Source organism: Gastrolobium bilobum, unplaced genomic scaffold (genome assembly GCF_033153095.1).
Source record: "Gastrolobium bilobum isolate Gb01-03AN ecotype WA unplaced genomic scaffold, APGP_CSIRO_Gbil_v1 utg6668, whole genome shotgun sequence".
In the NCBI taxonomy this organism is placed as follows: Eukaryota; Viridiplantae; Streptophyta; class Magnoliopsida; order Fabales; family Fabaceae; genus Gastrolobium; species Gastrolobium bilobum.
In genome coordinates, this window is record NW_026898778.1 from 371075 (window position 1) to 426894 (window position 55820).

At 33.4% G+C, this 55820-nt stretch overlaps 7 protein-coding genes across 8 annotated transcripts; 3 read left to right on the forward strand and 4 right to left on the reverse strand.

Moving 5' to 3' along the window:
- Positions 1-2155: 2155 nt before the first annotated feature.
- LOC133284089 (uncharacterized) lies at positions 2156-3975 on the reverse strand. The gene is made up of 5 exons (XM_061481066.1): positions 3937-3975; positions 3770-3839; positions 3146-3276; positions 2582-2702; positions 2156-2484 (listed from the first exon to the last, which is right to left on the reverse strand). The coding sequence occupies exons 1-5, from the start codon at positions 3973-3975 to the stop codon at positions 2156-2158; spliced, it is 690 nt and encodes a 229-aa protein (XP_061337050.1).
- Positions 3976-5500: 1525 nt separating this feature from the next.
- On the reverse strand, positions 5501-6094 carry LOC133284090 (snRNA-activating protein complex subunit-like). The gene is made up of 2 exons (XM_061481067.1): positions 6067-6094; positions 5501-5874 (listed from the first exon to the last, which is right to left on the reverse strand). The coding sequence occupies exons 1-2, from the start codon at positions 6092-6094 to the stop codon at positions 5501-5503; spliced, it is 402 nt and encodes a 133-aa protein (XP_061337051.1).
- Positions 6095-12594: 6500 nt separating this feature from the next.
- LOC133284074 (homeobox-leucine zipper protein HAT4-like) lies at positions 12595-14536 on the forward strand. Its single transcript, XM_061481041.1, has 4 exons — positions 12595-12990; positions 13328-13638; positions 13716-13795; positions 13898-14536. The coding sequence occupies exons 1-4, from the start codon at positions 12840-12842 to the stop codon at positions 14223-14225; spliced, it is 870 nt and encodes a 289-aa protein (XP_061337025.1). The 5' UTR covers positions 12595-12839; the 3' UTR covers positions 14226-14536.
- Positions 14537-18178: 3642 nt separating this feature from the next.
- LOC133284101 (uncharacterized) lies at positions 18179-19872 on the reverse strand. Its single transcript, XM_061481082.1, has one exon. The coding sequence runs from the start codon at positions 19659-19661 to the stop codon at positions 18288-18290; it is 1374 nt and encodes a 457-aa protein (XP_061337066.1). The 5' UTR covers positions 19662-19872; the 3' UTR covers positions 18179-18287.
- A 13829-nt stretch (positions 19873-33701) lies between these two features.
- Positions 33702-38264, forward strand: LOC133284063 (phosphatidylglycerophosphate phosphatase PTPMT1). Its single transcript, XM_061481025.1, has 6 exons — positions 33702-34447; positions 35742-35864; positions 36622-36715; positions 37116-37198; positions 37306-37395; positions 37699-38264. Exons 1-6 carry the CDS (start codon positions 34253-34255, stop codon positions 38092-38094), a joined length of 981 nt encoding a protein of 326 aa, XP_061337009.1. The 5' UTR covers positions 33702-34252; the 3' UTR covers positions 38095-38264.
- A 2145-nt stretch (positions 38265-40409) lies between these two features.
- Positions 40410-44672, reverse strand: LOC133284073 (deSI-like protein At4g17486). Of its 2 annotated transcripts, none has more exons than XM_061481040.1 (5): positions 44550-44672; positions 43940-44182; positions 41201-41488; positions 40885-40965; positions 40410-40738 (listed from the first exon to the last, which is right to left on the reverse strand). In XM_061481040.1, the coding sequence occupies exons 2-5, from the start codon at positions 44091-44093 to the stop codon at positions 40593-40595; spliced, it is 669 nt and encodes a 222-aa protein (XP_061337024.1). In that variant the 5' UTR covers positions 44094-44182; positions 44550-44672; the 3' UTR covers positions 40410-40592. The 2 variants fall into 2 exon arrangements, with proteins under 2 accessions (XP_061337024.1, XP_061337023.1); XM_061481039.1 differs by having other exon boundaries at positions 40885-40971.
- Positions 44673-50496: 5824 nt separating this feature from the next.
- LOC133284091 (uncharacterized) lies at positions 50497-51442 on the forward strand. Its single transcript, XM_061481069.1, has 2 exons — positions 50497-50844; positions 50978-51442. The coding sequence occupies exons 1-2, from the start codon at positions 50497-50499 to the stop codon at positions 51440-51442; spliced, it is 813 nt and encodes a 270-aa protein (XP_061337053.1).
- The last annotated feature ends 4378 nt before the right edge of the window (positions 51443-55820 follow it).

The window sequence follows — 55820 nt, forward strand, 5'->3', positions numbered from 1 at the left end:
GGCTTGCACGTTGGACAGCATGGAAGAAGAGACGACGTTGTTTAGGTATCTTTTAATTTTTTATATTTTTTCTTTCTTTCTTCTTCTTCTTCTTTCTTTCTTCTTAACAGACTCACTCAAACTTCAACCATTTCCTAATTTCTGATCTCACCTGAAATAGTTCAGCAATGCTCCTCTGCCTACTTCCAAGGCCACCTAATGCCGGCAAACCGATCAACCCATCATTGCCGCTCCACTCCACACTCTTCCTCTGCTTAACAACATTAACAATCTCATCATTACCATCAAACCCAGAAGGCTGCACTGAGAACATAGACATGTCTCCATCTCCACCATCATCACACCCTCTACCACTCACCTTCCTCATCCTATCACAATCCCACCAACCTTCGAACCACCTCTCAACTGTTGTTGCGTGACACACCAGTCCTCCTTAGACAACATTGGAGGAGGCAACCGCGAGTTTAGATTTACATTGGAATAATAATAATTTGCGTAAACAGGATCAGCCCGAAGCTCTTCCTCACTCCCAAAACCCCTCCCGCAACCAAAACCGGCAACCGGAGCGCCGCCATCGAACAAAGTTCCAACCGCCGCCAATGACCCTTCAACGGTGGGAGGCGCCGACCCATTTCGCAACCTCGCGAGTTCTCTCTCCCTCTCACTCGCCTCTTGCTGCCGCCTCAGAACCCCCAAATCCTCGTTGTAATCAGGCTTCTTCAACATCGATCGAATCGCCACATCTGACATCATCTTCGGGTAACTATCGCTTACCATTAGATACAGCAAAACAAAAACAAAAAACTTCACTCATCCCAGTGACCCAAAAAACAAACCACGAACAAAAAAATGATATACACGCGACACTTCAACAAAGACAGAAACTTTGAGCACAAACAGCTTTGAATCAAGAGCTACAAAAAAAGTAAAGTTCAATTTTTTATTTTTATTTTTTTGGTTATGGCTAATCAATTACACGAGCTCAGCTCAGAATCAAACGTTAAAGTTGGAAAAAGCTGTGTTTTATTGGTGGGTATGGTGATTGCTTTGATGGGTCAGAATTGAAATGAAGATCGGGGTTGGGTTCAGAGTGAAGAAGCAGAAGAAGAACGTGGAGGATCGACGATGTGTTGGTCCATATTAGGAGAGAATCAGAAACCGAAATAGATACTCTGATGGAGTAGGCAGACTGCGAGTGTGAAGATTGTGAGGAGTGATAAGTACCAACGCCCCACCCATATGGACCGTTGGATGTCACACTGACGGAAGAAGAAGAAGAAGAAGAAAGAAAGAAAGAAAAATTTAGAAGATACCTAAACGACGTCGTCTCTTCTTCCATGCTGTCTAACGTGCAAGCCCCATCATCACACTAACGTGCCACATGGGCACCGTAAGTTTGACCGTGACGGTAGAGTTTACAGAAGGACTAACGTGGCCCTTTTTTTGTAATTTCAAGGAACAATTTGGTCTTTTTTTATTGCAAGGGACTAAAAAGGACTTCGTAGATATTGTCAAGGACTAAAAAGAGTGTTTACTCTAAAATTAAAAAAAATAAAATTATATGTATGTTATGTATTATAGTAAAATAATAAATTCTATAAGTTAATGTAAAATAGTTCAACAAATAAGATAAATTAACTTATTTCAATATTTGGAAAATTTCTTTGAATATAATGTTTGGTGTAGTATTGACAACTGTGTCATGATAGTTAAGTATGAAAAGCATGAATCTCATCTTACTTTTGACCCTAGAGAAAGCAACATACAATCGGCCATGAGTAAAAATTGGTCTTGGAAGATAAATTCTTACATGAGATAAAGTCTGACCTTGACTCTTGTTTATTGTCATGGCAAAGCAAACAACCAACAGAAAGTGTAATTAGAAAGGCTTTAATTAGAAAGACTTAAATTCATCCTTGGAATTAACATCATCTCACCTATGTTATTGTCCGAAAGAATTTTTCCTTCAACAACATGTTCACCAAGTTTTGTAATAAACAATTTTATCCCATTGACAACCCTTTTGATTGATCTATATTTCTCATAAACATGATATACACTTCTTTTTTGAATGTCAATTTATGGATAGGAAGCCTAGTTCTAGAAAAAAATCTATTTCTGGAGGAAATGCTTCTTCTTTAAGATTGTTATTCCCTTATGCTTTACAGTTGTTATCTGAAATAAGATATACCTTCTCTTTACTTGGAACGATTGACATGAAGTACTCGTTTAACATGCAAACATCCGCTAATTTTGGTGCTATAACATGTTCTTGGAAGAAAGACGAATTATCCATATTTTTCAAAAGATTTGGATATGTAAATTCTACTAAATCTGAAAGCGAAACATTGGAATCCTTCATCAAGATTTCGTCTAGGATTTTTATAACAAGGAATACAACAACATTATCACCAACATTGCCGTCACCAACATCAAGAAGCCATTTAAAGAACATTTTAATCTTTATGACATCATTATTAGAACCTTGTGAATGGAGTCGTATGTTTTTGGTCAGGATCAACATTTGACTGTTATAGATTTGAAGAATTGATTGTTGCATGTTTATTTTCTTGCCTTCTACCATGAGAAATAACAGGCAAGATCTGTCTAAAATCACCTCCAAGAACAACGACCTCCCCCCCAAATGGTTGTTCAGAACTTTTTGGATTTGAAAAACAATTGATGTCTCTCAATGTTCTATCCTATGTTTCGAAGCATAATCAATGAACCATTGATGTTTCATCCCAAATGATTTATTTAGCTCTTGATAGCAACTCAGCTTGAGCCAAATTTTGCTTTATGTTGCAAGTGGAATCTTCATTTACATCAATTGGTATGCAAAACCGGGAGTGAGCAGTTCTCCCCCTGGTAACAATTTTGAAGTAATTCCACTTGAAGCAACATTAAGAACAATCTCTCTTATTGATCTGAAAGCAGCAAACAATATTTTCCATATGAAAGTCTTTCTCGTGCCTCCAAAACCATACAGAAAAAATAATCAATCTTTATTTGCATATGTTGCTTCCATGATTCTGTGGTACACATTTTGTTGTTCTTCTATTAGGTATACAAGTAAACATTTATGCTCTTTTGCCAACAAACTTCTATCATAAGACAACTCATCAAGTATCAACTTATTACTTACATCGAGAATAGATTCATCAGTAGGACAAGGCATTATGGGATAATTAGATAGACTTTTCCCATTACTCTGTAAGCAAGTTTCAATTTTAGCAAAAGCAATATTTTTAATCTCTTCATCAGCCACTACCAAATCTGCAGATAATCATGCATGAAAATATAAAAAAAATTAAAATGTAGATATGCAATTACGTATTTTTGATTTATTCAAAGAACAAAGGATCATAAATTTAGACATGTTATAGCAGTTCATCTTATTTCGTTGGCGATATAAGATATTATTAGATAGAAATTTTCAACAACTTTTCCATACAAATTCAGGTCTCCTCGTATTGTTTCAAAATAATAACAAAGCAAACATTCTTTAAGATAATATTGTGCATTTAATGTATACGTAATTATAGGAATATAATTAGTTGTAAGCATAATTAGCTAGTATGTTAATATTCTGCGTTGAATAGAATTAGTTGTAAGCATAATTAGCTATCATGATAATATTGTGCATTGAATAGAATTAGTTGTCAGCATAGTGTGATAATAGTTGTCATTTAAGATGAGCCGCCTATAGTATGTTATTCAAATTGGGCATTTTGAATCTCCATGCGCCAACACTAAAATTGCATATGACATATATTCCACCCTCTGCTAGTTGATCTCTTATTCTTAGGGAACCGTACAGTCCCCTGAATCTTACCACCCTGTTATTACAAAAAGAAGGACCCATAAGCAATGTTTAATAGTTATAGTAATTAAAAAAGACTAATTTGCACGACAGTAGTGCGTAACAAAACTCACGTGCTCATCTATTAAAATCATATCGACATTCTCTCCCATCTCGGGTCAATTGAAGTTGGGCTGTCTCCAGAGTCTGATAACCTTAACTTTGATCCTCCATTGCTCTTTAGATGGTGTCAGACCATGCATGCGATCAAATCTCATAGTCATTTCAACATATATCGAAACACAAAGTTTGGTTAGAGAACAAATGGATCTATCCTATTTAATAAATAAGAATGAGTCAGTCAAGTGTCAGAAATATCCTATTTAATAAGAATGAGTCAGCTATTAAGGTATATACTATTATTATTTTTATTAATTTATTATTATCATTATTATTAACAGGTTAAGTGTGAAAACAAAACTGATCCAAGGAATTTAAAGCAAATACGTGACATTTTTATCCTCTAATGACTTCTTCTAATAATAAAGATATAAATTGACACGAGCCTAATTTAGTTACATCTTTCATTGACAATATTATGCTGATTGTGTCAAAGTTTGGTTGAAATTCGATAACTATATGATTCAAATATATTTAAAAAAATTTGTTGATAGGTGGTCTAGTTTTAAAAATAGAAAATTTCCATTAATAAGTATTTGGTATAAGTTTTTTACTTGAAATACTCGGAAAGTGGGACGAGAATTTTTTTTCCATGTTTGATATAAGTAAAAGTGAAACTAATCACAAGATATTTTTTTTTCCATCATTTTATTTTTAACTATACATTTCCAAAAAATAATACCATCTTACCCATGATTTTTTTTTCCACCGACTGAGAAACGCGTAACACCATTTTGAGACAAAAATGCCCTGGTAAATTGAACGATTGATTACTGACAAGAGATTTAATATTCAAAATGATGGGTAATGTTGTCATTTCGATTTAAATTTTCATCAATGTTTTACAATCAACCAAATATAGTATCAGTAAAATTAACTCAATATTCTCGAAAAAAAATTAGCCTACCAAACATTTTTTTTCTAACTTAACCGAGAAAAAAATTTCCCATCATATTCTCATAAATATTTTTTTAGGTAAAAATAAATATCTCTTCTATCAGATATCTCCTAAATTTATTATACTTTTATTAAGATCGTTAGTTTATAATACTGCATGTGGAGGAAGAAGAATTTTCTCTACTTCAATTTTTTTTTTTTAATTTTAAAAAGATGATAATCAATTGCTTATATTATATCCATTTTTTTCCCTCACTTGTCATGATCCGGATTCACGAATACAAGTAGATACTTCATAAAAACATAACATACGCTAGAAGATTGCACCGTCACATGACATTTGACAGACACTATAGCCATTTACATTTTTTATTTGGATTTCTAGACGCTAGCCTTTTACTTTACTCCTAGGGAGCGTTTAGTTGAGGAGAAATTTTATGAATAATAGAGAAATGTTATGCATAGACAAATGGTTGGAGGATTATGTTAGGTAGGAAAATGTAAAAAAAATTGTTTGGTTGGAAAAAAATTTGATGGGAAAGTTAGGTAACTTTTATAAAGTCTATGTTTGGATGTAGATAAAATATAGATGGAAAAAAAGTGACAATTACAAAAATAACCCTATTCCCATTTCTTTTGTGCCTCCTCCTCCTTTGAGTTTCGAAGCCAACCCAGTATAGGACTGGTCAAATCAATAGCAGATGGATCCCTCAAATAAGTGTAGAATACATCTTCAATGAGAAAATAACCAGAAGGATTATGCTGCCCAGCTTTTTCCATCGCCTGGTCCATTGAGCAATAGATCTTGCCCCTCAAAGCAGTTAAGGTCTGCCCTCCAAGAACTAAAAACTCTTGGGTCTTAGCAGCCTTATCTTCTTCCTGATTCTGTTTGAGTCTCACAACACGCTCCACCTTTTCTATACAAAAACTTCCAAGTGCAGAATCATTTGTTCCTCTTCTCTTTCTCCTTTTTGAGTTCTTCTCGTGACACCCTCCTGCAGGAGGGTACGATCGTCATCTGAATCTTGCCCATTGTGATGATTTACATAGATAACATGCAATACCATATTGCAAATGGGAAAATTTCACCAGGTTTTTGGATTAGATACACATGCAACTTGTTAAGCTGGGGAAATGATTTGGGTAGGCATATCTTCAAAATGCTTCAACCAAACACGGGCACTGACTAATCCCACTTCTCAAATGTCTATGCATCTCGTTAGAATCTTTCAACCAAACGCCCCCTACAGTTTTTTCCAAACTTGTTTTTTAGTTCCATAATTTGTAACCCAATGTAACCACCAATGGTGGTATTAAGGACAATTATTGACCATGAGTTTGTATAACTAAATATAAAATAAGAGATTAATGTTTTTTATGATGTATAAAATAATTTTATTTTTTATACATATATAAAAGTATATGGGGTTGTATTATTTTTTATCTTTATTCTCCTTACATAGTTTCACATGAGTCCTATATACTTTAATGTGTATATAGGAGAAAAAATTATTTATTGCAAAATGAAAAATATTAATTCCATAGAATAAAGAAGTATATATTAACAACCAAATAGTGTTACTACCAATGTTACTACCAATCAATTTCACCGTTAGATCGATTATATTGATCCAACGGTTATATTTATTTTCATATTTGTATGGTTATATATGATTCTCCATATTTAATGTGAAAGGATTAAATATGAAAAATCATAATCATACAAATGTGAAAATAAATATAAAGTATTAAATATGGAGAATCATAACCATACAAAGATAGAAATAAATATAACTGTTGGATCAAAATAATCGATTTAACAGTGAAATTGATTGGTAGTAACATTAGTTGATTGTTACAATATCCTCTCCCTAGAATAAATATATAATTAACTGTCTAATTTCATAAAGAATAATAATTTTTTTATATAGTATTAGTGTCAATATTGTAGTCAATATATAATTAGTGTCAGAATCAATATTTTTTTTTAAGTATATACCCTCCTGGGTCCTCAACAAAAAGCATGGAACCCATTTTAATTTTTTAAAACAAAAATCGACTTATGATTCCTCTGAAATTTTATTTCTTTGAAATTGTGATCCCTCAAAAATTTAAAAAAACTCTCGTTAGTTTCTAAAAAAAAACTAATATAGATACTTTTTTTTCTAAACGATTAAATTAGATTTCGTATTTTTTGTTGAGTAACAAAAGGATATTTACTCTTTTTTTTTATACTCAGAATCGATATTTTAGTTATTTTAAAATAAATGATTTATAAGTGTTATAATTGGAGCAAGTATATTCTCAACGTCACTATTGTGCAAGGGTGCCACTGCCTCAGTGAAAAGATCACAGCTGTTAAAAAAAATCATTTTGAACCGTGGGATCAGTATAATTTTTTGAGTATCTTTTAATCTCAATAAATATCATTGAGCTCAATTTTAGAGAAAAAAATCGACTCGTGTTTCGTCTTAAATTTAAAATAGACTTATGTCTAATGTGAGTTTTATTTGAATTTCAAAGAAATCACGATTTTGATTAACTGTATCTATTTTGAATTTTATACAAATTACAAGGCAACTTTTTTTTATATAAGAGATTAAAATAAGCTCGGTAATCTTTTTTTGAGGACTCATAAAATACTTCACTCCAATTTTATTTTGGAAAGTATAAAAAAAACGAATGTATAAATACTTTCTTACAATTGTAAAAGGGAAAAATGTTTCTGCTTTTAAATGACACAATTTATATCCTTCACTCTCACAAAGAGGTGGAACCCACATCTTTATATTTTTTTGTCAACTCTCTCTTCTTTTATCTATCTCTTTCTCTCACCTAAAATGACATAACTTTACATCATTTAAAATAATACACACTTCTTCCATTGTAAAATTATTGCCCAGCAGTAGCACCAATCATTGAACGACCGAGGAAACCCAAAATCAGGGGCAGCGTTGTCATTCGACCTATCTTGAAATAGAAATGCCAATGAGTGAAACACTAGGGTCAGGAATTCACGTGCGAATCACATGCGGAGGAACAATGTACGGAACCAAGAAAGAAAGATCGGGCCCTTATTTGGGTTGTTGTGTAATCGATAGTTCCAATTATTGGGTGCCTCATGACAAGACTTTGTATATCAGCCAAAAGGCTTTCTTTTCTCAAAAAATAAAATGATACTATAAATAAATAGAGGGAAAATATTTATTTTTTTAAAGATAGTTATTTTAGTTAAAATTAATATTTTTTATTTAAAATTTAAATTAAAAAATGAGAAAAATATTTATTCTTTTAAATGACATAATTTTATGTCATTTTTAATAAAATAACATCGTTTTGATGCAAATTTTTTTTTTTTTTATATTTTCTCTCCTCTATAAGATTAGAAAGAGAGAGAAAGTGGAGGAAAGAAGATATAAAAAATCACTAATTCTGTGCCAATATGATATTGTTTCATCTAAAATGGCACAAAGATGTGTCATTTAAAATAACAAATATTTTTTCCTTAAAAAACCTCCCATTTTCTTCTAATGATTTTCATTATGCATATCTTTCTTTCACTTAAAAATTAAAATGATATAATTCTATATCTTTTAAAAAGATAAACACAAACCCCATAAATAGAAGTAAAATTTATCAATAAAAAGGAAGTTATAATTGAATAAACCGATCCTTTTAGATTCATTTTTATGACAAAATAAAGTGTCCTCTTTTTCTTTTCTTAATTTACTACCAAAAAAATACATGGTATTAAAAAAAATCATTTGCATATAAAGGAAAATGATTAATATTTTTCTTGCCATAGGAAATAAAATTATCTTTTATAATCTCAAAATAATGATATTTTGGAATTAAAAATTAAAAATCAAGAGTGTTTTAATAAAATTCATAATACAAGAGGAAAGTAAAATTTAAGATACCTTTTATTTTTAATATTAAATCTCAAAAAATGATTTGTAAGAGATAATTTTATTTTTTATAATAAGAGAAATATCTTTTTCAAAGAAAAAAGTCCAAACAACACCAACTTTTTTGGGTGTATTTCTTTATACTATTAAATTATTTTTCTTTTAGTAATTAAATGGTATTTATTTTACCAAGAACCCAGTTGGAACAAGGAAAATGAGAGGAAACACGAAAGTGAAATTAAAAGGGACCGAAATTCACGTGCGGTTCACATGGGGAACGAGCCTCGTACGGACAAAGAGGAGTAGCAAAGGATTTTGTGTTTATAATATACTTTATACTTGTGGGGTGGAAAAAGGTAGGATAGTGGGAAGAGGAGGTTTGATGAACGATGATGGGTGGGTTTGTCGGGTAGTGGGTGTTACATTAATGAGTGTTACGATTTATTAAGTTAGAGAAAGATCCATTATTGGGGTGTGTGGGAAGACCCAGCCCAATGCAAGGGAACACGTGGGACAGCTAGCACGCACTCGTGGGGACACTCTTAATCATAACCCGACATCTTGTCTGTCACTACCATAAACCATTCACTTAATATGGGAATCCCTTATTACTTATCAAATTGAACACCCCCACCTCCACCCTAATATAATAGTATAACTAAATATTATTAGCATAAATAATAAGGAGTTTAATGAAAACAATAATTTTGGAAGAGTCGTTGTCTTTGTAGGATCCCATAGTATTTAGATCAGATTCTGAATGATAAACGAGTTAAAGAAATTAAATATATAAATATATAAGGAAAAATATTTATCATTTAAAATGACATAAAATTATGTCATTTTAAAAGAGATACACACAAAATATTATTTTTTTATTTAACATTTAAATTAAAAAAATCACTCACTTTCTCTTCCATTATTTTCATTCTTTGTGTCTGTCTCTTTCCTAAAATAACATAACTTATATCATTTAAAATGACAAACATCAAATAATATATATGATATTATAAGGCCCTGAAAAATATCGTTCTTCCCTCCCTTTATTACATTAGGTCACAAGAGAATTTTCATTATCATTATAGTATAATATTAATTAATGACCACTCATTCGTACATTTAGACCCACTTGGTTGAAGGATTTAATAACCCTCCCGGAAATGTGTTTTTCATTTAATACACACCCTTTTCATGCACGTACTTTGTGATGGAGAAATAGGTTGTATTTAATCATTAGGCCATTGGGTGGGAAACCTTTCCGTTCCATATGGAGGAGGTTCTTGCTTGTAACTTGTAAGTTGTAAACTCCATTCTATTTGTGAACCAAACCAAATGGTCAAGTCGCAATTTGAGTAATTGTTGAAGTTAGGGATAGGGAGGGGAGGTGCTAACTATTTTAAATTGTAAAGGATTTTAGCTTCTTAAATTAGTTTTTTTTTTTAAATTTAAATTAGTTTTGTTACATGATAATATATTAAAAATAAAATTATTTTGTTTAGTTGTAGTGTTGGATGAGCGTGAGATCATGCATGCAAGATGGACTTCACTTGAGTGTGAGACGCTACTTCAAAATTCAAACCTGAAATTTCCATTTTCATCAAGAGAGAAAATATGATCTCCCACGTGCCATGGCCAGTGATATGATCTCAAGCGTCTGCACAGGTGGGTAGTGGATAGGAGTACGTGAAATACACGTGCTGTAAGAGAGGGTAGTGGTAATTATCGACGAGGCAAGGGTAGTTCAAATGATTGTGATGAGGAAAATGTCGGTGTGTGAAGCGACAGGATGACACCCACGATTTTGTTTACGATCTGTTACTTGTCCATTTCTTATTTCATTTTCTGAAATAATTAAAAATAAATAAATAGCACTAATTTATAAATAAAAACACTTAACCTAGATCCCTATAAATAATCTTATAAGCTACTTTCTTATTTTCTTAAAATAATAATTTTATTAAAAAAAACTTAAATTTTTATATTTCAATAGTTCACTCTATTACTCCACAAGAAATATTGATATTTATATTTTTGAGACATTACATGTATCTAATTTTTTTTTTACTAAGTATTAAAAAGGTTATTAAGAACGCCTTCTTTTAAGAAAGATATAATTTTACTTGTAAATTAAAAATTTAAGATCCAATAATGAATCCTTACAATAAATCATTAACATTAAATGATGGAAACTTTACATATTGAGTACACTTATTTATTTTTGTAAAATGTTAAAAAAATAAAAAATGAAGGATCCACGTGTGAAGAGATATTAGTATGTGTTGTAGCACGTGTCCTGCAGGGAGGCATGTTGGTCCATGTGAGTTGGGGGCAGGTGTTTTCTTCCACGCTTCCTTCATTTTCGCATCACGTGAACACCACTCGCACTTGTCCCCTTCTCACTCTCACCTCTCTTCAATTGCTTTGCTTTTTTAACTCCAAAAAAGGGAAAAATAATAAAAAATATTTGATTTTGCTACGCTCTTAAACGGCTGGCTACGCTCTTTTAAGTATATATCATTTGAAAAGTATAATCTTTAATATATTACAAATTTTAATTTTTTTTTTTGACAAGTAATGATATTTATTAGTAAATCACAGCCAATAATATAACCTGATCTCTTTTTGTCTTTCCCGTTCACATGCTATTGGCGGTTGAAACCCAAATCATGAGCCATCCCATGTATGGCTACCAGCTTCTTAGCCGTTTAGAATTATTTTTGGTTCATATTGCAATATGATTGCTCGGCGAGTGTTGATTTATTTAACCAAGACAACAATTATTGAAGTGCATTTGTTACCGTAACGCTCCGCACCTTGCGGCCGTGGGAACACGCGTGGTAAAGCGGAATCCTTCTTTTGTCCCACGCGCGAGTCTTTGCAGGACACGAGGAAGAAACAAACGAACTTGTTTTTTTTTTCTTTTCTTTTTTCACAGTTACAGGGCAAGATATAGGGGGAAAGAAAAGGTGGAGAAAGCGACGTTGTTGGCTGTGGGGAGGACCCTCGTGGCGATCGCATGGGTGAGGATTTGTGTGTCGCATGGGATAAGGGATAATTGGGACCCACCAAGGGACAATCCAAATGAAATGAAAAGGTTATCTGTTTGGTTCCAATCATGACCATTGGCTGTTCTGATTTTGATGGGTGTCGAGCGATGATCCTGATCATGGGTTGTTACTACGTGAAAATTGACCTCAGCCGTTGATTTAGGAAACTGATTCTCTACGATGCCAACTCTTCAGTTACGATCTGGCCCACTTGGTTAATTGCTCAAGATTTCTTGCGATTTGCCACAAGACACACTGTGCCACCTAAAGCTAGGTGCATTTATTTTAGGTTTTGTAGATACAAGAATTTAGGCATCTAAGCCAGCATCTTTTCCTTCAATTTTTTCCATCCTCCCTAGCACTAGCAGCATCTATAACCTTAAACTCGCTGTTAAATCATCATTGTCTTATGTACTCTCTCTCTTTTTCTTTTTTTTGGATAATCGTCTTGTGTACTTTCAATGAACACAGAAACAGTCAAACGAAAATCTAAAGACTCCGTATAATACTAATTAATATAAATACCAATAAGTCTCATCCTCCAAAAAATAAAATAATTTGTGACATGAACAATTATTGTGTCAAGTATATAGTAATCGTCTTTATCAAAATGCCTTATACAAGTCTTCATTTGTCCCAAAAAAATAAAAAAAAGTGCTCTCCATTTACCAAATGGTCAAAGGTAAAAGGGTGAGATATGAATGAAGAAGTAAATAAGGAGAGGACAGAGAAAGCAGGGTTGTATTATTTGGTGGGCAAATGCCATGATTGAGATAACTGGCCTTGCTGACATAAAGTCATCATTGAACTTACACACACACACCACTCCCATTCCCTTTCTCTCCTTTCTATATAATCTCCTTCCACATCCTCCTCTACACTGCAAATCAACCCTCCCCCTTCCAAATCTCTGTATCTTTCTCACCAAAACCTTCTCCAACTCAGTCTTTTAGTAAACACCAAGTACTTCAAAAACAAAAGGATCCTTTCTTACAAAGACCAGATATGATGCTTGAAAAGGAAGATTTGGGTTTGAGTCTAAGCCTCAACTTCCCTCAGAATACCCCAAATCCCGTGCATCTGAATCTCATGTCCTCTTCTCCTTCTCTTTGTAATCCTCATAAAACCTCTTGGAACGACGCTTTCACTTCCTCGGGTATGTATTGCTCGATCTTCAAGATGGTTTCTCCTCTGATTTTTATTCTGCATGGTTTTATTGATCCAGATCTGGACAAGTTTGCATCTTTATTTCCTTTTTCTCATTCACTTTTGATCTGGGTTGCTGGGTTCTTTTTTCAGGGAAAACAATTTAAAACCCTTTTCTCTTTTGTTCTTGCTTTTCACATTTTCTATATCTTTTGCACTGCCCTTTTAATATAACCGATCACTTATTTCTTAAACCCCAAAAAAATAAAAATAAAAACTAGTTATTTCATCAATTACTTGCTATGTTTTCTGAACCCTCAAAGTTAATGCTATTTTTGAACATGCAGATCGAAACTCCGAAACATGCAGAGGAGAAGCTAGATCTTTTCTCCGCGGAATCGACGTGAATAGGTTGCCATCTCCGGTTGACTGCGAAGAGGAAGCAGGCGTTTCGTCACCCAACAGCACCGTTTCGAGCGTGAGTGGAAAACGAAGCGAGAGAGAGATCAACGGCGCAGATCATGACGCGGACAGAGCCTGTTCCCAAGGTATCAGTGATGAAGAAGACGGTGAAACCTCAAGGAAAAAGCTTAGGCTTTCTAAAGATCAATCAGCTATTCTCGAAGAGAGCTTCAAAGAACACAATACCCTTAACCCCGTAAGTTTCTTAACCAGTTTTAATTAAGTCAAAGTTTAGTTTTTTTAGCTGACCAATGTGATTTAATGTTTCTGCAGAAACAAAAGTTGGCACTGGCAAAACAACTAGGCCTTCGACCAAGACAAGTAGAGGTCTGGTTCCAGAACAGAAGGGCTAGGTTAGTCACAACACAACATGTTTTATTTATTTATTTTGCAAAAATTATTTATTATTTGAAATGCATAATTATTGAAAAAGACTTAATGATTTGAAATTTCAGGACGAAGCTGAAGCAAACTGAAGTGGACTGTGAGGTGTTGAAAAGGTGCTGTGAGAATCTGACGGAGGAAAACAGGAGGTTGCAAAAGGAAGTTCAGGAGCTTAGAGCACTGAAACTTTCCCCTCAATTTTACATGCAAATGACGCCACCCACAACCCTCACTATGTGCCCATCTTGTGAGCGTGTGGCTGTTCCTTCCTCTGCTGCTGTTGATACTGCCACCCGTCATCATTCCATGGCCCAAGCCCATCCTCGGCCTATGTCCATTAGCCCATGGGCTTCTACAGCTCCCATCCCGCACCGGCCGTTTGATGCCTTCCGTCACTGATGTTGACGTTTGAGGGTGTTTTAGTACTTAGGGGTATCCCAAGAGAGAGAGAGAGAGAGAGAGAGAGAGAGAGAAAAAAACGGTTGTAAATTGTAATAGCGTGGATTGGAATTGTGTGTTCCAAAGTGCGGTTTAGGATATGGTGATCAGAAAACGTGATTTGGTGGGTCTACAAACTACAATGTTTTGTTCCAACAACATCATCTTTTGTTTTGTTCGATATGACCTATTTAATTAGGAGGGTTTTAGTTCTAGTTTCTAATACTTGACTCTTCCCCAAACAGACTTTGTGTAAAGTGCTTTGCTTCTAATTAATGGGTTTTGCATTATTATTTAGCATGATCATAATAATTTTTCTACACACACAACGTTTTGAGGGATTCGCAATTTTTGAAACCAAAAAAAAAAACTTTGGCATGCAAAAAGAATGTGTATAATATAATAGAATCATTTTTTTACAATATAACTTTTATAAAATTCATTAATCAAATGTATAAGTTTTGCCTTGTCAATTTGATTGAGATATTTATTTGCAATTTTTTTTTTTTTTTTTGATAACATATTTGCAATTTTTCAGGTAGAGGGTTTGATACTTCTTGATGAAATGGTTTTCTTTTTCTTTTTCCTTTTTTTTTATTCGTTACTCTAATTGTGGGTTTATGTGTGAGTGTTTCATATTTTGAAGTCAAATTTTAATTTGGATTGATGGTTATGTTTACAAAATAAAGTATTTGTGAGTGCTGAAAAGATCGTGTTTGATTTTGAAGATTTGGAATCACTGTTTTAAAACCCGACTCGGATCGGCTGGGATGACCCAGAATTCGATGACCTGGTGGGTTTTCCGGTCCGAGCAGGTAGTTGGACTGCTTCTGTAGTCAATCCGGATTGGACCGGTTGACCCGGCCGAAATCCGGTGACCCGGGTTAGATCGGTTATTCCATTTTTTTTTGTAAATTTTTTTTATTTTTTTATAAGAACTCTTGAATTAAATCATACTCATATTTTATGATGAATATGATTAAAAGTAAGGTGAAAATAATAAGGTGTTTTAGATTAGTGCAGTTCGTTTATGTAATTTAGTTGCATCTTATAATGATCTCATGAAGTTAAGTGGTGATAAACAGTGATGGTCTCATGATCTCATCTCAACGGCGGACACTTTTTTCTTAATGTATATTTCATGCATACTATTTGTTATCATGATAACGGTGACACTTTTTTCTTAATGTATATTTCATGCATACTTTTTGTTATCGTGATTTAATTTATCCGTATCATGTCAAGCACAAAAAGTGCATTTAACTTATATTGCAATTTTAAATCAATATTAGGATATGGTCTAGAGCTAGAAGATTAAAAGTATATAATATTTGCTATCACTGAAAATCAATTTATTTTTTGAAGCTCATTGATAGTTTTCTTATGAGAATTTTTATTAATATAAGTAATGTTTTTATATTTTTAATATGTGAACAGCAAATCCGGTTCAACCCAGTTGAATCAATGACTCAGTACCTCGACTCGACTGATTCGATCACCACCGGTCCGAATTTTAAAACCCTGTTTGGAATAACCACTGTGGGCGCGTCTCGTCCGCGATAATGAGTTGTAAATATCTAAATGACCCAACTGTTTTATTTAAAATTGTTGTGTCATTATCGGCCCAAATTATGATGGTTTCTTGTTGCGTATCACACTCCTTGTTTTCCAAGGATTATGTGAGCATTGACCGACTCCCGGGGATGGACAATAATTATGTCACTGTGATATGATATGATTTATAATGGAATGATGTAAAATTGTCATATAATATCATGTATTACATAATACCTATTTTTTATTGGATAACAAAAATAGGTATTTATTGAATTATTATTGATGCAGCTATAAATGTGGAATGATATGTATGGTGCTACATGAAATAACATTTTTTTTTTGGTAAACTATAAAATAACATTTTACCTATAGAAAATTTATACCCTTCTTTGCACGATTATATTTAATTTTAGATGTGTACGGGCATAAATTCTATAATTTTAAACATAAATTTACATGCGACCTAATAGTTTTTTTTGTAGTCTTTTTATTCTCTTTGTAAATTTTGTTCATATAGCATTATCTAAATAAATATCAAATTATGATGACTACTGGTATTTCATGGAGGGATGTTGTTTCTGCTAATATACGTTAGATATTATAAATAGGGGAGAAATTAACTTATCACCAGTTAAGTTTATCATTTCTTACCATCAAATTTTAATTATTGATTTTTATCAAATTTACGAAAATTAACAATTAAGATTTGATGGTAAGAAATTATAAACTTAATTAGTAGTAAAATGCCTCTTGTAAATAAGAGGTATTAGTTTTTCTTCTTACAAGAGAAACTTCCCCCTCTCCTACAGAGACAACAACATATGTGGCCCATCAAGAAAAAAAAAAAACACATGGCGTAACTCTTGATGGGTGTGTAGAAGGATAGGTTTTTCTTTAGCAACAGGAGAAAAATATATCCGTATAAATAATATCTCAGATGAGACAAACCCACATCTATTATGACCGGTGTTATATAACCCTCATTTATCATGGGTAGGGGAGTTTTGATCTAAATAGATTATGTTTATGCAAATTACTTTGAGTCTGACCTAACCTATCAGAAGTGATGTAGCTAATTTTTAGCCTCGACTTAACCTATTTTTAAAAATTAAAGAACTTAACTTAGACTTATTAGCCTATTTATGTCTACTAGGCCTTTAATACATAAAGAATTAAAATAAATAAATAATATAATATTATTTTATTAATTAAAATTAATTAATTAATTAATATAATATAGGTAAAGCCTGGTTAAAATATAATTATAGCCTATTCTTAACAAACCTTTTCTAAGGTCTAAACTTGTTTTATTTTATTGAATATAATAAGTCAGTTACACTGGGTATATACACATTACATGGTAATTTCCTCCTAGTGTATGTATATATCACATTCTTCACTACATATACCTTGGCTATCAACCTGTAACCCTCATTGACTCCTAAGTTAGAATCTAGCATCAAGGATATAATAAAACTATTCGTGTAGTTTTAATGGCTTAAACTTTTGTGAGAATTGGTTGTATGACATAATATCAGAGCTTATTACCAATTAATTTAGAATTTGATTATGACCGCACTCATTCATCAAAAAAAAATGTTGAATATAAGCACAAGGTAACAAAAAGTATTATATAAGAAATGAGCTTGCCCATTATTCAAAATTTAGAAGGGAAAAAATAAATCTCACATGAGAAAGCATATTAAGAAATATAATAAAATCATTCACGTGGCTTCTCCTAATAATTTATACTTTTGGATGAGTTGATTGTCTAACATCTGCAACATATATAATTATCAATACTATAATTATCAATACTATTTATTAAACATTCAATGGATATTCAAATTATATAGCTCGACACTCGCAGCTAGCTAACTACGAGTCGGGGGCTGATTCTTGTAGATCCTAACTAGGCCCAAGCCCAATAACAGACACATCTCTCACCTCTAACCTTCCCTATATCAACATTTTCGGTCCCTTAAATGCATCACATCCTTAATCCTAATAATTGGTACCCATGCCAATGGAACTACAAACTAATTTTGCAAAACCTTTCTATTTTTTTTTTTTTTTTAAATTGTTTCAAGAGTATCTCCAACCAAAAGCCAAGAACTAATCCCCTGAGACGAAGAGATCACGCGATCGTAAATGCAGCCTCTCCTAACCAAGCATTTTCTATACATAACTGCTTGATCCAAGATATATGTAGCAAAGTGCAGGTAAAATCAGTAAATAACGTATAAGTGCAAAGTACAAAGTACAAGCCTTTTGCACACATAAGTTCTAGCAAAGTGCAGGTAAAATCAGTAAATGCGTCCATTATACAATGATTATAAATTTTAATTTATGGACAGAAATTAATAGGACACGAACCCAATTACAACCTTGAAACCGTGGAAATAAAACATCCACTTCAATTACATCCCATCATTTAAATAACGTAATACAGAAGGATCTTCAAGATTACCTTGAAGAGTTTCTTGTAATCCGTGTACTCCTCTTGATAGACTCAATTCTCTGAAGCCTTATTTGCTCTCTAAATTTGGCGATGAATTCATCAGCCTTCTTATCAACATCTGGTCCTTCATCTGTTTTCAAACTTTCTACAATAGGTGAACTTTCCTTATTGTCATTCTCACTGATTCTTCCTCCTCCAACATCTTCATCCTCTGTTTCTGTATCTTCATCATCAGATTCTACAATCACCTTGTCAAAAAAGCTTTCTTTCTCTTTATCTACAAATTCCATTGAAGCTGGAAGCACACTTGCATGCCCCATGAAATTTTCTTCATTTTCTTCTTCATCAGCATAGCCTCTTGGCTTCACTTCTATTCCTGATTCAATTTTTCCCATCATCACCTTATCCCCACTATCCCATTTCATGCTATTTCTCTCACTTGTGAAGCTTCGCTTCAACTCCTTAACAAATGAAGTTTGTTCATTGAATGAACCATACCTTGGATTCATGGACATTGATTTCTGAAACAGAACTGGTGGGGGTGGTGGAGGTGGAGGAGGACAAGACTTGTAAGAGCACTTCTTCCTAATCAAATCCTCTGTGTTCTTAACAAGTGATTCTGATGAAAACGCAGGTGAAGGAGATATGGAACGTGAAGTTTGAGACTTCAAGGCACGAGATTCCTCCATTGAAGGCTTTGAAGGTTGTTGTGAAAGGGTGTCAACTTCTTGTTTAGGTTCCATCCTTCCTGACCTCGATCGCCATGGAATTGGTGAATGAAGCACAACGTTCTCCTCAACTCTTGGACTATCAGAACCTTCAAGTTCTTCATTTCTAGCTCTATTCAAATTGCTTGAGAAACGAGACTTCAAACTTCGAACTGGTAAAAGCAAAGGCTTTTCATTTTCACCATGGTCATCAAAATCAGAGTTCTGTGGCTCTGGAGCTACAACAACTACGGGCTCATTCCTGTGGTGTTGATTACTCCATGTTTGAACTTTGGGTTCGTCAAACGCAGTAGGGTTTTCAGCTTCATCCTCGAAAAATGATGACACTTGTAGGAACCTAGAAACAAGTGATTGTGCATTATCGAACTTTGAGCTATTCTCTTTCTCTGTTTCATCGTTTCTACGACTAAACAGCCCGTAAGAGATAGCAATACCAACGAAAATAAGGTGGAGTAGTTCCCAGTTTCTTGTGAATATAGATTGGTGGATGAATTCAGGAGCTTTTGAAGGAAACAGAGGAAGAATAACAAAGAAGAAGACAACTATGGCAGCTTTGTAGAGAAAACGGTTATAGAATTTACTTGGGTGTTCTTGGTTCTTCTGTTCAACAGTTATTTTTTGGTTTTTGGTGCTGTGGATTGCACCCTCCATTGAAGAACAGAAAGAAACGAGACGAGATAGAGAATATTTGAGAAAGATGGTGAAGAAGGAAGGGAAAGAGACTTATAAATTGAGGTTAAGGAAAAGCACAAGGAGGAAAGAAGGTCATGGGAAGAAAAGTTGTGAGAAAATCTGAAGCTTTTGCCTTAGTTTGCTTCACACCATGAAGACAAAATGTCAAGCATTGCCATGCCTTTATTCCATTTGCCAATGTTACCTTTTCTCTCTCCTTAGTGCTTGCTTTCGGTCATAAGATGCTTTACCTGTGTGCTATTCTATTACAATCCAGTGATACACAGCTTGCTCGTTATAAAATAAGTTATACCTAAGAGAGTAACATGAAAGTCCCAGAACATGTTCTGACTTTGAAAATTATAGGATTGGTTTCTATGTTAAAAACTAGAAAGAGAACATTACATTATCCATCTTCGAGCTTGTAAAACGTTGACAGGATATGATGGGTTGAATTATTAAATTCTCTAGAGTCTAGAAATAAATTGTGGATTAAAATTGTGGAGCATATAGTGATGGTCCATATGACTAGAATCGTACTGGTTATATCTAGTAATAGCCACAAAAACTCATATTGATGACCAGCTTGAGTCTAACAATATTAAATAGAGAAAAGTGACTACTTTGGAATAGAAAAAATGCAAGGTGTAAATGGTTAGCGTTCGATGTAGTCATCATGATTCCCCTTTTGGAAGGCAAATTCGAGCTTGTGTTTGCAGCTGTGGAGGGAATGCTTTTCTTAGCAACAACATTTTTCTAATAATTCAAATCCTATTTTTGGCTGCTGTTAGATTCTCTTAAAGGTTACGCAGTGACCCAATATGGATGCAAAAGAGTATTACAAAAATATTTGTTTGAATTGGAAAAAGGAGATGGAATAAGCTGATCTCAGTTAGTGATTTGTCTAATCATGCACACATTGGAAGTCAGGAATTCTCTTAACGCGGGTATGTGATGAGTAAGAAAGTTCTAGGCCTTCTATGTCCATTGTACTTGTCAATGTTAGCTGATTCAGAAATGGTCACTTATTCTATCGCTACACCTAGAATTGTCCCACACTTTCTCATTGCTGACACAACTTGTCATTGCCTTTTAAATATTTCGAGTAATCTCCTTTTTTGTGAAAGAGAGCTGATCAGATTGAATATTGCAGATCATATTTAATACAAGGAAAATAATAATCTCATCTTGTATAAGAAAGTTATCTTGTGCCATATATTTATAGAATTGTGCCAATTTTTCTTTTTATATTGTAGATCCTACATATTTATATCATATCATATGAGAGTATTATATCATGTAATATGAATTAGTAAATCCCTTATTATAATTATCATTTTCTCTCTCTAAATAGTACTAAAATAGACTGAGTCAAGTACCAATTTTAAGACATCTTGACCTGGAATCTTTGTAGTTTACGACTTTAACGTTTTTAGAATATAGATAAGTTATTTATATGACTTTAATGTTTTTACAGTGAAAAATATCAAAACGACGTTGTTTTAGGTTGAAAAATTTAAAAATTATAATAAAAAAGACTATTATAACCCTGAAACAAATTATAATTATAAAAATACCTTGATTTCTACCTCAAAATGACATCATTTTGGGCTCAATGTAGATAAGTTATTTACATTGACTGTAGAAAAACCAAACCCTATTTATATTCATTCTCAAAATGATATTATTTTGGGTTAAAAGATTAAAAAATTATAATGAGAAAGATTATTACAATCCTAAAATAAATTATAATTACAAAAATATCTTAATTTTCGTCTCAAAACGATATCATTTTGGGCTCAATGTAAATTTATCTACAATGATCGCAAAAAAAATGAACCCAAGTAGCAATGTTGTGAAAACCGGACAGCCAGCCGGGTCGCCCCGGAACCCGGTGAACCAGTTATCTGACCGGTCCGGTTATCACATTGGATTGGTTAAGTACCAGACCCGGTGCGACATTGCTGGTTTTGGTGAAAATCGATGATCCGGCTCAGGTTTTTTTTAAAAAAATATTTCTAAAAAAATAAATAAATCATAATTAACATATTTTAGTGATCTGCTACTTATTGACTTACATAAGTTATGTACCTACAATACTAATATTATCTTAGTTATGCACTATACAAGAAATTTTGATTTGATTTATAGTTAGAGATATCGTTTACAGAACCTTAAACACCAATATCACAAGCATTATATGTTTGTTTGCTCTTTTATTGAACAATAATGTATAATTTATTATTTTTATATTAAAATATTTAGAATTTATATTATTTTTTTAGCTATTTGAGTATGTTTATAATTTTTTTAATATAAATTATAGATTTACATATAATCACCAGGTCATGCGGTTGAACTAGTGACCCGGTATCTCGACCGGGCCAGTCTTAATAACATTGCCATGTAGTTTATCATATGGGATAAATTTTTCTTATGTTGTAGGAAAAAAGTTATCTTATGTTGTAGAAATAAAAGTATAAGTGGGACCCACAGGTAAGAAGAGAGAAAAAAAGAGAGGTGAGACCCTACCCATTTTTGTGTGTGTAGGAAAGTTCTTTATCTCATGTAAAATGAGATAAATATAACCCTTATTATATATATATATATATATATATATATATATAGTTGCATTTGTCATTTAAAATGACACAACAAATTTTCCTACACACACAACATTTTGTGGAGCTCACACTTTTTGAAAAAAAAGAAAAAAAAATTATGGCACGCAAAACGAATCTCTATAACATTACACAATCACTTTTTCTACAATATAACTCTTATAAAACCTATATATATATATATATATATAAGAAAAATATTTGTCATTTTTAATGAAACTACGTTGTTTTGATGTGTTTTGTCATATTTTTATAAAATTAAGAAGAAGAAAAGTGGAGGAGAGAGAACGTAAAAACACATCAAAACGACGTAGTTTTATTAAAAATGACATAATTTTGTGTCACTTAAAATGACAAATCACTTGTTATCAAAAAAAAAAAAAATGACAAATCACTTTTTCATATATATATATATATATGGGAATGATCCGTTTACAATTTTTTGTAAATTACACTATGTACTCCCAGGAGAACATAGTGGTGTTTGTAAATATAACTCTCCCCATATATATATGAGAAATATTTTTCTTATATTGCATGAAACAATTTATTTCCTGAAACACAAAAAAAGTGGATAGAATTATCCACTTTTTTTTTCTCTTTTCCTGAATGGGTTCTATCCACATTTTTATGTGTTGCATACTTGCTTGATATAATTTTTGTCAGGTAACATGATAAAAATATTTCCATATATATAAATATATATGTATATATATACGAGAAAAAGTATCTAATATTATCTTAGATAACTTTATCTAATGTTCATCAAAACAACATCATTTTGGGTTGAAAAATTAAAAAATTAAAATGATAAAGACTACTATAACCCTGAAATAAATTAAAATTACAAAAAACCATGATTTCCGCCCCAAACGACGTTGTTTCGATGAACATTAGATAAAGTTATCTAAAGTAATTTTAGAAAAAAACAAACCCTATATATATAGAAATATTTTTCTTATGTTGACGTAGATAAGTTATCTTATGTTAGTGAAACAAAATAATAAGAAAAACTCACAAATGATTAGAGAGAGAAAATAAAGGTGAAACTCACTTTTATTATGTGTGTAGGAAGATTGATTATCTCATGTGGAATAAGATAAATATAACTCATATATATAATGAACTACCTTGTTGGAGTTAGTGTTGCTAAATTATGAGAGATAATTGATGAAGTATCGTTAGAAAAAAACAAGACTAAAAATTTCAATAAATTGAGAATTACGCAGTAGATTAAACGAGCTTCCATCTGTTTACCAAATAAAAATAAAAATGAGCTTCCCTCGTTTTGTTCCTTTCTTTTTTACTTGTTTTCTATAGCAGGGGAAGGTGAAGAGACATTTGGAATACTTGGGGGTAATGAATCTGATTCCTACCCATCTGCGTTTGAATATTTATAATTCTGCGAATATATCAGGGCTTGAGTTAGGACGCTCTTTACCGCAAAGTGAAGAAAACTTACTAAAGAATATTAAATGAAACATATATCAAATAATTTTAATAGAAGAAAAGAAAAACATACATAATTTTCTTAATTTATTTATATTTAATGATCAGAACTTTTACAATTTTAGCTTACTCTTTGATTATTTCTCCATGCATCCCTCTGTTGCAACTTCGCCAAGTGCACCGGTCGTACAAATAATAAAGTGTTAAATTAAAGTTATTAATCCCACGAGAACTGATGACCAATCACTAATTTATCTATTCAATTAAAGTTGGATCGATCGTAAAAGGTTTTCTTGAGAATATTTTAATTTAATTAAAACAGAATTTTTAAACTACTTATCTTTAGTTTTCAATATTTGAGGAATTAAATTCAGAATTAATAATGCTAAACAAATTGGTTTTAAGTTTTTATAAAAGACATAGCTAGGACTCGACTTCCCCAATATTTTCCTAACGAGTCTACCTATTCTTATAATTACATTCAAGATCCATTTATTAACCGTTCTTTCTATATTTGATTAGATTCTAATTCCTTAGGAATCTTGACCTTTACTTCGCTCAAAAGCCTAATTCTTTAGTACTTTTTCATAAAGTAAGCATTAATGCAAGAACATACACTTATAAAATTCATAAGTCTATCCTTAGATCATACAAACTCTAGCAATCAACCAATTAGAATCAATACACCAACATCCCTATTGTCATGCACGACTCATATGTTTATATATGAGTGATCAATTCATAAATAAAGCTAATCATAAAGAACAGATTTATTTCATAACTTTAAATCAAGAATATAAATCATAAGAAAGACAAACAACGTTTAAGAATCCATTGGTTCCGTCTGGCGCTAACTACTTAAGGAAATTTAGCTTTGCATAGTCATAATAACATAATTAAAATATACTGTAAAATAAATAGAGTTCATGATGAAACTTGGTTAACGATGTTGATCAATGATGAAACTTTGATCTCCTTTCTTTGCTTCTGCAACGCTCCAGTTTTTCTCCTTTGCTTCTGCCTTCGTCTTCGTCTTTGAGTTCTCCTTTTTCTCCAGTCTTAAGAATGAATTTTACAACTTTACTCACGTTCTATTTAAAGAGTTTAAATTGGATCTTTATTTCTGGACCAGCTCGTTGAGGAGCTCGCTGAAACAAGTTGCTCAGCGAGCAATTTTCTTCTCCTTGCTGCTGTGCTCGCTGAAGCGAGCAACAAGCGAGCCTAATTGAACTCCTCTCTCACCTCCTCGCTCAAGCGAGCTGTAGAGCGAGGAAGACTAGATCTTTTATAATCTTTATTTTCTTATTTTTCTTTTATATTCAGCCGATGCCAACTGTTCTCTCTAGTTTGTTTTTCTAGTAGAAAATAACCTGAAACAATAAAAAGTATTGTGATCTTATCTAGTTGTTGGCATTTTACTAACCTTTAATGTTTTATTAATTAACACTATATTTTTAATCATTATAATTATTATTTGAACTATATTTGATACAAAAAATATAGTGGCTTTGACACTTATCAGTTATCACCCTCTTGGAACAGATGTTAAAATTGCACAGTTGGTAGATAACTGGGTTCCTTAAGCATGCTGTCAGGGGTTCGATCCCTGACAATGCTTATGGAAAAAGGCTTTGTTGGGAGAGGTTTACCTACTTAATGTGATCTCCCGTATTGAAAGGATTAGTTTTCGGCTTTCGACTGAAGGATACTTTGGGAAAAAAAAATAAAAATTGCACAATTAAAGATGTGCTAATAAAAGCAGCAAAAACGACACAAAACACCACCTGTCTCTTAGATATGTTTTTCCATCCGCATTGCATAGTTTGTGAAGTGGAACTGAAGTTGAGTTTCAGCTGCAATCTTATGAAGGTGGTCTTACTCTTGGATAAAAGCATATCAGCGTTTCTTCAATTCAAATTTTTAATTTCTTTAAAGGAAGTTTTTAAGGCTGGCATAGAGTACTGCCTTGCTTTGCTCATGTTCCGTTTTCTTTCTCATGCCTCTAAATGGGGCAAAGTTGACATCAGTTTGAAAGTGGCTAGAGTATCCAGTTATTTTGTGCTTTATTTCAATTTTATTACCAATCTACCTCACTTTTTAAATTATATACTAATCTATTGCACCTGAACTCATCTTTGATATGCTCTAGGATTTGGAGAAGGGTTGAATTTTTTTACAAAAATTTAGAAATCTAAAGATGAGGACAAAAGTTTTATAAGGACATATTTGTGATGGTGGATTTGAGAGCTAAAATATTGGATTGAAAAAAAAAAATGAAAACAAGTGATAAAATATTAAAATGTGTGAGAAAAATAAGGGACCAAAACCTTTGTTTATTATCTCCACCTGTCATTTACTCAAATAAATAATTTACTTAATGTAGGATTAATTTATAGTTTTTAAAGTGGGATAAATGTGTAATTTTCTTTTAAAATAAATACAATTTGATCAATCAGCCCCAATTATTCTATCTATATACTAAATTGATGAGAAATGGTTTGATCTATGTCAGCAAATCACTATTCATGTATAGAACACGAGAAATACTTGACTTTGGACGCAGTTTCGTAAGGTACAGGACAGGTTCAAATCTCAATGTTATCATTGCATTAAAAAAATAAAAAAAAATGTGTAGTATGTGACTTTATCAAATGCCTTGCCCTCTTATATGATATCTCTTCCTACTTCAGAAATTACTAATCCACTAGTCCTTGATCTCAGGTAAAGTAACGGACGGTTGTGCTTGTGCATGCAATTAACACCATGTCCACCGCCCCTACAATTTTACTGCATTAAAAAAATCTTCAAGACAAATGCCATTAAAGCAACCACCTCTTTATTGATACCCTGTTTGGATTAGATGTGGATCAATGTGACTTTTTATATTTTTGTGGTTCAACAAAGTAAAGTTCTCTTTGGCGTTAACAGAAATTTCAAACGAACAGACATAGTAGTTAATGAATACAGTTCCGCCAAAAAAATGTAACGTTTTTTTTGGGTAACTAAATGTAACATTTTTTAGGAATTACATAATAATAAAAGGGGTTAATTGTTCTCCTGCGACAGAAAAGACCGCTTCTCTCCAGCATAGAAAAAAAACGGTGAAATTCACTTAAATATAATAAGGGAAATAATTTTCTTATGTTGTAGGAAAATGCTTATCTTATGTTGTAGAAACAAGATTGTAAGTGGGACCCATAAGTAAGAGGAGAGAGAAAAAAAAGAAATGGGACCCACCTAGCTTGTGTGTGTGTAGGAAATGTAGTTATCTTATGTAAAAGTAGATAAATATAACCCATATAAAAATTAAAAAGGGATGCACGGTTTTTTATGATGAAAGTAGAAAACAAATTAAATTTACTGCAAGTCAGACTATAATTTCTCATAATAAAATATATAACTGTGATAGGAAGCTATCAACGCAATCCATGAATACTAGAAGTCGTCACGGTAATAAAGATCATATCCATACAGCATCATATTACATTGGTTTACAGAATATAAGAACAAATTTTGGTGCACACAAATTTGTTGAAAAAAATAGAGTAATCTAAGCTTATTGTTGTTTCAAGACTTGCCTTTTTCGTTAAAAGTTTATAATAATTAAAGTTTTGTTGATTATAATCGTTAAATTATTAATATAATATTTATAACTTAAGTTTTTATATTATAATCGTTAAATTATTAATATAATATTTATAACTTAAGTTTTTATATTGAATTATCTCTAAAACCAAGTGGTCACAAATTTAATCTTATTATTCTCATTCTATTAATAAATAATTAAATATTATGAAATTTTTTAGTATAGATGATTGGTGCATTATCCATCCTTTGAACTCAATAAACTTTTATATAAAACGAATATAAAATCATTATTATAAAATTCATCGAAAAAATTAAATTTTTAGATTGAATTGATGCTACTCCATATTACATAAGGTGTTTTGATGTTGTTAAGTCTAACTTACATATGCCATGTAAAACCAATGTTATCAGACCTACCCGATCATTTACCTGGTTAAAGTATTAGGTCACTGGTTCAACCGGTAGGTCAACAATTGAATCCATGACCTGAGTTATTACATGAAAACATATGTTTTACGGGAAAAATGTTTGTCATTTTAAATGACAGAAAATTATGTCATTTTAAGAGAGATACAGACACAGAAAATTTGAATTTTAAATTAAAAAAACCACTCACTTTCTCTCTCTCATGATTTTCGTTTTTCTGTGTCTATCTCTCTCCTAAAATAACATAACTTATGTCATTTAAAATGACAAACACCAAATCCATGTTTTATACATAAAAAAAACTCAAATACATGTAAAAAGTTGTTATGTAGAGCTGCAAACACATACAATTTTTGTAGGGATAAAAAAAGTAATATACGGTAACCACGTATATTGTAAAAGAAATAAACAAAGAAAAAAGAAAATTCAAGTATCAGTAACCACATATAATTCATCTACCAACTATCCTCAACTAACCATGTTTAATAATTATAAGACATTTACCAACAACTTTTCACGTAAAAATGATTTTACAAGGAAACAATATATCACCTTCTCTTAATCTACTATTACGCAAATTGCTTCAGTCTTTGAAGCTGAAATTTGAGGTCACTATAGAAAAGCATACTTCTAGCAAACAAAACTATAAAAAAATTGAAAGAGTTCCACACTTTTTTAAGACAAGAAGAGACAACTTTGGTTTCTTATATTTATAAAAATGCATGACCTGCTGGTTTTGATAAAATTCGGCTGGCCCAAATGAATTTTCACCTGGTCTAATACATAACCGATCTAATACTTAATTCGAACCGGGCAGATGACTAATTCACCAAGTTTTGAGTCGACTCTTCCTGTTCGAGCCAGGTCTGATAATATTGTATTAAACCTTAAAGGAAATATTTGTTTTTCCTTGACTATAAAGAAAGGAGAAAACCAAACACTATTTGTATGCCAGGTGTAATACCCCGTGTATACCCGATTTGTTATCATATCAACGTATTAAGCGCTGCTTAATTAAAATGCGGAACTAACTTTTTTTTTTAATTATGACGTTATTATTATTTACCAAGTTGATTAACTAATCCTTTTTTTTTCATAAAACATTGCATGTACGTAAATTGCAAATAAACAGCTAACTACACTGAATAAACTCACTACATAAATAACTGGGTTTCTAGTCACGAAGCTACAACACGTAGACCGAACAATATCCTGATAATTTATATAACTTAAAGCTAAAGCATAAATAACATCAATGTGGCATGGACAATCCCCATGCTCACCAAATAAGGCAACAAAGCCCAACAGAGTCTCAAATCATATAACAGTATACTGAAGATAAACATAATCAGTATCCAGACGTAACAACAAGCAGCATGCATATCAACTCAACTCCGGCCTCCTGCCGCTAGAAGTATCATACCTCGAGGTACCTGAACCTGAAAATGTGCTCCAAACGTGGGGTGAGATCTCTAAACAGAAATCTTAGTAAGACAAGGGGTCCTCAAGGATCTCTCTACCCCAAGCTCACTTACATGTGCAATATAAGTTCAAAAGCAATAAAACAGTATAAGTTCCGAAATCAGTGCAACGCAGCATATAATCATGTCATGTGTGTCAAAATCCTACTGGCCATGCGGGAATTACATACGTCTATAACCTACAATCAGTGCAAGACGCTACTTGCACCCACCCACAGAATCACCATATTGTATAACGCTACATACTCAGACTTACCGTCTAGGTGGAACAACACATACATATTATAAGGCACTTGCACTTAACAGCTTAATAGCATTTCAAATATCAATACATGAAAACACATCATGCACAAAAACTATCCCTCCATGAGGTATGGTGGAACCAACAATGGCAAAACCGAGGACACGAAAGCTTACCTATCAAGCTATCCGTCCAAACCAAGAGTCCACACTGGCCCAAGGTCACCAAACAGCACAATCACAGTCTGTTTATATCAGAAACATCATCAATATCCATACTCTAAAGGTTCATTTCATTATGACAACATTTCCTTTTTTGCTTACATATTTTCTAGTTCATAATTATCAACCATTAAGCCCCACAATTAAAGGTATTACTGTTTTCCAACAGTAACACAGACTACTTAGGGCCTCATGCCCACATGGGGTCTTTCCCACGCATCTAAAACTGGTTTCTGGTCATTCTGACAGGTAGGAATCAATTTTCAACCTTGGGAATCGATTCCTGCTCTTAGTAATCGATTCCTCAACAAGAGGGAATCGATTCCTCAACAAGAGGGAATCGATTCCTGCACTTGGAAATCGATTTCCAACAGAAATGAATCAATTCCCACGCGTGCAGAACATAATTCTGTAGAAAAATTCTGCATAATCCGAGGTGGGAATGGCTCCCAATGATTCAAGGTTCGATTTTGGCACAAAACAGATATTCAACAATACTTATTATACATGGATTAACCACTTTTAACTTGAATCATTAAAGTTCCCTCTTTTAGTGACTTAAACAAGCTAAAATCATGGATTTTCAAGAGGAAAGATCATGGTATACCTATGGGGCTCAAACATAGCAGAACAAGGTGCTCTTGGAGCTCTCAAATCTGTCCCAAGAAGTCAGATTACACAAGCCACGAAATGGTGACCAAAGCTTGGTCCTTTCTCTACCATAATGGCACCTTGAAGCTTCAAATGGCATGGAAATGGCTCCCACACCACACAACCTCAAAGTCAGCAGCTCTCTCACACAAAACACAACCCACAATTCATAAATGACTGGACTTTCAACCTCCCAAAGCTAGAGCACACTCATACAAGAGACTTTGGTGAAGAAAGTAAGAGAAAAGGTGCTCTCTTGGAGCTTCAATGGAGGGGAGGAGGTGGAGGAAGGTGGCTGACTCAAGAAGCTCAGAAAACTCACGCAAGGTTTATGATTTCTGACCTAAAAATCTATGCAAGTGTCTATTTATACCCTCATTAAGTTTAATCACACTGTATTAGCACTCATAGCTACGCTTATCATTTTAATCCCAAACTTTGGATTCTGAACCTAGCCATTGTTTTAGGATTTTTCATATTTTTATTTTATTTTTCGCAGCACTTTGTCGGTACACGCTTTTACATAGCCGGTATCAGTTCTGACATCAATTCTCGTTATTTTGACTCCAAACTTGTTATACTAGTCCTAGATATTATTCTAGTGATATATACACACTTTTCATAATTTTTTGGGATACTTCATCGGTACGCATTTATACCGTGAGGCAGAACCGGTATCTGCACTTTTCATCACAAAAGCGACTTTCAACATTATTAATCACTAACTATAATTATTTAAGCCTTGTCATAATTATTAGGGTCAATTATGAAATTATATCATTAATCTCATAATTAATTATTATATTTCTAAATTAACGGTGAGGGTTCTTACACCAGGCAAATTCTATCTTTTCAACATTCGTCTATGTTTTTTATTTGTAATTAGTTGCATGTTGCAAAATTTTAAATTTCGGATTGGTCACTGACTCGGTCAGAGTACAGAGTTAATGGATTATTGATTTAATTAGTGGATCATTGGTTCAATCGATTAAATATATATATATATATATATATATATATATATATATATATATATATATATATAATTAAGAGTAATATGACCAACAAATAGGATTGGTCTGGTGGTAACTCTTGTCTGTGTTTAGGCTCCTACCTTGGGTTTGATTAAAATTTATACATGGTGTACATGAACTTTAATAACACAAGTCTACTAGATTTTCGTTCTAAATAGATAATCATTGTTGTAATAGCTCAATTATTTACAACTGTGTATTTCAACTATCACTTATTCCGGCCTTTAAATTATAGAAAAAATATATTTATGTTTGTAAAGAATAATTATTTTACTTAAAATTGCTATTTTTTAATATTTAAATTAAAAAAAAGCTTTCACTTTCTCCCACCATGATTTTTATTGTGTAATTATTTTTTTACCATAAAACATAACAATTTTAATTAAAATGAAACAATTTTATATATTTTAGAAAAACAAACACTAATCCCTTAAAAAAATTTGAGATTGATTCAAGCACAAATTCAACCCTTATTTTTTAGTCAATCACTTGTATCGTCAATGTGAAAAGGCAATTAAATAACGTTTACATTAGGCATTGATGCTATTTATATATTATGATTTTATCAGATATTTAAGTCTTTAAATAAATCACTCAATATTTTTTTTTTTGGAGTTACCCAACCCTAATTATCTCTTTGAGACGAGTTGGCTCCCTCCGGTATCCCCACGAGCTTCGACTCTTTGAGCCGGCTATGAGACTAATCCGGAGTGCGGGGGAACAGTGATGGCTAAAGGTTCAGCCCCCTCCCCAAGAATGCATTCAGCGGGAATCGAACACATATCTAACCCCACTAACTCAGCGCCAAGTTACCAACTGAGCTGCACTCATTGGGTTCACTCAATATTGAGTATAAACATTTTTATTCTTATATTAATGTAAAAAGAGCCTACCCCATAAAATAATGGAAAAACTATTTGTGCAACGGTGGCAGAAATAAATTGTTGAGACAAAAATGAGAAAGAGACACTATAAAGAAATGAGAGAAAAGAATTGATGGAGCCTATTCCTTTTTTTGGTATGTGGTAGACTAATTATTTCTGCTATAACAGTAGAAATAGTTCCCCCTAAAATAATATATATAAAATAATAATAAAATAGAGGTAAGATATTCTTACTAGGGGTGTTCATCAACAGATCCAAACGGCGGTAACCGAACCAAAAAACCGAATAAACCGAAAATCGAAAAATCGAAAACCGAAAAAACCCCGCAAATTTTAATTGGATTGGATCGGTTGTTGGATTGGTAGATGAAAATCGATCCAATCCAAACTGATCCAATATATTAATTTTTCTCTACCTATTTGGGTCTTTCCCCAATCATAACCCAAAAATTTCTACACAAGACTCATTAACCCATCAACTAAACCCAAGAAAAAATCTAGTCACGTCTCATTAACATAATTTTATCTATGTAGAGCTTCATATCTCATTGTCAAAAAAATAATAATTATATTATCGGTTACTGATATTTTTGTATTTAAAAAATAATAATTACAAAGCCAATATATACAAAAGATTTTCAAAAAAATTTAAGATTTTCAAAAAATCGAAAACCAATCCAATCCAAACCGAAAAAAATTGGATCGGATCGGATCGGATCGGATTTGAAAAAAAATCCAAACTGAATTGATGATTACATAATCAAACTAAAGGGATTGGATCAGATGATTTTTGTTTCCAAAACCGATCCAATCCAGACCGCGAACACCCCTAATTCTTACTATCACATGTTTTTATTATTAATCTATGAGAAAAATGTTTGTCATTTTAAATGACATAAGATTATGTCATTCTAAGAGAGAGACACACACAAATTTTTTTTTATTTAAATTTTAAATTAAAAAAGCACTCACTTTCTCTCTCCCATGATTTTTATTTTTCTGTGTCTATTTTTCTCCTAAAATGACATAACTTATGTCATTTAAAATGACAAACACCAAACCCTTAATCTATTAGGATCTCACTTTTCAATAGATAATCTCTAAAAGTTGATGAAAAAAGAGAAAAAAATAGCTTTTAATGTGTTCTCACGAGTGATGAGTACATGATTATATTAGAGTAGTAGTAAGAATATACTATCATTTAAAAATTATTTAATTATAATGCGTAAAAAAGAAAAAAGTATAAAAGTGTAATAGTTGTGAAGAGGGCGTAGAAACCCATGGCCTGTCGGCACCCTTAAGTGATGGGTAACGTGTCACTCTCTCCGCGACTTTCACCTTCCCTCTGTCACCATCGAGTCATTGAAACGTTGTCGCTCCCCATTTTCATTTTCCTCTTCATCCAATTGCCGAATATCCTTTACTTTCCAATTCAGAGTTTGTTGAGCGAAAGGGCGATTTTCTGATTCAACCAAATCTAGGGTTTGGAATTCCAATTCCCAATTTCCTCTCTTGTCCGATTCTTTTTCTCTTTTACTTTTCCTTTCCCTTCCGACAAATTTTCCCTCTCTCTCGCGCGGATCACGACAATCCCTCATCCATCTTCCTCGCCTCCATCAATCCTTTCTCAAAAATGGTCTCATTTTCTCGGGAAAATACCTCTTCCTGTCTTATCGCCCGAGTTCTTGTCCTATTCATCATCCCTTGTTCGAGTTGTTGCGCAATTCCGATTTCCTAGTTTTCCTCGATCAATTCCGTGATCCGCAAATTGCAATTTGGGGCAATTCATTTTTTTTTTGTTCTGAACATTTTTTGTGCTTGTTGTAATAGAGCTGTGGGTAGGATACGTGAGGGTTTGTGAAAAGTGTAGTTGATACGTGTTGAATACTCTGTGCATAGATATCTATTTGTTAATTAGGTTTTTTGTATATATCTGGATATTGCTGTAATTGTTTTGTGATTTGGGAGTGAGTTATGCATATAGAGGAATTGAAGGGAGGTGAGGTGGGAGAAGGTGGAGAGGAAGGAAGATCGAGCTTTGTTGGTTACGATGCCAAAAGGGTTCTTGTTGGAGCAGGCGCTCGAGCGCTTTTCTATCCGACCCTGTTTTACAATGTCGTTAGGAATAAGATTCAGGCTGAGTTTCGATGGTGGGATAAGGTTGACGAGGTATGGTTTCTTTAGCTTGTGATTGGCCGTATATTGAATGATGTTAAGATATTTGTTGTTGTATGTTTAATCTAGAGCATTATTTATTACATTGCATTCTCTTGTGTGAGTGCTGGATGGTGCCGATGATCGTTTTATTTCTATTTGATGTTTGTTTTGACCTTCAGTTTAGTTATGGTACGTTGGCTTGTTTATGCACTGCCACAAATTCAACAAGTGTCTGTGATTGTGATTATCAACATATAGAAAGAAGAATGCTTGCGGGTTACAAATTTTGTTCACGTTGTATACCATCGATTGAATATGCCTGCTGTGGTTTAACCTTCTTCCATTTTGGGCTGTATTGATCAAAATTGTGGCCGCCTGAATCCAATTTAAAAAGATGGTGCTTTGAGGTGATGATGCAACCTTATGGACTGGAGAATTAAGAAGGAAGATCATGAATGATAAAAGCTTATATAACATAATATTTATGTATGATGTGGCTGTTAATCTCAGCTTCTGCGATTTTTTCTTATTACTGTTTTTTTTTTTTGGTAATCATCTAATTACAGTTTTATGTATTTAATTTAATGCTTTCCTAAGCGAAGGGCATCTTTTCTTTTTCTAAATATTTGGTACACTGTTGTAAATGAATTGAATTTTTAAATTAATATCATTCCAAACAAATTTCATACAATAAATCATTTGTAAATGAAACGAATTCTTTTATTTTCAAAATTCTAAACACACTGTAAGTATAATGTGATTTGTTTTGGTTTAAAATGGGAAAGGCAATTCAAATATGCGCTGTAGGAAGTTGGTCCACTACCTTACAATGTAAAGTGATTCTGTTTTCTAATTAAAAAATTGGCCGGCTATTTTTACCTTCTGATTTTTGTTATTATTAGTAACTTCGGTTTGCTTGATCTTCTAATGGTTGATTTTTTTTTATTAATCAGCAAGGGACACTTGACCTCTTTCATTTATGAAAGAATGTTTCAATTTGTTGCTATAATACGTTTCTCATCCATGTCCTTGTGTGGTGTCTTTTGTTTCTGGTAGCATTGTCATTTGTGGAATGGGGTTGTTGTGGTTTATTGGATTATTTTGTTTGATATAGAAACTTTGCTTAACTCATCGTACATGTAATCTTTGTTATGCAGGTATCAGATACATATTTTCTGTTAGTGTTCAGCGGTGTCTCTTTTCTCTTCTAGCCGAGATGACATTTTTAACTTAGTTGCATATGAAAATTGTCTTATGTTGTTTGGTAAACTAGGCTTCTCCTAAATCTGATGCATTTAAATTTCAGTTCATATTATTAGGTGCTGTTCCATTTCCTATTGATGTTCCTCGCTTGAAGGAGCTTGGTGTTCGCGCGGTCATCACATTGAATGAGTCATATGAGACTTTGGTTCCAACCACATTATATTATGTGAGTATTCTCCATATTTTATTTTTTGCTACTTATGGCGTTTTATCTGAGGGTTTATTTTTTTTATTGTTTAGCACCAGCTTATCTAGCTGAATCTTTTTGACTGCAAGCGTGTTGTATAAATACCAGTGTTGAATTATAAATTTTTAACTTGTAAAAATTGGGAGTTAGAGTTGATAAGGTTTCTTGCCCCTTCTGTGTGTGAAAAGAGTTTCTTTGCTTGCGGTGACTGGCAAATTTCTGTTCATCTTAGATTTTTGTCATAGAAATTTGATGATGATTAAGTTGCTTTTGTAGCTCTGCAACTTGTGGAAAGTATTTTGACTGTGAAATAAAGCATGTAATGTGACTAGATGAAGCAGCTTGTAAATGGTTAAAGCTAACAAACTGTGAAGCAGCTTATGAATCAGAAGATCAAGGAAACATTGTTATTATTAAATTTACTTCCATTTTGTTCTTTGATGTTTACTTGTATGTTATCCAATGTAAGTGTACGCCCCTGGTTGTTATAAATGATTAGAATTGAAATTTTTATGAGTGGGATTAATTTATTTCCAAAAGATGAGTATTGTGTTCCCAGTCTCTCACCCCCCTGGTATGCACTTGTGCTTTATTAGTATGTGTTTTATTGGCATTGTGGCATGTTGTAATTGTGGTGGGTTATTATAGCATCTTGGGTGTTTGCATGACTTCGAATTTCATGCATTTTTTATATATTCAATTTCCAATTAATTTTTTTGTTAAAAAAATTTGGCAGGCTCATGGAATTGACCATCTGGTGCTTCCTACTAGAGATTACTGTTTTGCTCCATCATTGCATGACATATGCCGTGCTGTGGACTTCATACATGGTGAGTATTATGCAAATTGGTTGATTATAATGATATCCAACTGTTTTAGGGGCATATATCAGTTTGTTTCCTGTGGGGCAAAAGTTATTATTGATATTTAAACTATTGGTAAAATATTGTGTAGAGTGGCAACAAGAGGGGAGCATCATGAATTATTCAGTAGTGTGTTATATGTTGCATATTGTATTTCTCTTCTCTTTTATTGATGTACTTCCACCCCTCTCCTACCCCCACAAAAATATAAAAGAATTGAAAAAAATCTATGATGAGTAAGTTTTAAAAAGTTATAAAACTCATCTACAAGTAGGCTTATGACAACTATGTTCCTCATTATAATTTAGTTATTACACTCATTTGTAATTATTTTGACTCTTTTCCCTATTGGGTTCTTTTGATGAAGAAAATGCATTGTCTGGACGCACTACGTATGTGCACTGCAAAGCTGGACGTGGTCGCAGCACAACTATTGTAATTTGTTATCTGGTTGGTGCCACCCCTTGGAAGAGAGTAGAAAAGATCAAAACATACAAAGAAGAGTTTGGTATTGTGATTGGTTCTAATTGTTTTTACATTTTGAGCTTTCCGTGTAGGTGCACCACAAACTGATGACACCTGATGCTGCATATGATTATGTGAAGTCAATTCGGCCAAGGGTGCTTCTAGCTTCCTCTCAGTGGCAGGTAAGTGTGAAGCTTGTCTCTTAGTCACTATCGTAATTACCATTATTTTCTGTGTCTGTGTGCGCTCATTGCAGCTACAATTCACCTATCATGTTTTTTTAGGTTAGTTGGTCACTGAAAAATATGAAATGGAATTTAATGATTTAAGCCTCAGAATGGTGTTGCTTTAATTTAAAAGTTGAAGCCTATTCATTTTATTATTTCTCGATCCAATTTTGGGCCCAAAAATTTTCTTGACTTGTGTAAGGAAAATGATTAATAGTGATGGTTAAGCTTCAAATCATTTAATTGTTGAAATTTCAGGCTGTTCAGGAATACTACTGCCACCTTATGGTGAGGAAGGCTGTTGGATGTGCTCCTGCGGCCAATCTATTGGTAAAGGCTTATGAGGTGGGAGCAGCTTCACGAGATCTTATATTGTTTGATGACAGTTCTTTAGTTGTGGTAACAGAGTCAGATCTTGAAGGATACGACCCAAGTAGTCAATCAGAAACCATGACAAGTGAAATATGGGCAGATTTAAGTGTTGTTTACCGGGTGCGAGTTGCTGGACAGGCGGCATTGGCCAGAATATCATGCCTTTGGCTGCGATGTGGTACTAACCAGAAGATTTCTTCGGAGAAACTGAACAGGGAAAGTAGTTGCTCGATCAGGACTAATCACTTGGGAGGAATTAGTGTTGATATCCGCGTGTGCTGAAATAGCAGCCTAAGTTGCCTTTAAAGTTTGACATGTTTTCCATGTTCTGAAATGTAATAATTCATGTTTGGTGGGCCTGAATATATAACTCGTTTTCCTCTCTGTATATATTCGAATACAAGTTATGAGTATTATACGGGTCAATCAATCAATGCGTCTTTTTTATATTGTGCCAATGGTTACTAGGTTTGTCATGGCAGTTTCAAATTTGGATATAACATTTCCATTGCAAGCTCATTCTACAATCTGCTCATAAAAGGGAGAGAATTGTTCGAGGGATACTGTCATCTATATACGCATGTAGCCTTTATGTTTGTTTGACCACTTCCAATGCCAAGATAGTTTATAAAATTAACTGCCTACGCTCAGCGCAATCGTTTTAACTAAAAATTGACGGGCTATAATTGTTTGCGCTTTACGTAAATCCCAATCGAAATGCGCATGATGTATTTTCTCCAACCAATATTCTTACCATCAATATATTTGGTATTAATTCTCTTAATCAGATTCCTATTCTTTGATGCCTATCTGTAAAGAATCTTGGGATACAACACTCCAAAAGCTAGCTCAAAGGGTGGGAGTGCCCAAGGCCTTATAAAGGCCACATTAGTTGTCCACACAATCAATGTGGGACTATATATCTCAACACGCCCCCTCACGCAAGAGCCCTTTGGGCTAGAAGCGTGGAATCGCACAAGCCCAATTTTTGGTTTACCTTTTTGTGCTTTTTATTTTAATTCCACTTGAAAGTGGGGGCCCACAAGAATCACTTGTGACCTTATAGTTACTCAAGCTCTGATACCATGTAAAAAACCTTGGGATACAACACCCCAAAAGCTAACTCAAAGGTGAGAGTGCCCAAGGCCTTATAAAGGCCACATTAGTTGCCCACACAATCAATGTGGGATTATATATCTTAACATCAGTTCACCCAATCACAGTGGATGATCGAGGTCACCATTATGAATGATCCGTTGAGTAATGCCATGGTTCTCAGTTTGAGACACAAGTTGGTTCATGGTGTTTGAACAAAATGTGTATATTTATGCAAAATTCTCCTCTTAATTACGAAATTTACCGGTACAAAAAACTGTCGAGGGCATCCACGACACATTCAATTCGCGTAGAACAATGGACAACTGATGCAGCATAATTTTAAAAGGAAAAAGTTCAAAAATCTCGATGTGATTTCTGTAAGTATCACTCTCTTATTTTTTTTCTTAATTATTTATTTATTTATTTATTTTTTCCCCATTCAAGCCCACCTTTAATACTATTAAAATTTTAGCAAATATGTTTATTTTGTCCCGAGCAATAAAATAACCATATAAAGGTAAGTGATTAAAAATAGAAACATGAAAATAAGTTATTAAAATGAATAAAACAAACAAACAAAGGGGTAAGTGATAAAAAAAATCATAAAGGAAATGGCAATTGAGTTTTTGAATTTTTCCCTTTTTATTTTCTCGGTATAAAAACATGCGAGAAACACTTTAGATACTACTTCTGTAATATTAGGAAAATTTTGATTTGTTTCCATATTTTATTTTTGGAATGAATTTCAACTACCAAATTAATCATAATTTTTTTTAAAAAAATATCCATACTGATCCATTAGGCTTGGTATTGCCATAATCTTTATCTTTTTATTTTCTTCACAAATCAATTAATTAAGTGTATTTTTTTCATAAAAAAGAAAAACAATTAATAAATTCATAATCTATATGTTTTTTGCATAACTAAAAAAACTTCATGCTGCTCCATACTGAAATGAGCCTACTTTTTTTTTTTAATTTTTTTTTATTGGATAATGTTGAAATGCATCTGGATATCTTTGGTCTTTGAATCCTTATTTGTTATACTTATATTTAGCTATATATATATATATATATATATATATATATATATATATATATAATTAATAATACATTAATATATTAATAAGTATTTTTGTATTGGGCTCAATTATTTGTTTTTTTTCTTAAAACACTTATTGCCATGTACTTTTTTTAATCACTTTTAATAGTATTAGAGACAAATTTAGATGGAAAAAATCATGGGGAAAAATAAGTGATTAAAATTACTAATAATAAAGGGATAAATGATTCTGGTAAAAACCACTAGAGTTTTTTTTTTTTAAGAGTTAGGGGGCATGGAAAATTTTACATCGATTAGGTTATTTTGGGAGCGTACTTCAACAGGTTTAGCATTAAATAGTAGCCGTCATATCATCAACTACCAAAAAAATAAAAAAAGTTAAGATTGGCTAAAGCATGATATCAATCCACACATTCAGATTACCTGTAATACCTGAACAATTAATTTAGTTCGTACTTGAAACAATACAAAGACATATACAAGAATCTATCGTCTTTGTAATACAAAACATGCCTTTTGGTTCTCCAATATTCAAGCTAAGATCACGGATAGGGTACAAGCAAAGAGAATGAACAAAGAATAATAACAATAATATCAATAATCGGAGCAACAAATGAAAATCATAGGGTGTCCCGCGCCAGAGTCATTGGTTTTTCTTTTATAAAGGAGACATCAGCATTTGGTGTAGTTAGCAAATGGTGATTGGAATTCTCCTCTTCACTCTCAACTGACCCAGAAAAGCCATCAGATTCTGATCCCTCATCATCTACAATGACACACAACATAGTAGGTATGTCTTATGCTAAGTGTCATCCATAATAGATATTTCTATCTTGGACAGCCAATAAAATCAAATCTGAAGTACACAAGTTTGTAACACAATTGGCTAATATGGTTGTCTTCATATCTTACCAGAATATGTACCACGTTCAGGAAGATGTCTAACAGCAGCAACCTGAAGGCTTTCTGGCAGAAGACAATTGCAGAATGAACCTGAAACTTCAAACTTCATGTGATCAGATTACAACTATACTAGTAGATGCAATGACCAATTGTAAGCAAGTAAGGATAACTAGCTAGTCCTATCAAACTCCGACATAACCTATTTCCACGGTAATATGAAGCTTTAGGATACTAAATATGCATGTTAAATTTATAGTACACACAGACAAAAAGACAAATTAGAGCTTCGCTGCAATCAGCATAAGCAAGCAAAGAGAATCCTCACCAACACGAGCCAGCCGATTTACCCATGCAGGGATAGGCTTTCCAGTTAGCTGTTGGCAAACTTCATCTGTGAAATGGTTGCAATTCTTAGCAATCAGATGGTAAGTGTCTCCATGATATTTTGCAGAAAGGCGCTCCATGAAAGAACGAAATTCTGTAGAAGACATATCGGTGCTGCCTAACAACAGTGACCGTCTGAAGATGAAGCCAGGACAGCTTCTAGGTTCCACCTCAAATACACCACTTGTGGAGTAATCATGTGCTCCAAAGCCATATTCCATACCATGCACTATTCATGAAAACAATAAGCTATAAGTTGGTTTAAGAGGGTATTAAAACAGCAAAGCAGTACATCCAAGCTCCTGATATAGTTCTCTTTCTAAATTACTTTTCAAATCAACAACTTGGTCAAGATTTGTAACTAGAAACTTGAAATACCCAAAGTTGTTACATTAAACTATGAATTAGATTTCTTTCAGAAACAAATGTCAGTGTTAAGGTCATATAAGATTAGATGAAGTGGAATTCCATTTCTGCCTTGAACACAAGTATTAAATGGGCACCCAGGTTTGACCTACTAAGTATAATTTATGATAGTCCTCATCTTTTGATGCATCTGTTGATTATACCTTTAATTGATACTACTGAAGCTCAATGTGGACATACTGGATTCTCTTTTACAACCTTTCCCTTTAGTAAATAAACAATACCAATAATCACCATCCAAATATATCCAAATTTTGAGCATAATTAAGTTAAATCAAAAGCAGTAATTTCATCTAACTCAAACAGTAAATCCAAGATAAATTGCTTGTTTTACTAGGTGCAAGTACTGTTTAGGAAAAAAATATACAAACTGATTATGTTTTGGAATGACAAAACAAGTACTAGGAAAAGGTAGCAACAAGAAAAGGTAAATGGTCTAGGGCAGTATAATACAGGAACACAATGAACATATCAAATCAACTAAGAAGTAATTAGGAAAAGAACAACGCATAGCAAATACAAAATCAAATGAAAACCCTAAAACCAGTTTGTATGAGCTATTGTTATTAAGAACCAACAAAATTAAGTCAATCATTCAGGACTTGATAATGCAAGATGCATACCAGCAGCAACACAAAACACATAAGATCAAAGCGCAATGATGTAAACTCCAGAATCTCAATCATGGACAATAGAAAAGAAGATTACCATATAACTAAGAAGGTTAGCGTATTCAGATTGATAATTACAGGCTTAAAGTGAAGGAATCAAATATGAAAGATAAAGCACAAGGGTAATGACCCAAAAGTAGCGTGTTAGGTTCAGAGAGGAAAGATGAAGGATGACATTGATAGTAGATTAAAATAACCACAAGAAGATATATAGTGAATTATTCATTAACTTTCTTAAAACAACCTTAGCATTTATATATCTAAAAGGCTGTTGTATCCAGCTATAGTACGTAATGATGTTATTTAATCATGATGTATTCCAGCCTAAACTTGAAGGATGATGACAAATAAATGAAGAAACCATGAAGCATCCTTGCACTTCAAAATCTTAATCTCAGCCTCAACTCTAAAGAGATGGCACTAAACATGAAGTGGAGAAACCACAACTCTTCAATGACAGAACGTATAGCTCTTTTGGTTAGAGTGTAAGACAATAAATTTTATTAGAAGAGCAAGAACATGTAATGATATGTGTGTGTGTTAAGCTTTTAGCATGCCAATATACCTAAATGACACATCAATGCTCAATGGAACTGCTAAGTTACCCTATGAATCATAAAACCAGCATTGCATCAAGAATGTAAGCAATTCCAAAAACTAACAAATCGCAATGCGTACTAAAAGAATTTTTTCAATAACATCAAGAGAAAAGAAAGAGAAGGCTAAAAAGAGAGAAGACAGAAAATGCAGAGCAGAGCAAGGAGAGAATACAAAGGTAAAGGTAAAATAATTGAATAACTGAATTAGTCGTTGAATAAAGAGGAGCTAAACAAACTGCTGCATAGTATAGGTAATCCAAAATATCAAACATTAGATCTCATAGGTATATTAAATTATATTAAATGCCCAAATGATTAACCATAACTCTAAAATAATAGAAAATAATATCTTAAATTCCAACATAACCATAAGTAAAAAAAAATAAGTAATTTCCCAAATGAGTAAGTTCGAGATAACTAAAAAGTCTATAGTCATAAGTACCAACAATTTTCTCAATGTGTTTACCATTCCAACTTGACGCATTTCCATGTTTAACAATGTACTTCAATCATGTCTGATATAAAGTGTCATTGTGAACATTAAGTTCCCACTAGCCTAAAGACCGAATAATATTCAAAGCGGAAAAACCTCATATACCAAACATTTTAAGCAATATTTCCTATTTTCACCATCACGCATTATTCTCTAAAGGCATATCATTACAAAACCCCAATCAAGAAATAATACAAGAAACCACAATAAATGAGTGGATGACCTACTGCCTGATAATATATTCTCATGCCTTTCTTTTTGGCTGATCAATACACACAGCAACTTCATTCATATTATAGATTATAACAACGATGCCTTCAATAACCACTGTAGTGTTTCCCTTTTCCTCTTATTTTCAATAATAAAATATTGCACCACAATGTCATTTAGCAATTCCATAACAATAAGTTCAAAATTTAATTTTCTTATCACAACGAGCACAAAATTAAAACTCGACAAATAAGAGAAGTACAAGGACCACGCAGACAAACCTTCTATACCCGAATGAAAGATTCCAACCCCAAACAAGTAAAGATAATTGTTCACAGGCGTAAGATCATACACATTGAGATACACCATAGTCCTACTCTTTTTCTCCTCATCCTGCACCTTTTCCGAGCTCGAGCACAAGGGGAATAACGGCATTGTGTATGATTTCCTCCCTTTCTTCTCCCCAATTCTCCAATTACATTCCCAGGATCATAACCCCATCTTCTTCGTATCGCAACAGAAGCCTATAAAATTGTCCAAAAAAAAAAATATCATTTATAAAACCCCATTTACAAACATATAGGATAAAACGAAAGGGAGAAAAAAAAATCCAAAATTTTCATCTGGGGTTGGTTTAAAATAAGAAAAAAAAAAAGCTTGATTGAAATCGTTGCCTTTATCGTTGGGTTTACTAACAAAATGCACGTCAGGTTCAAGTTCCTGTGATTAAATTCTCTAGTGGAAATGAATATCAAAGACTTTAATGTAATGAATCAAATATAAATGAGGGTTTACAATGAATATAAAAGGTGGATCGCAGAGAGAAGCCCTAAAAAACCCAAAAAATGGTAAAGTGGAACGAAGCATTATGCAAAGGAAAGAGAAACTTACGATATGGAGAAGAAGGGAGAGGAGAGAGGGGTAGGGCTTGAAAATTCAACAAGAATTTGGGGCGCAGGTTCGTGAACAAATGTGAGGTAACTCGCATTTCATAATGCCTAAAATCAGGGTCTCTCTTTTGGTTATGGATTTGGGGCGTTCGCCGCCATTGTTCTTTAAAAGGCACCTAAGAGTTTCTTCTTTTTTTAAACAGGTGCTTAACTTTTTGAGATATTATATTTACTATCTCTTTTTCTTAGTATCTCTTACTAATAAGAATTAGATTGAGATTTCAAAGAATTAGATTAAGATTTCAAAGAATTTTAATCAATTACTTTTTGATAAAAAATTCATTGGTATTTAATTAGGAATTTAAAAAATTGAAAAAAAATCATGTGATATTCAATCAGTATTTTAAACAAAGAAAAAACAAATTTTTCATCAGTGTGAATTTTGTGAGACTTTTTAGTGAGAAATATAAATATGATGTCTCTTTCACAATCTCACGTAATCCCTAGAATTTCTTGAGATTTCTCAATTGCAACGTCTTCTACTTCCTTTGATGAATCAACCCGCTCAAAACCGAGTTTCACCATAGCGGTTTCATCGAAGATAAAAAATAATAGATTTTTGAGCGATTTTCATCACAAAACAACCCAAAAACAACAACCCAACAAGATTTTAATCTAATTCATCTCAAAAACAGTAGATTTTGAAGCAATTTTTGAGAATTTTTGAATGTTTAGAAACGATTTTTCAAGCTATTGGTCATGATTTTTCTAAGTACGAAAATGTGCGATTTTTGTATAAAAAATAACATAAAATAGTGGAAAAATAACATGGGAACCAAAACCTCCCAAACCAATTTTTATTTTACATCAATGAAACAAGATCAATTTAAAGAAAGATTGAAACTTTTATAATATGAACACTATGTTTCATAATAATACATTCATGAACGAAATTCATTTGCTATAGGAAATGATTTCAAACAATTTTTGGGTCAATAGATGACTAAAAACTTATTTTTCAAAACCCTCAAAGTAATTTAATATTTTAATGTATGGATTGAAAATAATTTGAGAAATTTTCTTGGAATACTCAATGAAAACATTCATATGATATATGGTTAGAAAACTTCATCATGTAGAACAAAAACTCCAAAGTTTACAAGATCAATTGCAAAAAATTCCAAACGAAAATTTATCATGAATTTTACTAATTGAGAAAATTATATTACGTTTTACTTAATATCATTGCATTTCTTTGTTAACTTCTTTTATTGACTCTTGTAATTTTGAATGTTTGTTAAAAATTCATATGATTTTTTAAAATCTTATAAATCCATATTGTCCTTTCAAATCTTATAAATTCTATTAAAATTCTTTAAAATTCAATCTTATGAAATCTTAATTGTAAAAAAAGTTTTTTAAAAAGTCTTTAAAGTCTCTCAAATACTCTTTTAAAATCTATAAGATTTTTTTATCTCAAAAAGTCTTTTAAAATCCTAATCCAATACACCCCATAAATCTTAACCGTTGACTTCCGTCAATCTAACGGTTATAATTATTAATTTCTAATAAATTATAACCGTTAGATTGGCAGAAATCAACGGTTAAGATTTGATAGTAAGAAAAATAGGTAGTAATTATAACCTCTCCCTAACTTTCAATGTTTTATTATTACAACGTCTTAATTTATTTAGCAGTAAATACTCTAATTACAGAACCATCAAAGTGGATTTTTTTTAATATCAATCAGTGTCGGAAGTCTTAATAGACTCCACATTTTCAGAAATCAAATCCATTATTTTTTGGGTAGTTAAAATCCTAATATTTAATTGAGTAGCCTCGGGTATAAATGAGTTGAGTCGAGCCGAACTTTAGCTTAAACGAGTTAAGTCGATGAAAAATATTTTGTTCTTGACGCTCATTAGCTTGGTACGAGCTAAATTCTAAGTTTGACTTGACTTGTTTATAAAAAATTAAAGGTTTGGCTTGACTTATTTATAATGATAAAATATATTCTTTCCAAATTCACATACATTAAAATGTTGAGACTATAAATGCATCAATTTTTTGTATTCCCGGGTCGACCCGGTTTATTAACATTGGAAAAAACAATCATAGAATCCATTCGGTCCACATATATTTAAAGATCGAATAATGGGTTTCTCAATTTCTTCTTAAACATTGATTCAGCTCATGAAATAGAGAATGTGGGGAAGAATATTTTAAGAGAAGTATGTAATATAAACTAACCTTTAAAATTTCTTCTTAAACTTGCGACGACTTCATTGTTAATAAAATAAGGGTGTGCATAACAACCATTCTGTTCCCTGGCACTGTTTCTGAAAAGAAACAATTCTTTTCTATTTTTGTGCCTTGGAACAGTTTCTGAGAAAAAAATTTGTTTGATAACATGCTCTATTTTTATTCTGAGAATGAAAAATGTGTTTGATAACACAACAAATAATATAATAAAAAATAATTCCTATACGCATAATTTTTTTTGGATCATCACTTTCCTTTTCATATGGTGTGGTAGTGGTAGTGGCGGTGGTGATAATGGTGGCGATGGTGGCGGCGGCGCCAGTGGTGATGGCGTGGTGATGGTAGAGGTGGTGACGACAGTGGTTGCGGCGACAGTGGTGGTGGTGATGGCAGTGGCTGTGACGATGGTGGTGGTGGCATGGCGATGGTGGTGGTGGTGACAGCAGTGGCTGTAGCGATGGTGGTTGGTGACGGTGGCGATGACATGGTAAGGGCATAATGGTGGTGGTGATGGCAGTGGCTACGATGATGGTAGTGGTGGTTGGTGAAAGTGGTGGAAGTGGTGGTAGCGATGGCGTGGTGATAGCGATGATGGTGGTGGTGGTGGTGACAGCAGTAGCTGCGATGATGGTGGAGGTGGTTGGTGTCGATGGTGGTGGCGATGACATCGTTGTGGTGGTGGTGGTGATGGTGGCGGTGACATCGTGGTGGTGGTGGCGACGACGACATTGGTGGTACATTGACGACGGCGAAGATGGTGGCGGTGGTCGTGTCGGGATGACGATGGTGATGATAACAATGATAGTGGTGGAGAGTGATTGAGAAAAATAAGTGTTTCTCATTTTTTGTCCGGGAACAAAATAGCAAAAAAAATTTGATTCTTTTTTCTGTTCCCCAGCACAAAAATTAATTCGGTTCATCCCGGGAACAAAAAAATAAATCGATTTTACCAAACGAGTATTTTATCCCTTTATGTTCCCGGGAACAGAAATTAAAAAACATTGATTCCGGGAAGGTTGTCATGCACACCCTAAGCTGTCCAAACTCCAAAGCTTATTATATTATAATCTTCAAAGAAAAATAGAGAAAGAATACCTGAGTCTGGTCAATTGCTTGTGGATTTAAAGATAATAGTAAAAAAACAGGGTTACAAAAATAGGGTTAATGATTTAGTGACATAAAAATATATTATTTATTATAATAACATATCGGGGCAGCTCACGGGCTTTCAAGTCAAACCATATTAAATTAGGCTTGAGTTTGTTTGCTAAACAAGTTTTTTTTAAAGCTTGAGCTCGTTCTATTTAATAAACAAGCTAGACCTAATCAAGCTTAAAGCAAGCCAAGACTTGGGCCCTTGACAAGCCGCTAGGCTCATTTACACCCCTACCTCTAGGGGGTGTTTGGTAGGAGGGGAATTTTTTCCCCAGGAAAGTGGGGTGGGGAAAATTATTTACCCATATTTGGTAGGAAGAAGAGTAAAAATAAGGAAACGCGCCCTTGACAAGCCGTTCTGTTCACGCGTGTGCTTTTTCTTTCTCTGCTAGGGCTTCTTCGTAATAGTAACAAAGATGGAAGATTCAAATTCTAAACACTAGGATGCGACAATAGGGTTTAGGAAAAGTGGAAAACGGTCTAAGAATGGAGAGGAATTTTCGTCAATCACAGCTAATTGTGGAGCAAATTTGGGTTCTTCCTTGGAAGTGAATCAAGATTCGAAATTGAAGACTTAAGCACGAGCCATGGGTACGAAAGATGGTATTCCTGGGGAGCATCTCAACTGGGAGGGAGTCAGGTATTGAACAAGAGGGGGATGAAACCCTTGACCCAATAGAAAGGGAGGTGTTAGAGTGGGATTTTCAAACCATTATTGAAGAAGATGGGTCTACCAACATCAGTTGCTCCAAGGAGGCCAAGATGCAGATGCGGAAACCATGGGTGAATGCTCTAATTGTCCAGCTTCTGGGAAAGAAGATTGGAGTATGATTCATGAAGAAAAAGCTTGAGGGTTTCTGGGCGAAATCATGAGCTATCATGGTAACTGACTTAGGGAACAATTTCTTCTCTGTTAAGTTCTGTAATCTTGAAGATCGGAACTTGGCTATCACGGGAGGTCCTTGGATAATTCTAGGTCCTTAACTAGTGGTCCAAAAGTGGGAGCCTTGCTTTGACCCGAAGAGTGCCAACATTCAAAAAGTTGCTGCTTGGATCCAGCTACCAGGTATTTTGAAGTTCCTGTCTTGAATTATCTAGGTAACCTTATAGGTGAAGTGCTCAAAGTTGATAAGATTACTAATATTAGTGATAGAGGAAGATTTGCTAGGATTTTTATGGACCTAGACCTCTCAAAACCTCTGAGAGGAGAGTACTTCTTAGAGGGTAAAAGAAGGATAAAGTATGAAGTTCTTTACCTCATTAGCCTTCATTATGGAAGGTATGGGCATAATAATTAATCTTGCCCAAACCTAATTAGACAACAACCTTCTTCGGTCAATCCTAAAACGAGGGACATGCATGTGAATCCCCATCCTTCTTTTATTCAAACCCAAGCTGTAGGCCCTTGGATGATTGTCCAACGGAAGAAAAATCCCATCCCAGTAAACCGAATAGTAACCCTTCTAATAAAAGATCCTTTGGTACTGATCGTTCTAATGGAAAAAATCCCATCCCTTCGAGATCTGAAAAGGAGAAGGAAAAAAGTAGCAATGCCAGTCATCACCTGAAGCCTACCTCTAAGATAAAGGGTCTAACATATGCTACAAAGGAAAACAAATAACTCCAACCTCTCTGAAACTCGTAAAAAGCAGAATTTGTTGTTCAACGCTAAAGCTATAGAGAAACCTTATGGGAAAAGCTTTTTACCTAAAGCTAAATCTGGTTTTGGGGTTACCAGCATTCTTATCTCTTCCGAGTAAACTCTTGCTAAAGGACCTGAAGGCAGTGTTTGGGAGACTAAGCCTACTTCTTTGTTGTCTGAATATAAAGTGGTTCAGGCCCTTCCTACCAGTCCTTCTCTTTCAAAGGTCAACTATATTCCTCAAAATCAAATATTTATATTTGATTCTCCTCCGCAGAATCATTTGTGTTCCCTTAATGTCTCTGTGATGAACAAAGTTAATTCTCTTGATAAAGATGACCCTCCTACCAGTGATGTTACTCTTGGTCTGCTATTGAGTAGCACACCTAATGGTATGGAGTTAGATCAGTTGACTAATGATCAGATGGATGCTGCAAAGACTATAAGTCCCTAAGTTCTTACTAATCTTGGGAACTCAACCCATTTTTAATGAATTTTCTTGTGTGGAACTGGAGGGGAGCGGCTAAGAAGCCTTCTAATAATATCCTGAGAAACTTCATCAACAACCACAGGATTGGATTGGCTGTTATTCTTGAACGATTTGGATTAGTGGGGTTTAGGCCCTCAGAAAAATTAAACAACTGGGCTTTAATCATCACCTGGTGGAAGATGCCGTACGCTTTACGGGTGGTATTTGGTTCCTTTGAAAGGATGGCTACTTCTCAGTAAGACTTATTGAAAAGCCTAGTTAATTCATTAATGTTGAGTGCTCCCCTAAAAATAGATCCACTTTTCTTTTGACTGTGGTTTATGCTTATCTGAGAGAAGATCAATCCTTTGGCTGGACCTCAAAAGATTAAGTGGTTATATTTCTGCCCCTTGAGCTGTTATGGGGGATTTTAATGAAATAAAGTCTGCTAATGAAATGAAAGGTGGAGCTCTTATGAATCTATCTAGGTGTATCAAGTTCATAGAAGTTCTGAATGACTGTCACATTATGGACATTGGGTGCACTGGCTCAAAGTTTACTTGGAGGAGTACTAAGTGTCTTCACCTTGATAGCGTCTATAAGAGACTTGATAGAGTCTATGCTAATGCTGAGTGGAGAACTGCCTTTGCTGATACCTCTGCTAGAACTCTTCCTAGACTCAATTCTGACCACAACCCAAATCTGACCTTTCAAATTTCTGGTTGCTTGGCAGGAGCATATCAACTTTCCCTCCTTTATCAAAAACTTGTGTGATTCTCACTCTTGCTTATGTTATTCCCTCTTAAATCTCGTTGCTCCTCTTAAGCTCTGGAATTAAAATGCCTTTGCCAATATCCACACCAAGAATGAAGCTCATATGAAAAATCTTCATGACCTGTAGGTTAATAAGAGGGGTTTAACAGATGATCTGTTATTGTATCTAGATCAAGCCTTACAAAAAGAGATCAATGAAGTCTTAGAAGAAGAAGAAAGCTTATGGTTCCAAAAAGCTAAGTGTAATTGGATAGCGGATGGTGGCAGAAATACCAAATTTTATCATACAACCATTATTTCCAAAAGATCCAAAAACAAAATCTTGGAGCTTAAAGATGATGCTGGTAACCTGTTGAGGGATAAACAAAACATTGTTAATCTGATTCTTCCCTTTTACAACAAATTGTTCCTTGAAGATATCCCCTTCAGAACTTGGCATGTCTCTTCTTGGCCGAAGCTGGATAAGCAAGATCTGGATTATTTATCAGCTACCAAGAATCATAGAGATATTCATAAAACGTTCTTCAAGATGGGTGCCTTGAAAGTTCCTGTCTCTAATGGCTTTCCTGCGTTCTTTATTCGAAAGAATTAGGAGATTATAGGTTGGCAAACTATGGAACGGTTCTACACTACTGGAATAACCTGAAAGACATAAAGCTGGTTAATAAGACCTTGTTGGTTCTTGTTCCTAAAATCCCCAAACCAGAGAAAGTTAGTCAGCTTAGACTAATTGCTCTTTTCTCTGTCCTTTATAAGGGTATTAGTAAAATTGTTGTCAACAAGCCCAAACCAATCTTGCAAAAGCTCATCTCCCCTAATTAAGTGAGTTTTATTCCCAACAGACACATTCAGGATAACATCATCATTGCTCAAGAGATGATTCACTCTATGAGATGTATGAGAGGTAAAAAAGGGTTTTTATGCCATAAAAATTCATCTTGAAAAGGCCTATGACCGTCTTTCCTGGGGATTTATCAAATTAGTGCTTGAAGAGGTAAACTTTCCTACAACCTTGATTGATATCATCATGAAATGCATTTCCTCCTCTCTGCTTTATGTTCTTTAGAATGGTGGCAAAACCAGATCCATAACTCCCTTTAGAGGCCTTAGAAAAGGTGATTCCATTTCACCCTACATCTATGTCATGTGTATGGACATATGCAGAATTAGGGGGTTAGGGTGGACCACCCCCCCTAAAATTTTATTATTTATATATGTTTTATGAATTTTATCTATTTTCCCTTTGTGTTACCCTTGCTGCAATATTGTAACCATATAGGTATCAGAACAAGGAAGTGGTAAAAAAGCATGCTATCTCTGCAGCAACACTTAAACAAAGCAGGCACTACAACGTTTACCAAGAAACAACAAAAACAGGCACAAAACAAGGAATGCTAATAAAGGATGCCACTGCTGCTACGACACTGCAACAAGGCATGTACATGAATGTTTTCCAAACTTTAAAAGAATAAAATAAAGTACACAACACTATACAGTGAGGAGAACAATTGAATATGAAATGTTAAAATATAAGAATTCTAATATTTAATGTTTATTTATAAAATCAAAAGAAATCACAATAACCTTTGTTAACGTAATATGGATAAATATAGGGAATGTACGCCTCGATACAGGGAATGTTTGGCATAAATGGTGATTCTAAAAGTTACATAAATGAAGGATTTTAGACTTGGCAATTTTATTTGTATTTTATGTCTATACTAACGGTCTTCTTATTTTTGCCTCCTTCATTTAAATTCCTGGGTTCTCCACTGTGTATGAAGAAACTCTCTCACATTATTGTTGATGTTGTCCATAGTAAGAAGTGTACCCTTATATGTCTGCTAAAAAAAGTGGTCCTAAAATATCTCACTTGCTTATTATATTGTTTGGTGAAGCTTCAAAGGACCAAATTTCTGCTGTCATGGATTGTTTAAATCTGTTTGGGGCCTCCTTGAGTCAAAGGGTGGATAATGGAAAATCCAATATTTTCTTCTCAAGAAATGTCGGTGATGATTTGGATGGCAAAATTGTGAATATTAGTGGTTTTCCTTCCACTAAAAATCTTAGTAGATATCTGGGTGCAATAGTGAAACATGGCAAGGTCAGCAGAAGACTCTATGGGGACATCTTGGATAAGGTTCATAAAAGATTAAATGGTTGGGCAAGTCAAAACCTCTCTATGGCTAGAAGGGTTATTCTGGCTAAATCTATTATTTCCTCCATTCCAATGTTTTATATGCAAAATGGTATCATTCCTATTGGTGTTTGTGAGGATATTGAAAAGCTTCAAAGGCGATTCATTTGGGGAGACTCTAATGCGAAGAAAAAATCCCACCTTATTTCTTGGGGCCAAATCTGCTCTCCTAAGAATCTTGGTGGCCTCGGTATAATGGTGCTAAATAAGCAAAACGAAGCTTTCCTCCACAAGATGGTTTGATCTATTCTAAATTCTCCCGATCAACTGTGGTCGCAAACTATGACTGCTAAATATGGAAGATATAACGATCTTACCAACCCTCATATTTGCAAATCCTATTATTCAACACTATGGAGAAATCTTTGTAAAATCTGGCCAGAAATGTTGAAGGGATTAGTATGGCAAGTTGGTGATGGTTGCAAGATCAATTTTTGGCTTGAAAATTGCATTGGTGAGGTACCCAGGTTGCTAGATGTTGCTAAAAAGCACCCTCATCCCATCCTACTTATTGACTTGGTAGCTGACTGTGTTAAAGAGATTCAAGATCGTGGAATTCTAATCTTCTTGCTAACTTTTTTGACTTTGAAGTTGTTAGTCTTATCTCAGCTATTCCTCATCCTCTCCCCTGTAAAGGAGATGACAATTTATTCTAGAAAAATATAAATCCTTCCTCTTCTCTTGTAAAACAGGATTACTCAAGAATCATAAATTTTAAGACTATTTTTGAAGATTTTTCGTGGAACAGGATATAGAGTTGGAAGGGCCCTGAGAAACTCAGGTTTTAAGTTTGGAAGATGTCTCATGGTAGACTTCTTACCAGAGTAGGACTGCTTTATGGGGCTTCAAAATTGACAGATGTCATGCCAACAATGACAAGATAGAAGCTCTTTTTCATGCCTTCAGGGATTGTCCCAAAGCTGCTATTTTTTCGAATAATCCATCCTGTGGTTCGCTGTCACATGATTTATTCTTTGAACAAGATCAATTTGCTTGGCTTAAGAAGAACTTAGTTCAGACAGGACAAATGACTGGAGAGATTTTTTCTTTGTTGGCTGTTGGTCTCTTTAGTTTTGGCGAAATAAGGAGATTCATAAGGAAAACTTTAAAAGAGCTGAAAATGCTTTTGTTGAAGTGCATAAATATTTAGCTGATATTAAGCAATTCCTTATAAAATCGCTGCTCAATCTTTCTCCTTCTATTAAGGATCCTAGTGCTACCTCTTGGGTTCGGCCATCTCTTCACTGGCTGAAAATGAATGTTGATGGGGCTGTGGCTCTTAAAAAAGCAGCCTGTGGTGGACTTGTCCGTGACAACCAAGGTGACTAGTTAGGTGATTTTAAGGTGTTGTTCCCCTCTCCATGTTGAGCTATAGGCCATTCTCAATGGGTTAGAGTATGCTTGGAGTTCTGGTTTTAAAAATCTAATAGTTGAGAGTAACTCATCTCAAGCTATTAGATTTCTTACCTTAGGAGGTAACGAGGCTCGAAAACTGCAATTAGTGGTTAGGATTTTAGCTATGGTTGACAGATCCTGGAACATTCAATTTGTGCATGTTGTGAGAGACCATAACAAATGTGCTAATTGGATTGCTAAGGAGGCTCTCTCTTACCCCTTAGGCACCTATGCTTTATCATCACCAGATCAGAACCTTTTGAAGTTGATCAAGGCTGATTGGGAAGCGTCTTTTGATCAGAGCTGACTTGCTGCTCCTGACTAGTCTTCTATGTTCTGCATTTGCTTTTTTATGTTGTTCTTTGTTTGGGGCCTTGCCCCTTAAGTGTACACAAATAAAATAAAAATTAGACCACCCAAAGTTTATAAGTTTTCATTTTTAACCAAATATTACGTATAATTTTGAATGTAATTCAATCGCTTTAACTAGCTAACTTTTTCTGTTGGTGAAAAGCTAGGTAGTTATACATATATTGCAATTAGTTTTTTCTTCTTCTTTTTTTGAAAAATGAAGACCTACAAAACTAGATTGACACAAAATGTCCTCACAAAATAATTTTATTCAAACTACTAATATGTATTCAATGCATTATACGTTATACAAGTATTTTTAAAATTAGATCAGATTTAAAAATATGAACTAAAAGTAAAAATATTTAAAATGAAAAGAAAGATATGTATAATTAATTAACAAATTTAAATTAAAAAAAATCAAAGGAAAGCTGAAAATGATATATGTCTCCTGTGAAGAAGAATAGACTATTTTATGATCAGATGGAGGATTTTGGAGAAGAAGAAAAAATGAAAGATAAAGCTTATATTTTTGAATTAAAAGGGAAGTGTAGTGTTTATAAAAATGATGAGCAATGATTGGTTTGGAATGCTTCACAATAATCTATGATTTTATTAATAATTTCATTATGAAAAATTCTTAAACTAGATAATATTTACTTGCTCCCTTTCTTTTTGCATCTAAAATCCTTCGTCCCTATTTAAATCATTCTTAAAAAAATGTAACCCAAAAAAAATAAAAAAGAAATCACTCTTAAAAAATATATTCTAATGTAATATATAAGGGTAAATTATTTCGCTTAAAAACCATATTTATTTGTATGACATTAGTGCTTCTTTATTAGAAACTTATTTGTCAGCATTGTACTAATTGTGATTTTCAAAAGTTAAAATGCTATTTAAGCAAGTGACTGTACTTATTAAGGGTGTTAACGGAACCAGGCGAGCCGAGTTTTGATCTTAAAATATTAAATTTGTGTTTAAATGTGTCAGCCTGACAAAGCTTGTTACCTGTTATGAATATAAT

Bases quoted from the DNA above. Each gene is read 5' to 3' on its own strand.
- LOC133284089 (XM_061481066.1), bottom strand. From the start codon at position 3,975: ATGGGAGAGAATGTCGATATGATTTTAATAGATGAGCAC. The intron at 3,840-3,936 runs GTGAGTTTTGTT...TTGTAATAACAG, and splicing joins TGATTTTAATAGATGAGCAC to GGTGGTAAGATTCAGGGGAC. The intron at 3,277-3,769 runs GTCATATGCAAT...GATTATCTGCAG, and splicing joins TAGCAGAGGGTGGAATATAT to ATTTGGTAGTGGCTGATGAA.
- LOC133284090 (XM_061481067.1), bottom strand. From the start codon at position 6,094: ATGCATAGACATTTGAGAAGTGGGATTA. The intron at 5,875-6,066 runs GTCAGTGCCCGT...ACCCTCCTGCAG, and splicing joins ACATTTGAGAAGTGGGATTA to GAGGGTGTCACGAGAAGAAC.
- LOC133284074 (XM_061481041.1), top strand. From the start codon at position 12,840: ATGATGCTTGAAAAGGAAGATTTGGGTTTGAGTCTAAGCCTCAACTTC. The intron at 12,991-13,327 runs GTATGTATTGCT...TTGAACATGCAG, and splicing joins CGACGCTTTCACTTCCTCGG to ATCGAAACTCCGAAACATGC. The intron at 13,796-13,897 runs GTTAGTCACAAC...TTGAAATTTCAG, and splicing joins TTCCAGAACAGAAGGGCTAG to GACGAAGCTGAAGCAAACTG.
- LOC133284101 (XM_061481082.1), bottom strand. From the start codon at position 19,661: ATGGAGGGTGCAATCCACAGCACCAAAAACCAAAAAATAACTGTTGAA.
- LOC133284063 (XM_061481025.1), top strand. From the start codon at position 34,253: ATGCATATAGAGGAATTGAAGGGAGGTGAGGTGGGAGAAGGTGGAGAG. The intron at 36,716-37,115 runs GTGAGTATTATG...CTTTTGATGAAG, and splicing joins TGCTGTGGACTTCATACATG to AAAATGCATTGTCTGGACGC. The intron at 37,396-37,698 runs GTAAGTGTGAAG...TTGAAATTTCAG, and splicing joins TAGCTTCCTCTCAGTGGCAG to GCTGTTCAGGAATACTACTG.
- LOC133284073 (XM_061481039.1), bottom strand. From the start codon at position 44,093: ATGCCGTTATTCCCCTTGTGCTCGAGCTCGGAAAAGGTGCAGGATGAG. The intron at 40,972-41,200 runs GTGAGGATTCTC...TGAAGTTTGAAG, and splicing joins AAATCGGCTGGCTCGTGTTG to TTTCAGGTTCATTCTGCAAT. The intron at 40,739-40,884 runs GTAAGATATGAA...GTGTCATTGTAG, and splicing joins TGAACGTGGTACATATTCTG to ATGATGAGGGATCAGAATCT.
- LOC133284091 (XM_061481069.1), top strand. From the start codon at position 50,497: ATGGGGGATTTTAATGAAATAAAGTCTGCTAATGAAATGAAAGGTGGA. The intron at 50,845-50,977 runs GTGTGATTCTCA...CATGACCTGTAG, and splicing joins CCCTCCTTTATCAAAAACTT to GTTAATAAGAGGGGTTTAAC.